This window comes from Zeus faber (genome assembly GCF_960531495.2).
Source record: "Zeus faber genome assembly, chromosome: 14".
Classification (NCBI taxonomy): domain Eukaryota; kingdom Metazoa; phylum Chordata; class Actinopteri; order Zeiformes; family Zeidae; genus Zeus; species Zeus faber.
Genome location: NC_137200.1, coordinates 10,292,829 through 10,364,183, shown reverse-complemented (window position 1 = coordinate 10,364,183; position 71,355 = coordinate 10,292,829). Strand labels below are relative to the sequence as shown.

The 71,355-nt window shown below is 45.1% G+C and overlaps 3 protein-coding genes across 5 annotated transcripts; all 3 read right to left on the bottom strand.

Annotated features, from left to right (window-relative positions):
- Positions 1 to 30,490: 30,490 nt before the first annotated feature.
- Positions 30,491 to 47,119, bottom strand: LOC307240552 (14-3-3 protein epsilon-like). The gene is made up of 6 exons (XM_080014365.1): positions 46,915 to 47,119; positions 40,473 to 40,672; positions 40,233 to 40,339; positions 39,852 to 40,058; positions 33,408 to 33,544; positions 30,491 to 31,479 (listed from the first exon to the last, which is right to left on the bottom strand). The coding sequence occupies exons 1-6, from the start codon at positions 46,976 to 46,978 to the stop codon at positions 31,424 to 31,426; spliced, it is 771 nt and encodes a 256-aa protein (XP_079870491.1). The 5' UTR covers positions 46,979 to 47,119; the 3' UTR covers positions 30,491 to 31,423.
- Positions 47,120 to 48,418: 1,299 nt separating this feature from the next.
- Positions 48,419 to 55,964, bottom strand: LOC307240524 (adapter molecule crk-like). The gene is made up of 3 exons (XM_080014329.1): positions 55,707 to 55,964; positions 52,684 to 53,255; positions 48,419 to 51,161 (listed from the first exon to the last, which is right to left on the bottom strand). The coding sequence occupies exons 1-3, from the start codon at positions 55,924 to 55,926 to the stop codon at positions 51,027 to 51,029; spliced, it is 927 nt and encodes a 308-aa protein (XP_079870455.1). The 5' UTR covers positions 55,927 to 55,964; the 3' UTR covers positions 48,419 to 51,026.
- A 768-nt stretch (positions 55,965 to 56,732) lies between these two features.
- On the bottom strand, positions 56,733 to 69,228 carry LOC307239645 (uncharacterized protein). 3 transcript variants are annotated; one of them, XM_080013144.1, is made up of 13 exons: positions 69,111 to 69,228; positions 68,069 to 68,957; positions 65,318 to 65,396; positions 65,014 to 65,223; positions 62,691 to 62,864; positions 62,347 to 62,574; positions 62,056 to 62,220; positions 61,822 to 61,884; positions 61,417 to 61,474; positions 61,186 to 61,329; positions 59,738 to 59,858; positions 59,113 to 59,264; positions 56,734 to 59,028 (listed from the first exon to the last, which is right to left on the bottom strand). In XM_080013144.1, exons 2-13 carry the CDS (start codon positions 68,570 to 68,572, stop codon positions 58,902 to 58,904), a joined length of 2,025 nt encoding a protein of 674 aa, XP_079869270.1. In that variant the 5' UTR covers positions 68,573 to 68,957; positions 69,111 to 69,228; the 3' UTR covers positions 56,734 to 58,901. The 3 variants fall into 3 exon arrangements, with proteins under 3 accessions (XP_079869271.1, XP_079869270.1, XP_079869269.1); XM_080013145.1 differs by having other exon boundaries at positions 56,733 to 59,028; positions 68,075 to 69,194; XM_080013143.1 differs by having other exon boundaries at positions 68,069 to 69,194.
- Between the last annotated feature and the right edge of the window lie 2,127 nt (positions 69,229 to 71,355).

Below are 71,355 nucleotides of genomic sequence, written 5' to 3'. Positions count from 1 at the left end.
GAAAGGCTTCATTGACTGTGTTTTAGTGAGCACACCTCACCGATCACCTGGGACTCAAATATCCGCCCCTGCTCACTGTGGCGCTCAGCAGAGACCGCGAAACCGTGTGAATATCTCCTCCACCAGCCTATCCGCCGTTGTAGCCGCGCTCTGATCTGGCACCGCGTTTGCTTCTGGCCACTTAGTGAAATAACCCATGGAGACGAGGACGTAGCAGTTGCCGGAGTCAGCTACGAGGAAGGGGCAGAGGATGTCCACCCCAACACGCTCCATTGGGGCTCCCACCAATTATGCAGCAAGGGGGTATGGGAACGCTGGGAGGGTCCCTTCTGAGCTGCACAGAGGTCGCAGCAGTGCATGTGTAGCTCGACTTCCTGTCGACCCCAGCCAGTAGATTCATCTGCGGAGACGGTGAAGAGTCTTAGAGTTCCCGTAGAGCCCCGTCCCCTGCACCGTGCACCAGCTGGAGGACCTGGGGACGGAGCACACGGGGCCTGCCATCGACGATACACCACTCCGTCATGGAGCTCGAGGTTACCCCACTGGGAATGGTAGACATTCACCTCAGGGCCAGATTCAAACACATCCGCCAACACTGGTCACCATCCTTCCTCCGGCCAGCCCCGCACTTGCACCAACACTGTGTCCACTACCTGATGTTGCTGCAGCTCCTGGTTTGCCAACGACAGCTACCCCTTGTCGCAGCTGGTCTGGATGGCTGAAACCTTCTGCGTCACACAGTACCACTCCTCCTGATGACGACAGTAATGGTACTCCATTGCCGCACAGGGGCGCCGGGAGAGGGCATCGGCTTTACCATGCTGATGTCCCGGCCGGTGCTGCGCCTCAAGGTCATATCCCTGTAGGACCCCCTGCCACCGGGGCTACCTGGCCCTCAGGGTTCCGAAAGTTCAGAAGCCAGGTGAGAGAGAGATGGGTGGTGTGAAGGAGGATCCGACTGCCGCGCAGGTAAGGTCGGAAGTGCCGCGACGCCCGGACCACTTCCAGCAGCTCCTGTCGGGTGACGCAATAGTTCCTTTTGGCCCGGCTCAGTGCCCAGCTTTAGTAGGCCACCACCTGCTCCTCACCCCCTTTTCCTTGGGACAAGACAGCCCCCACCTCCACATTGTTGGCATCAGTGTCCACAATGAAGGGCTGCTGGCTGCTGCTAGTAGGAGGCCTAGCCCAGGAAACTTTGCAGTTCACTGACAGTCGGCATTGGCCAATCTCGGATTGCGACTACTTTTGCCGGATCGGTGGCAATCCCCTGCGTGCTGACCACATGCCCCAGGAACCTTGTCTCTCTCCGGAACAGATGGCACTTTTTCAGGTTAAAGCTCAACCCGGCCTGTTAAATGGTGGCAAAAACCTCACACAGGTTGTCCAAGGCCTCCTTGAATCTGTTGGCGTGTACCAGCAGGTCATCCAGGTACACCACACAGCAATCGCGGGGAACGGCCGCCAGTACCGTCTCCATCAGGCTCTCAAAAGTTGCTGATGCATTACAGAGCCCAAATGGCATGACTCTGAATTGCCACAGCCCTTTCCCGATGGCGAACATTGTCTTTGGCCGGGCCTCCGTCACCACCTCGACCTGCCAGTAGCTGCTTCACAAATCCAGGGAGCTGAACCAACTTGAACCTGCGATGTAGTCCAGGGCATGGTCACGAATCTCTAGCTGTCATCGATTTTTCTCACCAGGACGGCCGGCGCTGCCCACGGGCTCTCCGAAGGCTCGATCACGTCTGCAGCAGCTATCTCCCGGATGTTTTCCTCTGCTACATGACACTTGGCCAGGGCCAGATGGTGGGGCCACAGGTGGATGGGTTGGGACGAGCCAGTTTTGATAGCATGCTGGACCAACTCCGTCTCCATGCAGCTCTGGTCCTTGACAGCGTAGAGGTTGAAGTTGTCATCGAGGAGCTCCTTCAGCTTCTGACACTGTTGGAAATCGAATCCCTCACGGCCACGTTCCCACAGTTCGTGGACTGCCGCGCAGGTCTCAGTAGAGGGAACGGGAGGTAGGCGGCGTAGGGGACCCCTCAGGCTTCTGGTGGAGACGTAGAGTAATACTTGGTGGCTGGCGGTGATGTAGAGGACCCCCTGCAGCTGGCAGTGGTGTTGAGGGCCCCTTGGTGGCTGGCGGGGGGCATAAAGGATCCTCTGGTGGCTGTTGCGGTCTCTCCTCCTCCTCCTCCCCTGACCTGGGTGGAGAGCTACGGTCTCTGAGCCGATGGAAAGCCGATGGCCCGGAACATGACCTGGGCGCCCCAGCAGGTCAGCAGGTCCAGGCCGATAATGCATGGGTCCTGGATGTGGGCTAGCCAGAACTCATGCACCATCTTCTGGTCTCCAACACGAATGCGCACTGGTTTTGCGCCCTCATACTGGCTTTTTCCCCCCATCACCATCCTCATTTGGACAGCAGTAGAGGTCCAAGCTGAAGTCCACAAGGGCTTAGCAAACATGGCCATCGAGTTCACAGTCCACGTAGAGGCCTCATCGGCCTTGGAGTGGAGTCGGGTTTGGGAGAGGAGTTATCATCACTGTGCCGCTCCTGCTGTGTATGGCTGGTGAATTTTCAAAGGCAGCTAACGGCATTGCAGTGTCCCCCCTGGCCACCAGGTGGCTACTGATCTCGGATTGGCTTCCATCTTGCACGAGAAACTCCCTTTATCTTGGTCGCAATGGACTGGCGCCATCTGGTCAGTCGGGGCGACCTGTCAGTGGATACATCTCCATATAGCCCAGAAATTTCGTGGAGCTCTATCAATTTCGTTCCGTCCTTCTGACATCAATGTGGCACACTTACGCCGAAGTGGAAAAAATTAATCTGTTGAGAAAGAGCGCGCTTTATAAGCCACTGCTTGTATGCCATACACCGCACGACGAACAGGGGCGGTTTCCATTTTTTTTAAAACCACAACACACATCAGAATCACCGACATAGCCACAACTGGCTATGTCGGTCCACATCACAGTCCTATCCTCAGTGAGCAACAGCAGTCAACACAGTCACCCCCCAATACAAATGACACAACACCAACAGAACATCCAGAACAACTGAAAACACATAATAAAACACAATGGAGACCATAACATCTCCAGACCATAATCCTTTGCGGCAAACTCAACACAAAGCCACGCCCCACCCCCTTGGGTCGTTACAATATATTATATATATATATATATTGTAATGTCGTCACACGTCGTCTTCCCTCTTTAACTGGCAGGTGGGTGAACATAAAGGAAAAGGTTTAAACTTGGGCTCCAACTCAAAAAGATTATATTTACTTTCACAAAACAACTTAGATTCTTCCAGACTGGGCATTCACAAAACAAAAAAACATGAATTACAGAATTAACGCATTCTTATATCAAAACTGTTTTCTCACAAACATTTCTTTCTTTCCTTCTCTGGCCCTCCAAGCCTTCCAGTCTCCTCCAGCAACCAGTCTATATTCTCCTCAGCTGGGGCTCCTGCTCCTGGAGTGAGGGAAGTGTAGTCTTGTGGTTGGCAGCCATCAACGACTGCTGTTCCTGTGTTGCCACCGGGCAGGGTTGTACCTTCCTCGGCTAACTCTGACTACATTTTGATATCTAAATTACAGATTTGGTCATAATATTTAAATGTTTTATAGTCACTGCACACAAACGTAAAACTACTAAGTATTTAATACTAAATACTAAGTATTTAGAGCCCCCTAGAGCCCCCCACAGACAATTGGCACAGCCCCTCCAAGAATTTCCTTACAATTTAGCATTTTCATTAAACACTTTAAATCAACTACTGTCCGACGATTAATTTAAGCTTTGTATGTATTTAAGACTGATATTTCGTTAAACAGGTAAGTGAAGAGCAGTGGTGTGAATGTGTCTCGCCAATAGAGACCCCCTCCCCTCTGACGCACAGATTATTTACTTTGCCACATGGATAATTGCGATCAGACGCCAAACAAGGCAAATTGGACCCAGCGGCAAAACTTTATGGGTGTGTTTGTGTTGGCATATCATTAGCGCAATATATTTTGTGAATAGCATGCCAAAATGGCCCAGATAGAGTGTGCAATTCATGTGCAATTCATGGCCCTATCCCTGGCCACAATCCATTCCTTTGTGAATTCGCCCCTCAGTCTTTCTACGTGTAAAATGCCCCAAATTCACTTAAGCAGGTCTCAAACTGGGTGGTTGAGTCAGATTTCCACAGCTTCAAAATGCCCCAGTTTTCAGGGCCATCCGACACAGAAACACAGGCAGAGATGATTCAAACACAGCAGTTTATTGGAGAGAGTGACAAGATGTAACAAGCCGGGAGCAGATGGACACGTCATGACTGAGGCTCTCCTTGTGTGTGTGTGTGTGTGATGATGATTGATTTACCGTGATTTACCTCCGACGGGCAACAGGCATACAGTCACCTCTGATCCCTGGCCCAATTACCTCAACCCAAGACAGGAGTGGCTGCTTATACCACACCACGCCACAGAGACACCAACAATTATGGAGTTTTAGAAGTCTAGAAATGGTGGGAAAGAGTACCCTCGGCACCTTTGCAACTTTTGCATAAAGGAGAGAGATCAAAAGATTCTGTGCAGTGCAGCACAGAGTAATATAGTCTATGTATTACTTTGAATTGGAATGTTAACTTGCATTAACAGAACAGGATTTGATTCCTGTCAGTGCTTCGTCCCAGATATCATCGTCAATTTCAATATTTAGTTCTTCTTCCCAGGCTTGTTTTATTCTGGATGTGGATTTGTCTAGTTTGCTTGAGAAGATGCACACACTGTCTGAAACTAGATTTCTTGCTTCTTGGCAGCAGAGGCTTGAACAACGACAGTGACTCAAAAGATATATATAAAAAAATGTTGCCGGACGTAGTTTCTTAAATGTAAATACCTGAAGAACTGTGTTTTGGATTGTAATTATTCAAATGAGGCAACGTGTTCGTTTATGTAGAGATCTTATATAGAGACTTTACCTTTCCAGCTCCACTCTCCATAGGCAGCGTGGAGGAGGGAGGAGGAGGGCGTGGTTGTGCCAAATTGGGGTGTGTATCGAGTTTGGAAGCTTGCAAGATTTTCTCATTTGGTTCCAGATACTCTGAGTGTTGAACAGAATTAAATGATCCCTCTTAAGAGCAGTAGGAGGCCGTGGAGATGAAAAGTGGAGAGCAGGGACAGAAGTCTTAGAGGTTACGCTTTTGTTTTCCAATGGCCAGTAAGGGGTGCAGGTCAGCCCTGTCTCCAGTTTCATATCATTCAGAGCTATACTGCCAGTAAACCATGACTAATATTACCTGCCCAGTAATAATGTAAAAAGCATGGTAACCCAAGGACTCCTTGTTGCCTTGGCTTTCGAAGGTGGCTTTTTAAGATTCTTTGTGCTTTATATCCCCAGATGAAAGGCATAATGATAGAAGCAACTAACAGAAAATACTGTTCGGATTCTGTGTTTGAACTGTGTGTTGGTCAGGAATATTGGATCGAGGTCAGGTGATAGTGATTTAACGTCACTTTTCTACCAGTTAAATGTGTAACCAGGTTAAAATAATATCGTACATCGTTATATAAATAATGTTAAGATAATGGTTAAAATGTTATAAATATGGTTTAAAAAGCTATTTCATGGGAGAATAAAAGGGTACTAGTAGTGTAGTGTAATAAATAAGTTAAAAAAGACAGATGTATAGTTATATAGTTATATAGTCTATTTTGTTTTATTTTAACAAGTTCATAGTAGTAAGAGGAAGTGGTTTTCGAGAATAAGAGTAATACTGGTCACTCGTTGGTTGAGGTGATTGACGTTTGTTAAGTTTTGGTGGCTTGAGTGAGCAGGTCAAAGTTTGTGTAAAGAAAATATGTAGTTGTTGTCTAAGATTATCTACTCGACAGTCTTCACCCGGACATTCATTCTACCGGACATTCATTCTCCATGTTTCTGCAAGGAGCTGGATGTATTTCTACTCGAACGTTGCACACTAGTGTTTTGTGAGCATTCATTAGCAAAGTGAATGGACTCCTAGCCACTGCAAAGCTAACCCAGTTTACACTATAGGCTTAGGTTCATTGTTTTCAACGTGGAAACCCTGAAGATGAATCTGAAGAAAATGTTATGAGCTATTAAGTCAAGGCCCAGAGTTCCTGGGTCTGACGTTACGCGAGATGGTCCACGCAAACTTCGGATCCCAGTTTGCCATCGTGTTCTGCATGGGAGACCGACAGAACGGCAAATGTTGCAGATTGGACTCGAAATTCCGAAACAAAGTACCACACTTTTATTTTGTTGCTCTCCGGAGTGAAGCGGCCAAATAGTTTGGGGCCTCTCCACTCACAAGAATCGCATCAGGCCTGCTACGGAGGGAGTTTTCCTCACTTTGATATGCCGGCATGTGTGTGTGTGTGTGTGTGTGTGTGTGTGTGTGTGTGTGTGTGTGTGTGTGTGTGTGGAGTGACTGTGGGCCCACTGAGTTTAGTGTGAACTTGAATTAGAGGTAACCTGAATTTTTGTGAGATGATATTTTTTCTGTTGAAGGGAATTATTGAGGTAACTTTCAAGTTATTAAACTGCTTAAAGGTAACAGAGAAAAAGGACAACATTACTTTAAATCCCCAAAGGCGAGGATTCATTGAACACTTAAAAAATGTTGCAGGGTCAACACCAGGTACCATAGTCTTGCCATTTCTGGCATGTAAATACCTAGCAGCATATTTGACACCAATCCCATGAAGGCTACGGAGCCACACTAAAATGGGCGACGGGGAACAGGACACTTCTCTAGTTTATCAACGTACGTCCCCTGGCCCAAAACGTCCTGGATTATCATCTTTGCACTCCCACTCATATTGCTTCCCCTTCTAACACAATCCCTTGATGCCATGTGGAAAGGGGCTTTAGTTGAACTCCCACAGCCAATAAGTGGGATTTATTTTTTTCTTTTGTTGTTGTTGTTTTTTTTACAGAAAGTAGCAGTTACAGTAGGAGCCACTTGAAGAGAGCTGCCCCAGCTGTTTTTTTTGAGGAGTCAAGCTCCTTTTATTTACATCTGTTGATGCAGGTATATCTATTAATCTACTCCATCACAACAACAGCACCAAGCACAAGTTAAAAACACAAAAAGGAAACCTGAGCAACAAGACAAGAACTAAGATAAAATAAATCTGCTTCAAAAGTGAAGCACCAACAAATCCTCCTGAACGGAACACAACACTCCACTGATTCCCCAGGTTCTCATGAAATCGTTCATTTTAACTGTCAGTTTAAAAAATTCAAATTTCACCCTGAGATGGGCGGCCAGCAGTCCTGCCATCATCAAGGTGTGATCCACTGACCCACTGGCCCTGTTCCTACTACCATATTTACAAGGTTTTGTACATGTCTCTTTTGCACAGAATATTTGGGTCCGAAAATGAAAACTTTGAAAGAAAAGTCCTCCCCTAACTGCTGGAATCATTCCCTTAACTGCCTGAACAAACTCTAAAGTCTAAAGTACTGGATAAAAAGGTGCTGGATTGTCTCCCTGACTGAGCAGAAAGGACATCCCTCCCCGGTGCTTGGATCCAGGTGTGCTGTTCGTAGCTATCGCCCCATGCACAATCCTCCACTGGAGGTCACCTGTCCGTTTATCGACGGGGGGTTTGTACAGGCACCGCCAGCTGCCTTTCGGTGAAGAGCCCGGGCCAGAAAACTCAGTCCACCTCAACGCCTTCATCCCTGCCAAAGAGCGTAAGTGTGACACGCAGGTGTATTAAGTAGCTTTCTTCCCTACTGACTCCAACTCCCCTAGGACTGGGGTTTTGAGGGAAAGAAAACTGCCCACCTCCTCCTGCCACTCCACAGCAGCTGGAGAGACAGTCAGAGAGGGGAACATGTACTCACATTCATCATCCCACTGGTCAGAAAGAGTACGGTTTTCAGCAAACGCTCTGAGGGTCCCTGGCAGGGACGCACAGAACTCCTCCACAACCCTCTCCAACAGCCTGGAGGACCTGATGCCGGATGTTCTTGTGAGCTGCTCCAATGGTGTTTTCATCAAATGTCCAAGCTTGATACAACCAGCCCAGAGCAGGCTTGACCTCAGGCTGGCAGAAGACAAAGTCTGAGATACGATGAAAGTGTTGAAAAACAACGGTTCTTCAAACAGCCACATTTCTGGCATTGCAAAAGGGTCCCAGTGGATCTTGAAAACCTGCCAGGCCTTCAAAACTGAAAGGTAAAAAAAAATGTGTCCTGTAAAGTCCACCTCTTGAGGCTGCAGCAGTAACAAGTGTGGCGCACACACGGGCACACACCTTCTCCATTGCATCCTCCCAGTTCTTCATTTGGAAAGCATAATTTCCCAAAAACACGCCAAGGACTTTCAACCCTTCCCAGACTGGGAGCTACCCTGCCCTGCCATGGTCCTATCAAAAAAGCTTCACTCTTCTCCCAGTTAACCTTTGCTGAGTAGGCTACTTCATGTATTTTTATGCATTCATTTAGCACAATTATATCGTTTCCATTTCTGATTAGAATATTCACATCATCAGCATATACTGACACTACCAAATGTGGGCTCGGTGTTAATTCATGTAGGGAGACCCCCATCATCTTGTTCCTCAGTCTAATTAAAAATGGTTCGATTGCCAAGGAGTAAAGCTGTCCTAATATCGGGCAGCCCTGCCATATTCCTCTTTTGACAGGAATTGGGCAGCTCAACCCTCCTCCCACTTTTACCATGCATGATGCCCTATCATACAGTAACCCTACCCAAGACAAGAAACCCGCTCCGAATCTGAAAGCCCTTAAGGTGGAAAAAAAGAAACTGTGGTCAACACGGTCAAAAGCCTTTTCTTGATCCAAGGATATAACACCAACATCAATTTCATATTCATTACAAATTTCTATTAAGTCTCAAATTAAAAACAAATTGCACATGATTGATCTATCCAGGATGCAGAACGATTGGTCCTTGTTAACTAGGATCCCCAAATAGTCCTTAAGTCTGTTGGCCAGGACCTTAAGAACAACTTATAGTCTGCACATAACAGGGCCACTGGTCTCCAGTTCTTTAGGAGAGCCAAATCTCCCTTCTTTGGCAGAAGAGAGAGGGCTCCATGTCGACGGGATGTGGGCGGTGAACCCGTCTCCCAACACTCCAGCCATACATCCAACAGGTCCGGAAATGCTTTAAAAAGTCTGCCAGTAGTCCGTCTATGCCTCGTGCTTTCCCTGGTTTTATCTGAAACACTGCATCTGTTAGCTCCTCCATGGTGATGGGAGCATCCATGGCCAGACCCTCTTCCCAGGTCAGCTGAGGCAAGCCTTGAAGCAGTTCTGCGGCACATTCCTCATTGCACTCCTGCGCCTCGTAGAGGGCAGTGTAGAAATTGACTGCGTGCCTCCTCATCCAAGCTGGGTTGGTGGTTACAGTCCCATCTGGCAGGTGAAGACAGCTCTTCTGCTTCCTCTCAGACACAGTCCTCTCCAGATTAAAAAAGTAGGAGCTAGGTGCATCTATGTCTCTAATGCTTAAAAACTGTGCCCTCACAATTGCCCCATTTACCCTCTCATTTCGAAATAAACGTAACTCCTGTCTTTTCTCCTTAAGTTTTATGCTGTTAGAGTCTCGACTCAAAGTTATTTTGTTCTCAATGTCCATAATTTCCTGCTCTAGAGCGTTAATGGTTTCCCTAACCCTATTGGTGGAGTGAGCAGTGTACTGCTGGCAGAAGAGACGAACCTGGGTTTTCGCAAGCTCCCACCATTGACTTAAGGAAGTAAACTCCTCTTTTCTCCCTTTCCAGATATGCCAGAACAACTTAAAATGAACACAGAATGCCTTATCCTGTAGCAGTTTTGTGTTGAAGTGCCAGTATGAGTTGGACTCTATGCTCAGTGAGAGATGCAAATCAATGGTGACTAGATGATGGTCTGAAAATCCTACTGGGTGAATACAGCTCTTGAGTATTCTGCAGCAGAAACACTGTGAAATGAAAAATCTGTCTAATCTGGATGCACTGACCCTGCCTGCTGAAACCTTGACCCATGTGTATTGTCCGGGGTGTGAATTTTTTACCCTCCATGCATCGATAACATCTGAGTGAGTTATTAATACACAAAAAAGTGGATGACTGCAGATGTGGCTCTTCACTGGTCCTGTCCAAAGTAAAATCAATGGTGCTGTTCCAGTCCCCCCCAATAACTAAGCACTCCCCTTGGTCACACTGTCAAAAAACTTGTTCTAGTATCTAAAATATTGTTATCTCTCTGTGCCAGATTAGGAGCATAAATATTAACTAAACAAAAGGAAACTTTATTGATCTCAGCCCTCACCATGTGTAGCCTTCCTTCCACTAACTCCCAACTTGATAGAATGTTAACATCTAACCGAGGAGAGAACAGGATGGCGGTCCCTGCACTAAAGTTGATCCCGTGGCTAAGGGAAAATTTCCCCTCCCACCACAAACCCCAGTCTACCTCATTCACTGTGTCACTGTGTGTTTCCTGTAGAAAGACTGTACCTATTTTTTCTAAATGCGTAGTTCAGATAATACAGCCCTCTTATGTTTATCCCTTCCACCATTGATGTTAAGAGTCCCAAACCTCAAACTGTGCATGACGATTGGAAACAAACCACCAGACAGAAGGAACAGAAAGAGAACAAACACCCAGGGAAACTTAAATATTCAGTCACTTGTTTATTTTTTTCCTTTTCCCATTTTTCCCTATTTCTGACACACAAGCCTTTCTTATAGTGGTTACATGTTTCTTTAAGCGATACCTTTTCTTTTCATCCAGCACTTAAGAACTAACTTCCCTTTGCAAAGCTTTGACAGATTTGATACATTTTTCAGTGTCTGGAAAACAATCACTAACTTTATCCGATTTTCCAAACGTTTTGTCAAGAAAGTTGTTAACTTCCTCTAGCCTGTACAGATCTCCACTAACAGGTTGTGAGTCTGTTACTGATAGATCATCTGAGTCAGAATCAGAATCCATATGACGATCATGTTCAGTGACCTGGGGAACCAGCGGTGTACTCACCGCCTCCTGGCTCCGGCTTCCGCATTGCCGGCAGGCTGCCGGTGCGCATTCAAAACATTCCATGCTACCAGAATTTATGTATATCATGCAATAACCTTCGTCGTGTTTAACTCTAAACGACACCTCCGGTGACTGTGCGGGGGAAGTTAAAAACATAAACACTTGTCTCCTGACAGACAAGTGTTCAGCTTCTGGTTCCTGCTGCCCAGCCCCACCGTGCGGGTCGGACCGGCCAACATCCCAAAGCGCTGCAGCTCCCTGGTGGAGGGCACAGCCAGGGGACGATACGGGAAAATAACCATCCTTTATAGATACACCGTTCTCAATCAACTGGGTTACAAATCGTTCTTCCTTCAGAAACACCACAACTGCTTTGTTCAATCTCGATGCGAATGACAGGTTGCTGTGTCCGCCCACCTCCCCCACGGCCAGGAGAACCTCCTGCACCGGGACCGCCGGGTCTGGCTGAACTCGGACACCGTGGCGCAGGGAGAGGGACGGCGCCTGCCGAGACGCCATCCCCTCCACCGCCGGACAACAAACACTCAATTACAAACAACTGTGGGAAGGAGACTAAGACAGAGAATGGTGATGCGATAACATGTATACAGTGTATATAGTGTATATAGGGTATAGGGTGTATAGTATATATAGTGTATATAGTATACCGTATAAAGGGTGATGCGCGATGAGATGCTTGACGCTGAGACGCCGTGGTATTGTACGCAGCGTACAATACAGACTGGTCAGAGAGCTGGTCGTAATTCCGAACGGTCGTTAAACATGTAGGTCGTTAAGTGATTAAGTGAGGAGTACCTCTATATATCACCTGGGACTTAACAATACGGCGCAGTGTTTTCGCACCTAACAGTTGTGGTGACTCCCCGAGGGGAACTAGGGCCTGCGGGAGCTCCCCCAGAACCTGGCACTGGTGGCGCTGATGTGACGTCATCCAACGTGGTCTCAGCACGAGTTCCGCGTTGTATTTGCACCTTAACATCAACTCATTCCACCTTACCAGTCCACTAAAATCTGATTCGGAACAAATTTGAGGCGAGAAATAATCAATCCAGTTGCTGGATCGTCACTCATTTTAGATCCACAAGATATCGTTTAAAAGTGTGTTCCCACTTTCGTAAAGCACGGGCTCGCTCGCTCGGGGATTTTTTTTTTTGTTTCATTCAATTGACGTTGTAAAATGAAATAAATACATCGACAATTAAATTGTTTTATTCTTATGTAATTTTTTTGCACGTCATTTATTACCGCTGATTGTACGTGCGCTGGTCCCCACCCAGAGCGATGCAACTCGACTGGGCAAACCAGTCCGAGGAACCATGGTTTTACGTCGGGGCAGATCACCGCCACTTCCATCACTGAAGGTTCAGTCCCTGTCCGGGAGCAGGAGCTGAATAAGTTGCTCCAAACGGAGTTTCAAGAGCAACAATCGTTGGTACAGTGCCTGCAGTGCGGACAAAATGAAAGGGGAGGTTCCTCCAAAAAGCCCTTAGAACGATGAACATGTTCCCGTGGTGCGAAAACGCGCGATATCGCGAGTTGTGTGATACATTAGTATACAATACAAATGTACACAAGCATTGCGATTATATTTGTTGCGAAATTTCACAATTATTATATGTGAACGAAAACACCTGTTACACATGGTTGTGCACAGCGTTTCCGGTCGTTTCATTCAATTAAATACATCTACAATAAAAATAAAAAACACTGATGAATTCATTCATTCAAACGATTCGTTCTTTAAAATCAGAAATGTTTAAATTGATGCTATTAGGTGTACAGAAAATGTGTTCCGTTCCAAAACGTGTATATTTTTTTTATTAAACAAACGCAAGATTATCCCGTATACGCGAAGTTGCTTGACGTTTTGAACCACTGCTCCTCCCCCGGTGGACCGATAAAGAATTGCAACCGCTTTTCCACAAGTGCAGCCTGGGGGCGTCCCCAGGCGCCGGTGCGAAATTACGTCATCGAGGGAGAAATAATTACAGGCAAGATCCGAGCGAGGACCCCACAGGGACCCTGCATGGGTCAGCCACGCCCCAATCACGGATCTGCCTGGCGCCTGTCACGTTCCAGCTGCCCTCTGCCAGTGGCTCCTTTCTTGAAGCGTATGGAGTTGATAATGAGAGGGACCTCGAGGGTTAAATAGTAACAACAGCAGCGAACAAAGCCATTAGCGCCCCTATTTTGGCCCATTGTTTCCCCAAAACGTGGCCAAAAACCACCACAGTGGCTGCGGCTTATGTGAATCTAAGCGGTTTTCTGCGCTTCCACGTGGCCTCCGGCTTTATCTGCTCCCTCCCACCGCTGCTACCTCAATTTCAGCTTACCTCTCCCTCGCTCTCTCTCTCTGTAACCTTGTGAAAATTGACTTTAATATTCATAGTGATTGAACCCGGGGGAATTCAACGTGTCTCTCCAATTTAAAGCGAGATCGGCTTCATTATTCAACCGTTGATTTAATATACATCATAGGAGGGAGCGTGTGTGTGTGTGTGTGTGTGTGTGTGTGTGTGTGTGTGTGTGTGTGTGTGTTGCGGAGGGGAATGGAAAATCTAAGAAACAATTCTTTCAGTGGCGTCTGCAAGGATAAAACAGATCTGACTGATAGAGCTACCCGCAGCCCCCCAGGGCATCTCTCTCTCTCTCTCTCCCTCTCTCTCCCTCTCTCTCTCCCTCTCTCTCTCTCTCTCTCTCTCTCTCATTTAATTCTTCTTGTGAGTGTCTTGGCTGTGATTTTGAAAATGATTCTTCCATAAAGGGGATATTAAGGCTCAAAGAGGGGCGCACTGGGGGGGCGGGGGTTTGCCTTGATTGACAGCTCTCTCTCTGGGTGTGCTTCTTCCTTCCTCCGTCCGACTCCGTCAGGTGGTTTCGCCGACCCCACCTCGACTCTGCCCCTCTGCCCGAATTCAGAACCTTTCTGGCAAGATGGCAGGCAAAGGGTAGCACCCAACCCGAGGCTTCAAATAGCCCCTTCAGAGACGGGCGGTGTCCATTATTTTTTCTCCACTCTGCGGTTCTCCTGCCCTAAGCTCTCTCTCATTATGCTGTACCTTACGGTTCGTCATTATCTTCCCTTCTCGCTTACCTTCCTGCACCCCAACGTGTGTGTGTGTGTGTGTGTGTGTGTGTGTGTGTGTGTGTGTGTGTGTGTGTGTGTGGGGTGTGGGGGTGGGGGGGGTGGGTATGTATTCTGGAGGCATTCAGGTTGGCAGGGGGCGCTTATCTCTTCAGGGTTAGGCCTTTGAACAAAGAAGGGAAAAAAAGAGGAGAGGAGGGCCCTGATTCTGCATTGAAAGGGATTTGCGATAGGCAGCCTCCATGACACCTTGTGACACGCTCATGGGGCGTAAGGGAGTCCTCTGAAAAAACTCTGTGTCAGGGTTTGAAATCCGCCAAAGCGACAGTCGCTGTGTGTGCCTGTGTGTGTGTGTGTGTGTGTGTGTGTGTGTGTGTGTGCCTAGGAAACAAATAAGACGGGGCTGGAGCGCAACACGTTATTTGACTTTATTTTTCGCGGAATCGGAATTGAACGTACAAGATTTGACGTCCGCATGTGCAAAAAAAAAAACACCCCCCCTCCGACTAACGAGGCAATCTGAGTGTCCTCAGGGGTGCCGCTTTGGAGAGCCTTGACTCAATATTAAATGAAGCGGGGACTCATCTATCCAAGCTGGAAGTAGACAACTTAATTTGCATTAAAATGATGTATCGTCTTTGGCTCTCGCACCTGTGAGTGCCTTTTTCCACAGCGCTACATTTGCTCCGTATCTGCTTGCATCAACCCAGGTCAATGATTTTGTTGATGTTTTGATTTACAACAGTAGGTGGAGCAGTCTGTTAGGAATATATTACCGTCTTAGTGTTAGAGTTATATACTGTAACTGTTATATTGTGCATGCAAAATAAAGTACTGCATTGTACCTTAAGGGGTACAATGGCTTGTCACACCTCCAGTACCCTCAAAGGTACACTCACCGTACCCTTGGCATGGGGAAATTGTTTGCAATTTTTGTTGTTTGCTAATTTGGCCTTTTTCAGGGTACCACTGGGGTGCTATTCTACCCTGCGGTAAACAACACCGATGCTGTACTTTATTTCTCAAGAGTTTACCCAACATCCATTGAAAATGTCCACCAAAGCTCCATTCTGCGGAAAGTCTCTGCTCCCACAACCTATTGAATAACTTCCCACCCACCCCACCCGCACCCCTCGTCCTTTCCCTCCTGCACCGAACGTGGCGTTAAAGCGGTGCACAGCACGGGAGGAACGAAGATGCGCCGTCCGTGGTTCCCTTCTTTTTGTCTTCCTTTCCGCGTGCATACATCTGCAGGCGTGCTAACATGTGTTACATGCATGACGTCTCCCGTGTCTGCCCTCCTGCCTGCCTGCCTGCTCCCATCAGCCACTCCGTTCTGCCAGAACATCTGCCCCAGCAGCACCTGCCCCTTTTGCCCCCAGCCGCCAGCTGCTGACAGTAGTTTACACGTGTGGACAGACAGGCTCTCCCTGGCAAGCCCTTAGCGGCGTGCCATCCTGGATACGGCGTCCTCCCGGATGTAAGGAGCTGTCATTTGGCAGCGCGGGTCACAGCGGGAACGTACGCTGCTTACTGGGGCATATATCACCCATGTTTGTTTCGCTATTTATGACTTTTTCTTTCTTCCATTAAGCCCCGTCCTTTCTTAGACATTCTCACACTATTCATTTTGGTCAGAATTAAAGTGTGTGTATGTGTGTGCCCTTCAGAAAGGGCTGGTCGACAGTAAAGACACAGGTTTGACACAGGTTTGACTCTATTTGCAAACATACGTATTAATCGCTACAGTTCACTACATCTGCCCCTCATCAAGTGTAATCTAGTTTTTAAGGGGTTGTTTACATGATCCACTGTGAAGGTGATGACATAGAGATAATTGTGACAAGCACTTGGGGAAGTGTTTTACTTCAGCCCTGACCTGATGACTTATTAATAATAATAATAATAATAATAATAATAATTATGACAATAATTTTTCATGCGACTGATATGGTGAGGAACACACCTGAACATCTCCTATTTTGACATAGAAGTTGCTCCACATGTTTGCCAAAGTTACTTGATTGTGGCGTAATTTGAGTTGAATACCGCGTCAAAAACAAATGGCACGTGCGCGGTGGCATCCGGAGAGGGGTCCGGGGCCCTTGGAGGTTTGTTGCAGGGGGAATGGGGGGAGTGTGTGTATTTAAAGACTGATAAAACAGCAATTTGCAATTTGTCCTTATTTTGGGGGTTGAAGATATCAAAGGTCGCCGTATCTCAAAGATGGCAGGTTGAGCTGCGTGTTCCTTTGCCAAGAGGAGGAGGATGTAAGGTGGGGAGGGGTTGTCATGTTACCATAACAACATCACAAAGCGTCACAGAGCATAGAGGCGAAAACGAAGGACCAGGAGAGAGAGAGAGAGAGAGAGAGAGAGAGAGAGAGAGAGAGAGAGAGAGAGCGAAAGCGAGAGAATGAATACAGCACAAATTTGGCTCTTACTGTTACAACTGCTGCTGCTTATCCCCCCCTCCCTTCATCCCTTTCTTTCTCTCCTGGGAGGGTGGGGTGGTGGTGGTGGGGGGGGGTGGAAGGTGCAGCAGCAGCAGCAGCAGCAGCAGCCGGGCAGACGCTGAAGGAAATAAAAGATAGCCGAGGCACCAGCACCGCCCCCCGAACAAATCTCATCATATTCTACATTTATGCTCCTTCCTTCTTTTTCCCCCCAAACCCCAGCGACAGTCTCCGTCTCGCCTTCTCTCTCTCTCTCTCTCTGCTGCTGATTGTATCATTCCTTAAATGGCGAATCCCCGGACGCTGTTGAACTGCGTGATGAACTGCGGACGGAGACTTTAGCTGAATTCCCTCCTCAATTTGGAGAACAAGGGGGGGGGGGGGGTCGGGGTTGACGCCGACGAGATCAAAGTGCTTAACACGACAATCGAGAACCAAATTTCTCCACCCACCCCCCAATCCATCCACCCCCCTCGTGTATCAGCTGCAAATTGATGTTCGTCGTGAGATCTTCGAGGGGAGGCTCCCGCAGTGTGACGCCGTGCGAGCCGTACGGGCGCCTCCAGGCCCGACCACGCGGCGGCCGAGTCGCGGTGCAGGTGCAGCGTTTTCCATCGGCCCTGGCAGAGCCGAGCCGGACCGCAGAGCTCGCCATAATGAGACGCAGGATCCGGAGTGTGTGCGTGTGCGCGTGAGTGTGTGTGTGTGTGTGAGCGTGCGTGTGAGTGTGCGTGTGTGTGTGCGTGTGCGCGCGCGCGCGAGTGCGTGCTCGAGTGTGTACGCTGCCTCCTGAAATGCTGCTTACTTAGTATGCGTGTGGGGTAGGTCGCAGCCTACAGAAAGTTGCCATTTACAGTAATGCGCCGGCACCCAATCACAGCCCCTTGTGCTGTGCTTGGACTAACGCCAGCTCGCGAACGCTGTTACGGTGTCGGGGTTTTTAATTTTACTTTGTCCACCGGAGGCAGCCCAAACAAAGTGGAAAACAACATCAGATCGATTGTATTATATCGCACGAGACAGAGGTTATGTGACGGCTAAGTGTCATTAAAATTTTACAGATGGCAACATTTGGATGATGATGTCATATAAATCGTATCTATTGTTCCACTCTGTCTGCGTGGCAGAGTTGGATAGAAAACTGTCTTTACAAGGTAATGGCATAAACATACCTGACAGTAAGGGGGCTTTTTAATCAAGGACTCAGAGATAACAAAGCACTTTGAATCAGAATAAATTTTTATCATATTCGGAAGGTTACTCACTCGGCGTCATGCGGCCGTTGGATGATGATCATCCGGAGACCCCGCTTTGGAGGATGGAAGGAAAACAGGAAGCAAGCCCCGCCGTTTTGGCCTCAAATAGCAGATGGGGTGGTTTTGGGGTTGATCCGTTTCTCCGGCGGTGGAACGTCCAGGATCGGAGGAGAGCAAAAGTCCTCCGCGGTAGTTTGAGTCAAACCATCTGGATCTGCTAATTGGCACAACCCAGAGCTCCCGATAATCGTTTTTCCGACTTTTCAAAACTTCCTGAAGCTGCGGTTGTCCACCTCTGCCTGGCACCCTGGAGAGTTGGCTTTCTTTTTGTCCTTCTTTCATTTGTCGCCTCCTGGACGAGGCCCCCCGTGATCCACCAGGCGTGGTCGCCAGATCATTGAGCGGTGTCACAGAGCACCTTCACTCTTGCGGGGAAGTCAAGGAGGACACACCCGTATTCCATTGCCTGTAATTATACTTGCCTTTTGGAGCTCACACACACACACACACACACACACACTTTGGACCATAATCCGATTCCCATCTTTCCTTTTATCATTTTGCTTCTTATCCTTCGCCGTGAAGTCGCTTTGGAGTCCATTCTTCCTCTCTTGGGTGCTAATGGGAGTTCCAGCCCCTCTGGAGGGCATCTGTTTTACTTAAAAGCCCCTTTGTTGAAGTCCAAATGAATAACCTCATTTTGAATTATATTTTGAACCAGCGGAGGCGATCCCCTGTAGTTTGCGGGGAAGAGAATGCGTAGTGACGGGACGGAGCGGCCTCGTCCCGCGGTGATGCTGTTACGGTTTTAATCATCATGCTCAGCGCCCTCGTGGCTTTCCTTGAACAGCGGAAATTCTGGGGTCACACCTCTTCGGAGACAGGCAGGCTCGGCGATGACGCGGCCTTTTCATCGTCCAGAGGCGACACAAAGATATTATTCGTCAATATTTTGATGAATTGACGGACAGTGAATTTTTGACGTCGCTACAAACGCTGATGGCGTCACGGAGGAAAATCAGAGCCCCGCGTCAGGGAACAGACTACATTTCCCCCGAAACGGAAACGACATCCGTACACCGCCCGTTCCGGGAAGAACAGCAGCTGCGTGTTCATCAGAACGAGTTCATGTTTCACACTGAAAGTGGGAACTGTGAGCAGCGATGAAAGGGTAGGCTGTTTTTTTTTTTTTGGCGGTTCGGTTCTTGACGGGTCACTCGGTAAAAAAGAGTCGCTGGATTTGGGTTCGTTGGATTCGGTTGGTGTGACGCACGGTGAGTGAGGGAGGACTTCCTGTGAGCGTGTGAAGCAGTCGACATGAATTATGACAAAAATAATTTTGTTCTCAGTTGTTTTCAGTTTGTGGGTTGACAATTCCCTCGCTTGTCCACTCTTTCACTCAAGAGACCCCAGGCTCGCAAGTCATTTAGAAGATTTGTTTCGCTGCAAACAAATCATTCAGTCTTTCATCACTAACTTGGAGTAGGCCACAATAATAATCACAGTTCTTTGAGTTTGTGGCGTTCTCATTATTTCATTGGGCAAAGTGTTTCGTCTCAGAGAGACAATTGGGAGGGACGGGTCGGCACTAGCTCTCCTCTCAAGGAAAGGGGAAAGGTAAGCGATCGAAACAGCTTTCCACTTACTGCGTGGAGCTTGGGTCCACCAGTTGTCGCTCCGTGAGGTAAAAAAAAAAAAAAAAAAAAAGGACCAACAGCACTTCTTGTCCATTCTTGTCATTGTTCAATTCTTCCCCCCGGCCCTCATACCTCTGTTCCCTTGATAACCTCACGTTAAATACAGATTGTACGACGGATGGTAACATTTCTGATTTTACTCAACAAATTGGAGATCTAAGCTTGCGTGAACGTGAATGTTCAGTGTGTGTTAACGATTTGATTTGCGTGTTAAAGATAGATTTGATCCACCGTGGGCATGGGCGTAGCATGGGCATCCAAACCAGCCCATAAGTCTGCCCCTAGCTTCCAGGAAATAAGCTCAGCTACAATAACTGATCAGTTATTTTAGAGGTGTCTGGAATTGCCCTGTTGGGTTTTAATGGTGTACGTTTTAGGAGAGAAGCTGCTCGAGGCTTTTATTTCTTACCGTTTTCCTCTTCAGTGTCTCCTTCTAGGATACTGGATTTTCCAGCCCTACACGATATTTCTGCATTTTCTGGAATGATTAATATTATAAGTACATTATTATGAAAATGATCCCCATACCTTTCCACTTGACCCATTCCCCAATTATATAAGCACACAATATTATTTTTTCGCTACTATGTTAATTACTGGGAACATACATTATTCAGCTTTTCCGTAGACAGGCCTAATCTAACCAACGAACCAAACCATCCAATAATCATGTCCTACTTGTTGCTGGTAATTAGTGCAAAGGGAGAAGACCTGGGATTGGGCCACCATTCATAGTTTTCAGATTCATGGATTTACTATTTAGTCATTTCATAGGTTGCGCTCAAGCATAATAACTGACTCATATATAATAGATATTTATTACTTACCTTTATTCATTTATTTTGCATTAGAACGATTATGTGCGAGTGAATAATCATTTCGTGTCTACTTGGCTCCCCCCTACTCTCTCTTCAAGAATGGATGGTTCCGATCTTGGGCGGTGGCCGGCAGGGTGTTGAGGACGCTCATTCTGCTCGTAGAAGAGAGAGGCTGTTCCGCTTCAGTTTTTGTTGCGGCGCCAACTCAAAGGGCGGCTTTGACAATGTTTTTGGACACGTTTATTTTGTAATTAAATTGGTTGATCTTGCCCTCCAACCTCTGTGTATGACCTTCAGTCATTTTTACCGCCTTTGGTACTCTGTCCACACCATCCCTCAACAGTAGGGTTACCCCCCTGGGTAACGCTGCAGTTATTAAGCACATATGATATATTATTAAAAATAATATCAATAATAATTCATATATGAATTGAAATATAAGTCAATAATAAAATGTCAGAATAAGACGTTTGTGCGTAGCCTCATTATCAGTGCCGGGATTTAACATCAGATCCCGTGTGTCATTTGTATGTTCCTAAAAGATAGAACAATGTGAAATCCTAGAGGGGCCTTTTAGGTTATTAACACAAAATTCAAGCATGTCAAGTCTTTCACCTGTTACTTTACCAGCCACTGATATTAATAAGCCACGGCGAGACACCCGTTATAGCAACAGAAGTAGCATTTTTGCGGCTGAATCTCAATTTTTCAGTTCCTGCTGCAATCTTTCTGCAAAATAACCCAAAAGACAGGAAATTCAACCATTTTGTTACAAAATAAGCGAAAGGCTGTTGAGGGCTGGATGCCCTTCAACCAGTGCTCCAGACAGTGATGATGATGATGGTGGTGATGATGAAGGCGATTAAGAGGAGAGGAAGAGAAAAGCTAAGCCAACATATGGGATGGATCCTGTTGTGTAAAATATATCCGATGCTTTCTCTTTCTTTTCGGGGCCGAACATTTGAAACCGACTGAGTGACGTCGTCCCAAGCTTGGAACGACGAGCCACTGGCACCAATGGGCGGCACTGGTGTGAACCCATAACAGTAAAAGAGGACGAGAAACCACCATTTGATATTTGAGAGAGATTGGTGGAAGCATAGCAGAAAACCACTGAGAGTATTGGAAGAATAGACATATAAGAATAGTAAGAATAGTCCACATGTCCGTCCCTGTTTTTCGGACACAGGGATGGATTGTACAGGAAGTGAAGAAAACATTGAAGCTGTTGTGTGAAGGTGGTGCGATTTAAGCAGCCACATCTGTCTTGCGTCTGGGTAATTGGGCTCAGGATCAGGGGTGGCTGTGCGCCTGTTGCTCGTCAGAGCAATCAACAAGCACAGGTCAAATCATCCATCCCCACACACACACACACACACGGGAGGAGCCCTTGTCCTGACATGTTTCCATCTGCTCCCGGCTTGTTCCATCTGGCCCACTCTCTTCAATGAACTGGTACGTTTCAACACTATCACCTGTGTCTCCGTGTCAGAGGGCCCTGAAAATGCCACTCGGGCGGCGAGTGGCAGGCCGAACTGCCACAGAGACCAAATGCATTTTGGTTTTAGCCACTAGGGGGAAGCATCAAGTGTGACCAAACGCAACGCAGAGCTGTTATGCTCCAGCTTGGATTTAAGCGAAATGATAAATGAACTTTCGTTATTTATACCAAAAAGAAAAATGCAAGGGGTTGGATGTGGGGATTACAGTGCCCAATATCACAGTTTGTCTTTGATGTTTCCTCTGAACGTCAAGCTTTCTCAGAGCAGATCCACTCAAAGCTGTGCTTGGACTGCGTTCCAATTCAAATTCCAGACACAAATAATGTAAAGTGCATTTCTGAATATAATCCACTCCGTTCCATTTCAAACAAATCGATCCTTCAAAGTCAGCAGATACCTATAATTATTGCAAAATTCTGGAGTCTCGTCCGACGCGGGCCGGAGACGCGTGCCGTGCCGGACAAGAGGAGCCTCGAGGAGGTTGGTGTGAAGGACTGCGCTGCCCCCGGTTGCATTCGCACCGCGGCGACGGTTCCGCGGTCCAGGGGGATGACGGAATGCGTTAATGCGACGACGCAACACAAAACACGCGACCGAGCCGCCGAAGAGCGAAATCAGCATTCGCGCGCGCTGATTACCGATTGTGGAAAAACGGGGTTACATTTTTAGTTTAGTTTCAGCGTAATCAACGGTGACGAGATCTCAAGCGGGATGACGACACGAACAAAAGATCCATTGATCCTTGACGGCAGCGATAGCGAAGGGGACTGGATTATTATAATGCCAATACGTGGTTCTATCTCATCCGCCACTCTGATGGACGGGTGCGGGAGCAGCGGCGGGATTATGCAAATGGCGCTCGTAAGGCGAGGCAGTTTCTTTTTTTTTTCTCCTCCTTCTTCTCCTGGCAGTCGACTTCAAAGCGCGTAGGACCGCAGATGGAATTAGTGCTCTGTCTAATCCCACTGGGGAGGGGGAGGGGGGGCCGCACTTTATTAATGCACCAGCAAGTCTAATCACAGCAAGAGAAAGAGAGCGAAAACAAGAGAGTGAGAGAGAGAGAGAGAGAGAAGTGCAGGATGGAAAGCCACAAGATGACGATAGAACTAACCCCCCCCCCACCCGCCGTATCACCACAAAACATCGATCGCCTCACAAACAAGCAGAGTTGGAATTCCTCCGATGATTCAGTATTCCTAAGAAGGAACCGAATGAATGTCCTTTCAGGAAAACGCAAAGCCAACGGTCGCCAAAAACACGTCTTCGGCTCGTTGGTCGCCTCAGATCGCGCGCGGCATTTTCTTGAGCTGCGGTGTGACCCTGCTTTCCTGGCAATGTCCTCTGCACTAAATACTTTCAGGAGTGATGTACGTCATACATGTACAATTTATACATATTTCCAAAATGTCACTTTTCGTGGGTTTTTAAAGGGTTATCTCGTTGGTCCATTTAAAAATGAAAGAGAAGTAAGAAGACTTTTTTTTTTTTTTTTTTTTAATGAAATTGAATGTATTTAATACTGATACAGAGGCTTAAAAATATGAGTTTTTCAAGACTTTCCCTTTCATGTACCCAAAGGGGCTTGGTCAAGGGAAGTTTATTTATATAGCTTGTCCTTAACCATAGAGATCCACCGCGCCCCCTGCACGTGCATCAGTATCTGGCGTCGGAACACTGGCCTTGATGTTACGAGCTATGGGATTGAAAAGGAAATGAGAGGTACGACCCGTCCTGCAGTTTGGATATTTTATGCATACTTAGTTGATTTTATTCATGAAACAAACCGCTCCTGACATCCAGATCAGTCAATTTGGATGTTGCACTGGCAACATAAAGGGCATAATGCTCAGTGGGCTATGCATCGGAACAGTAGTCCAGTCACGCTTTGACTCCTGAATGTGCTGCCCAGCACTCTTACAGAATGTTTAATATCTCTGCATTAAAAATCCCTGAGTGCTTGGGTAGGCTGGCAAAATGACTGCGCTTGTGAGTGTATGACAAGTTATTGAAGTAGATGAGTGTATCACATTGGAGAACTACTTCACTCAAAACTCACAAATCCCTTATTTGCAACCACTGGCTTTTGGACAGTGTGTGTTTATTGGAAAGTAAATAATTGTATATGTGCGTGTATATTTACAAATATTACCTACTAATATTTAATATTTACTTTTTTCGGATTTGTCATTACAGTTCCTGTTCCACAACGTCAATGCAGGAGGCTGCAGTGATAACTAATTGTTGCTCACTGGCGTCATCACGTGGCCATTCAGTCACATTGCCACTGGATTTGCACCAATAACTCCAGTTAACCTTCTGTCCTCTTATTAAAGGATCGATGGTTGGTCCCAATCCTTTGAAACGACACGGTGGGCTCCCCTTTCGCATCTGGAAGGTCACAAATACTCAAAAGTTGAATTAAACCAGTTGAATAAAAGTTGTGACCAGCTATTTTACCACGAGTCCATTCCCGCCTTTTGGAAGTTCATACGGTCCGCGCAATCGAAGCCGTACGCACCCCTGCGGACGGGAGTACGTTTCCAACTGAGGACGATTCGTTCAAAACGATCAGTTGGCTCTTAAAGGGGACAGAGAAGTAAGATAAAAGAGAACTTTACTGATGGAACTTACGCTGAAATCTTCTGTTTTCGCTGCTGATGTTTGGTGAGTCCGGTCCACTCTGACGTTAATGACTGTCACTCTGCTCTACAAATTCCTGTACTTATAAACCATAGACCAAAACTACATAACATCCCTGTAACATACAAGAATTTCTCTAATAAACGTAAGGTCCCTAAGTAACAAGTCATTTTTAGTTAATGAGCTTTTAAGTACTCATAACCTGGAATCCGCTCCATAAACTGAGACCTGGCTGGACAGAAATGGCTCAGTCGCACTCATTGAGACAGCACCTCCTAATTTCAAGTTCATCCAGACCACTCGAGCTGCCCAGAGAGGCGGTGGAATAGCTGCTGTCTTCTCTGATATCTATACCCGCAAGGAAATCCTCCTCGGAGAATGCACGTCTTTTGAACACCTTGCTGTATCTATAAACTGCAGTGCCCCCACTTTAATCATCACTCTCTATCGGCCACCAAAATCTAAATGTGGCTTTCTTGATGAATTCTCTGAGCTAATGTCCAAGGTCTCCACTGATTATGATTGTGTAATTATCTCAGGTGATTTTAATATTCATGTTGACAGTCAAACAGACCCAGATGCTCAACACTTCATTAGCCTATTGGAGGCATATGACCTCACTCAGGACCTCACTCACCCACCCACAATAAGGGGCACACTCTGGACTTAGTCATATCAAAAGGACTAAAAACCACTGTACCCTATGTCATGGATGTTGCTATTTCAGATCACTGTTGCATATTCTTTGACGTGTCGGCTCTTCCTGTACAACAGAGGGATACACTAACAATTAAAAAAAGTATCATTACCAATAACACTATTGAAACCTTTAAGAGAATTGTAAATGAGTTACGCTGTTCAAGGCATCATCAACTGAGAATCCTGTGAACAACTTCAACTCCAAAATACAAAAGATCATTGATAACATTGCACCTGTTAAAACTAAAAACATAGAAAAGCAAAAAAGCCCCGGGAGAAATGGAGCCGTTATTAGGCAGCTTAAGAGAGAGTGTCAACAGGCAAAACGAAAATGGAGAAAGACAAATGTTCAGGTTCATCATGAAATTTACAAGGAGAGACTCAATCGATACAATATAGACATAAAACAGGCCGGACGGCCTTTCTTCTCTAAAATCATTAATGAAAACAACAACTTATTAATTCACTATCTACAACCCCGTCAGAGATGCTCTCCACTGAAAAATGTGAGGAGTTTTCGCTAAATTCTCCAGTAACAAAATTACAGCTATCAGACAGAATATTAGTGCCTCATCATCCAGAAATGAACCTGCCCTCCAGTTCTCCAGTAATATCTCATTTCGTCCCCTCAGACATAAAAAGACTGGACGATATTGTTGGTCAGCTCAGGTCCTCCACCTGCTGCCTGGACCCCCTCCCTACCACCCTTTTTAAAACAGTTTTTAACTGCCGAGCACACGAGGTATTAGAAATTGTAAACGGCTCTTTTCAATCGGGTATATTCCCTGCAGCATTTAAAACCGCTGTCATTAAACCACTCCTGAAGAAGAGCAATCTCGATGCAACAGTTATTGTCAACTACAGGCCCATTTCCAACCTGCCGTTCCTCGGCAAAATACTTGAAAAAACAGTTGACCTTCAGCTTGACCACTATCTAACCTCAAACAGCCTTTTAGACACCTATCGATCTGGCTTTCGACCTCACCATAGCACAGAAACTGCACTTATTGAAGTTCTGAACAATCTACACACAAACACTGATCCAAAAAAAACAATCTGTTCTCCTGCTCTTGGATCCCAGTGCTGCCTTAGACACTGTTGACCATCAGACTTTATTAGCGAGATTACAAAATTGTACTAAATTGGTTCAAAACCTACCCACAGGACAGGCAGTTCTTCGTGTCCATTGGAGATTTTGTGTCAAACAGAGTGGATATTATATGTGGAGTGCCCCAAGGTTCGATTCTGGGACCATTTTTGTTTAACCTCTATATGCTTCCACTGGCACATATTGTAAAGAAACACAAAATAAATTACCATAATTATGCAGATAATTCACAACATATCCCTATCTCCTGATGACCTACTCCCCATACACTCCCTCACTCAGTGTATTAATGATATTAATGGATGTCAAATAACTTTTTACAACTGAACAAAGACAAAACAGTAATACTGATCTTTGGTGCAAAGGCTCAAAGACAGAAAATTGTAGCTCATCTTAGTTCTCTGTCCCTGGAGAGCAAGAACGAGGCCAAAAATCTGGGTGTAATCACAGACGGCGATCGAAATTTTAAGAGCCATATAAATCAAATCACAAAATCAGCCTTCTACCATCGAAAAAACATTTCAAAATGAAGAGGCTTCCTGTCAAAAGCAGACTCTGAAAAATGTATCCGTGCACTGATCTCTACATTGGCTCCCCGTCAAAACTAGAATGGATTTTAAGATTCTGCTACTTGTATATAAAGCTATAAATGACCTTGCACCTTGTAAAATATAAAATAAGTGCTAATTACACACGAACCAGCAAGAACTCTCCGGTCCACAGGCAGTGCTCTTTTAACTACCCCTCGTACCAACTCTGAAGCAGGAGAAGCTGCTTCCTGTGTCTATGCCCCAAGTAAATGGAACACCCTACCGAGGGACCTGAGAGAGGCCCCCACACTCAATACTTTAAAAAGCAGGTTAAAAACCTTGTTGTTCGCTACAGTCTATGAATGATGTCTGTCTGTCTGTCTGTCTGTCTGTCTGTCTGTGTTACTAGTGCTGGTGCTGTGGCTGCTTCTAACCTTACATATAAACTTAACCCTCGCTTACCTTATGGCTAAAATTAACCATCTCTAACCCTATACCCTAACTTAAACACCTCCAACCTTATTCCTCAACTTTACCGTCTCTAACTCTACCACTTCCGGATCCGGTGACTTCTTTGCGTGTGCTTGGCTGTTGTTTTTTTTTTTTTTTGCTGTTGTTTTTTGTTGCTGCTGCTGGAGTTGATGTTGCTGCTGCTGTTGTTGTTTTGTGGCTGCTGCTGCTCCTGCTGCTATTTCTGCTGCTTTTGTTGTAAGTTTCTGTTGTGATATTACAGTGAGAGGATTCGGAGACACAAAGAGCTACCACCTCCGGTCCCGGTGACGCCTTCGCTTGTGCGCTGTTGCTGCTGCTGTTTTTGTTGCTGCTGTTGTCTGCCGCTGGTATTGTCACTGCTGGTGTTGTAACCTTATACCTAAACTTAACCATCCACCGTGACTGGATTTAGATGAGATGGTACACACAGTTGAAATCTCAGTGTCTGGTGAGGGCACATTCGGTTCCGGTGACGTCTTTTCTGTGCATTGCTTCCATGAGAACTGTTGACTCAATACAGATGAGATTTCTGGTTCCTGTGAGAGCTACGACTTCCGGTGACGTCTTCGCTTGTGCACTGTTGCTGCTGCTGCTGCTGTTGCTGCTGTTTTTGCTGCTGCTATTGTTGCTGCTGGTACAGTAGCCGCTAGTGTTGTCATTGCTGCTGCTGGTGGTGTTGCCGCTGCTAACCTTATACCTAAACTTAACCATCTCTGACCTTATTCCCTAACCTAATCATCCCGAACATTGAACCTAAACGTAACCATCCCTAAACTTATACCCTAATTTAAATATCTCTAACTTTGTACCTCAACTCCACATCTCTAACATCTCTAACATCTCTAACCTCTCTAACCTGAGTGACTTTTCCAGTTCCGGTGAGAGCTACCACTTCCGGTTCAGGTGAGGCCTTTGCGTGTGCGTTGCTGTTGTTGCTCCTGCTTGGTTTTGCTGTTGTTGCTGCTGGTGTTGATGTTGCTGCTATTTCTGTTGCTGTGGTTGTTTCTGTTGTGATATTACAGTTAGAGGATCATAAGAAGGGTGTGTTTTCGGAGAGAGAGTCAAAAGGATCTCCCTCCCGAGGTCTGACTGAAAACTTGACCCGTAATTTAGGGACGCTAATTAAAGGACCGTGACTGGATTAAGATGACAGAGTGCACAGAGCTGAAATTCACGTTTCCGGTGAGAGCTACCACTTCTGGTTCTTGGACGTCTTTGCTGTGCGTTCCCTCGTTGAGATGAGATGGTACACACTGTTGACTCAATACAGATGAGGAGATTTCTGGTTCCGGTGAGAGCTACCACTTCCGGTCCTGGTGAAGTCTTCGCTTGTGCGCTGTTGCTGCTGCTGTTTTTGTTGCTGCTGGTGTTGTCGTTGCTGCTGCTGCTGGTTCTGTTGTTGGTGGCGCTAACCTTATACCTTAACTGGTGTTGTCGTTGCTGCTGCTAACCTTATACCTAAACCTAACTCTCGCTTACCTTATACCTCAATTTAACGTAACCTTATACCTCGACTTAACCATCTCTTACCTGAGTGACCTTTCCGGTTCCGGTGAGAGCTACCACTTCCGGTTCTGGTGACGTCTTTGCGTGTACGTTGCTGCTGTTGTTGTTGCTGCTGGTGTCGATGTTGCTGCTGCTGTTGTTGCTGTTTCTGTGGCTGTTGTTGCCGCTGTTGTTGTTTTCTGTTGCTGCCACTGTGGTTGGAGTCGCTTTTATTGTTTTTGTTGTCTTTGTTGTTGCTTTTGTTGTTGCTGTTGTTTCAGGGGCATTCTTTTGTAATGACCGGCTGACAACTACGTTCTCTCTTTCTTTTTTGTCTTTCTTTTTTGTATTTCTTTGTAAAGCGCATTGTGTTACCCTGGTATGAAATGCGCTCTATAAATAAAGTGTGACTTGACTTGATTCCCCCATAGAGGAAATTCAGGCCTTGCAGCAGCAGCTCGGCGGGAAACAGGAAATACAGAGATGAGATAAGATATTCACTATGTATGAAATAAGCAGCGCTGCAAAGTAAGGTCAGCAGTAGTGGTGATGGTTAACATGTTTTCCAGTGCATATTCACATGCACTGGACACACCAGTTTGAGAAGTACAAATGTAGATTTTACAACTACTACAAAATCGTTGCAGACTTCGAGAAAGTTTCTGTGAATATGCTTTCACTTTCACTTTGGTAATGTTTCACAGGGGGGGGGGAGTTGTCTGTATGTTTGCCAAGGTTTCTATTTTTTTTTAATTCCTTGCATATAATAAATCAATTGCTCCCCCAATCTGTGAAAGTTTACCAGAAACTACTCACCTATTACTACTACTCACTCAGTTCCGCTATGTGGGGCGAATGTATACCAATGGGAGCGCCGTAGGGGGGCTACGCCTCCCTCATGGAACTGAAGTTACAAAGCTAGAGTATCTCTCATCTTAAGTGGAATTTGAAACATGTACCACCGCAAAGGAACATTAAACCCGTTTAATAGATCGAGGCATCACTGTTAAAGGGGATCACCGCCCATTTTCCATATTAACATGGACAAATCTATAGACCGGCCAACCGGAGGCTGAGCTGTGACGTGCCGTCAACAAACTCTTTGGTCACGCCTCGTACAAAGCCTCAGAGACGAATGGACAATGTCAATTCCGGCCAAAACAACATGAACTGAAGATGTTTTGATAATAATGTGACTTAGGCTTGCTCGGGGCTTTTGAGGGCTGATGGACAACAACTAATGGGTGGTCATTCATTGTATCGCCTTCTTTCTTGCACCATCAGACAACATACCACACGATGAATATAACATGAAAGTATTTGGATGGGTTTCTTTTATTTTTGCATTTCCAAGGGTTGCAATGCGTTAGAAAAACTGATGGTACAGGCATCTCATTACAGACTAACGTAATCATTCCCCCCGATTTAAAATTGAGAGTTGAGATGCTATTCATTTATCTGCACGCAAGTCTCAAAATGCTGACTTAAAGCGGAGATATGACCAGTTTCTAATTTCTCTCTCAAGTTTGTTAATGCAATGCTGCCTTTTATTAAGAATACAGATGGTGTTCGTGGCTCTGGTTCGAATATTCCAGTCATAGAAATCAAGGTTCACCAGAGTAAATGACAGAGCGAGAAAAAGATTGTTGTAGAAGAGAGTGGAGACCAGATAACAGGGCTTTTCAGCAGGCCTTTATTTCCCAACTGCTCGCGGTTTCCGCTGCAATACTGCATTACAATACACTCAGAATGTTTTTAAACTTTTTTTTAAGCCATTTCCCAGCAATCAGCCACCAGCGGAAAAAAAACAAAACAAACCCCAAAAAAAAACAACAAAAAAAAAAAAACAACCCAAAATAAAAACAAGCACCGAGCCTCGCTAAGCAACACTCGGCCCAGCAGGACACCTGAGCGGCGGTCAGACGGTGATTACCAACAGAAGAGGAGGGGGGTGGGACGACATTCGGTACGGGTGTGAGCAACAGGAAACAACAAGATAACATTTTTTATTATGAATCAAAGGGTTTTACAGTGGAATGCCGTAGTTCAAACCGGGCACTTAATAGTTTCCTTCGGCTAAAGAAAAAGCGTGTTTGGCTCGACATTGTTTTCCTTACTATTCCCTCAATACGCAACACATTTCCAGAATGACAAAATAAAGAAGAAAAAAGACTTGATAGAAGCGTGGGGGAGGGTGCTCGCACTCATACACAAACAACCAAATTCAGCATCAAGTCTTTCAGGAAAGCCCCATATACAAGCAATCATACTTGGCAACAGTAACATGAAAAATAACGTAAAAAATATCTATGGGAAACCAAAACGGCGGGATTAGGCTATCAACATGAGTGAGAGAACATTGTGTTTCTTTATTTTAGAAAAAAAAACAAAACCCCAGAAAAAAAGAAAGAAGACTTGACCGTGCCGTGTTCCCTCGTTAAATGGTTTTTGTTTACCAGCGCAAAAAAGTGACAGGGGGAGAAGGGGATAATCCTAGGAAAGAAAGGGCCAACCCTGAGGGAGCGTACGTAATCGGAGGAGAAAGATGGTGGGGAATGGGGGAGTTCAAAGGACGACAGGGATTTTGTCACATTTCGCCATCATTGAGTCTCACTGGGCCTCCTGGTCCTCCACTTCCTGCACTGCTTCTTTGTTCTGCTCTTCACCTGTGGGGGGAGAGACATCAATTCTCTGAGGTTGCAATTATCTCACACAAACGCAAAATGAGAAAAAAAGGAGACAAAGAACCCCCGGAGTGCCACGCGACGGAAGCGTGCCGAGGGAGGATGGAACGACGCTCGGTTGCCAACGTTGTCGACTTTATTTGGGAGGAGTTATTTCCTTGTACGTTCACCATTTGGCACCATGGACTACCCCGCGGCGCAGACAACAACGATGGGATGATTTGTGGTGCAATGCTCCTTGGGAGTTGTGGTGACATATTTCCTTGTATGTTGACGGTTTTGTACTCTTCTCAGCACTAATGCTAATTTAATGAACCAGTGATTCATCTGGGAGTTTCATGCACATATACGACTTGGAGATAACCCATCCCCACCCACATGCATGGCATCGCTCTGTGGAGTTTGTTGTGGGAGCCGGCGAGCGATAAAAGGTTAGCCTGGCGACTACGAAGCAAAGTCACAGGTCATATTCAGCGAGCGGCCGCGGCCATTTGAGCCTTGCTGGGCAGGTCTTCCGGGGAGACGGCTCAGCCATCTGCCGAGCCGAGAAACCAAACAAATGGTGCATCTGACGGGGGCGGGGGGGAGCCATAACGGCGGCACTCATTAGCACCGGCGCCAACTGAGCTACGAGGAAGCCACGGGAGATGTGTGTGTGTGTGTGTGTATGGGGGGGGTGCGCTGTGGTGCTTTGCAACTTTTGGAGCCAACCTAAAATAAATAAATAAATCCCATTTTTCTATTGTGCACCAACACAATGAAGGATTGAGAGCAGGTGCGTGGGGAGGGGAGACGGACACAAACTTGAATAGCAGTGAATATACTTCCCTGGTGGGCAACTGTCTGCATAACGTGATTACTCAACATCACATTTTCAAATGTAATCATACATATCTTTCGTCAAACTATTGATGACAACTGTGGACTCCCTCGTCAGTTTCCTATAGCGTACAGGTAGATTAAAGGGAGAGTAGACTCCCATGTCCTTCTCTTCTGGAGGAACAGTAGCAGCCATCACTTCCTCCTGGAGCAAATCTCTTATTTCCCAGGACAGGGATTTGCTGTTTATTTGTGACGTCGTCGCCATATCGTCCATTTTTCAAAAAAAGTTGATTTATAACAATTTCCTGCGACATCCTTGTGAGAGCAGGGAGAAATCCAACTCAAGTAACTCATTGCTTGGCTGGATAAAACATTTGCTGCTCAACTGACAAACAATTTTTAAAATGGTGTTTTTTAAAACCAGCAGCTGTAGGACTGAACAACACTGATTGTTAAATGAAAGTTTCACTAGAATCATCAAGCGCACCAAACCCCATTTTTAAATAACGGCAGACAGCTGATATAACACCTACTTCTTGCTCACAACCCTCTACTTTTGTTTTGAAGAAGAAAATGGGAATCCAGAACCTGAAATAAAGCAATAGATGGATGCTAGGTGTGGGGGGAAATCAATCAATAACTCTGAGGGGCGAGTGAGGTTCCCTGGTTATGGAACGCTATGTGTATTCGGATCTTTGAGTACAAGTTCTCTAGTAAGGTTGCTTTAGAAATCACAACATATTGTCGATTGCCCATTCCACCATCATTATGAATTGTGTGATTTGAAAAGTATATTCAATCCAAAAAAAAAAAAAAATTGCACGTATTTTTTTGACTAAGGTACCATACCTTCGTCAAACAAGATTTACCTTTTACTAAGGTACAATTTATCCAGACTGCATTAATTAAGAAAAAACATGTTAGGGGAATTGGACAAATTTTAAAAGGGGAAAAGTACCACGTTTTTAAAAACGTGAAAACATTGTATAAACATCCCCAAATCCATGTCTTGTTGCCGGTCACCGTATGTTGGCCAGTGAACCTGTAAGAGTGCCGTGGTAGCAGGGAGCCAGAGGGAAACCACTCACCGTCACCCTGCATGTCTGAGGTCCATAATGTCAAGTTGTCACGTAGCAGCTGCATGATGAGCGTAGAATCCTTATAGCTCTCCTCGCTCAGCGTGTCCAGTTCAGCGATCGCGTCGTCGAAGGCCGCCTTCGCCAACCTGTGGACGCCGGACAAAAGCAGAAAATTCTACAAACAGCGTAGGCGTATGGATCCACGGTTTGGTGAGCACTCGCCACCAAATGGATTTGTTCCACATAATAAACATATATACTGTACGAACCCTGAACGTTCTTGCTGTGAGGCGACAGTGCTGACCACTGAGACGCCACGTCACCTCAAGAATCCAAAATGGCAAGTCAGAACTAAAATGTCCCCCAATATCCTCCCATTGACTTCATTTATTGTTAATTATAACAGTAATGCCCAACGAGTGGTGGATAGAACTGTTCCCGTATAGAGGCTCTGTTCAGTGAGGATAAGTCGTTAATGGCAATCCATCTAACATGACAACTCATTTGGCAACATGGCTCAAGTGGGTCAATCTGAGGGAAAATATGCGGCATTGTCTCCCCGCAAACTTTATGCAGCCGGTTCCAGGCAGGGCTAAAGAGATCTAGGGCCACAGATAGGAAGCCATGCTCATGTTATTCAAGTAGCATCCAAAAAACGGCTGCTGCATGTTTTCAATACAAAATCGGAGACGCTGCAGCTGTCAGGCCACCAACATACTCAAGATGATACTGCATTTTATTCAAGGGCTCTTTGGAAGGGCCAAGATACAGGCCGTCTTTTGTCAGTGTCAATTAATAATAACAGAGTGAACAATAAGAGATGATGCCTGATCATGAGGGGGTGACAATTGCAAGAAATACTCTATCAAATACAGCACGTAATCTTATCTGAAGGATCTGAAACTAAAAGTTAGCAGTAGTCTCTCAAAATGTGCAGAGAAAGACATTACATTTTGGAGTGCTGGTGCATCATCTTTTGCCCTTCTAAGCACCAGTGTTGAAAACTCCCTTTCTACTTATCAGGCAGATTAATGCCAGGCACCTTCCAGCCAATCAACTGTCAGCTTCACTGTGGTTTTAAGACTTAGCTGTTAAGTTGTGGTTTGTGTTCGGATGCTAGCGCCATATACGCACGGGACAATTTTGACGTTTTGAGAATTGGAAGCCTTCTGAAGATTAAGGTAACTAAGCTGACAGCTTACTTACCTTAATCTTCAGAAGCCTTCCAATTCTTGGGACTGATTTATCATAAGTGGCACTCTATGGTCTACAGTACACGACCCCTGTTCGGTCTGGAAAAAACAACTCGTTAACTCACTAACACTTCATTCATACGAGTAAACACCTCCTTCAAAGAAAGGTAGTGGTTAGGCTTAGGACGATAGTCAATAATATAGAATATTGCGATATTTGCCACCATATGCAATATTTTCACAGTATCAGCAGCTGATGGAGGATTTGGACCTGGTCGCACAAGTGGAGCAGATGGTCGGTGATTAAGTTGGGGCTCCAGGTTATTAGTTGCATAACTAAAATTATATGTAAAAAAAATGTTTTTAAAAATTGTTATACAGAGCTGCCTAGTTTCAGGCTTTGATCGTGAGCCTCACACATAACCAGTTCACACGCCAAACTTCTCGCGCTAAGAATCCCAAAATATGTTAAATTGTTATTATTTCTACATATACATTTCCTCACTCGTACTTGCTTGGAGCCTGTCACTGTTTGTGTGGTGAAGAGATCCTTTCGGCACACACGTTTAGGCGTACACCCAGGTGCAACTTCCGAGTTGCAGTGTCATAAAGCGTAATATTTGGGCAAGACTGTATTGCAATATACAATTTTGGATATCGCAGAGCCTAGTGGTGGTGGTAAATGTCATGATTTGAGGGACTGTTTTTGTTGCATCTGGATCCACACAAATTCAGCTGTCGCTCAGATATTTCTACAAAAGAATGTCAGGCCATCTGTCAACATGCTGGAGCTCGAAGCGCAGTGTCAATATGAAGATGTATTAACTTAAAGCCATTGTTCATGGTCAAATACGCATAAACAGTAGTGGTCGACTGATTTATCGGTCGGCTGATTAATAGGGCTGATATTTGGGCATTTCGAGATAATTGGCATCGGCTGATGCCTGCGCTCACGAGGCCGATAAATAAATATCTGCAGACTAGTGTAGAAAAATATTGATTTTTCTACACATATAAGGGGTGCCGGGGATCACAAAACTCACGGTTCGGATCATATCATGGTCTTGAATCATGGATCAGATCAAATAGATAAAAGAATAATTAAAAAATGGAGGGTAAAAAAAAAATTAACAAATAAAAATATAATAAATAAATAAAGGGGGAGACAAATACAGGTACTCCTCACTTAACGACAGAGTTCTGTTCCTACAACCAGGCCGATAAGCTAATTGAGGACCCGTGTTATTTCACGTAAGGGGGCGTGGCCATTGCGAACGCTAGTGTAGTGAATACTGACAGACTGTGAGAAGGAGACTGAGAACGGTGATAAGATGACATATATACAGTATATATAGTGCCTATAGTATATACAGTGTATATAGTACATAAAGTGAATATAGTGAATATAGTATATACAGCATATCTAGTATATATAGTGTATACAGTACTTTACGTGGGTGATGCGCTATGCTTGACGCTGAGATGCCGTGGTATTGTACGCAGCGTACAATACAGACTGGTCACAGAGCTGATCGAAAGTCCAAGCTGTCGTTGAACAGGGGGGTCGTTAAGTGAGGAGTACCTCTATAACTTTGCTTTCCATTTTTTCTGTAAGCTACTTAAAGAAAGAACTTCTGTTCATGGTCTTAAATGAAAACAACATTCAAGATATCCAATGTTTAAATTCAATCTTAAAATACATAAAATATTCAATAATCAATTGTTAAATTAAAGTGCAATATGAGGCACGCATGTAACCTTCCTTTAAACATGGTAGTGAATGAAAGAATTAGATTTGCCCCTAGAATTCGTAACATAATTGAATTCCAATAAGTAACCAGTATCATGTTCAATTTCTCTTTATAACAAACCAAATTTTGTGTAAATCAGATCAGAATTTAACAAGTTAGTCGATTTTGTAGAGAAGTCTGCATCTCTCAACACACATTGTATTTGTTTACAAGAGAATCTCGACCGCTCCAATATGGCGGACGAGCAGACGCATAGCGGTGACAGCTCATTCACAACCTAAACCTAAATGTCCTAAAGTAGCAGCAACATACCGCGATGTACTGTAAACCAATCACTGCGCTTCAGAGTAAAACACAGCACGCATCTGATTTGTTGATCTTCTTTTCACTGCAACTCTGCATATAGACTTCGGGAATTATTACTTTAAAAAGTAACAGCGGCAGTAAAACTGTATTTCACTACGATGGTTAAATTCTGCAATGATCCACCGTTCACATGCGAGCCGAACTATGGGGGGCGATCCATACGGATCAACTACGTTCCGTTACACCACGAATAGATATAGATTCTGAATATTTGAATCTGTTTCAATAATTTTCTCCACTCGATATACCGGTAGCAGCTGAGCTTCCTCGCTCTCTTCTCTCTGACAGCGAGTCAAACCCACCACTGCGGTGGCCACATTGCCCCGCCTCCTCTCACTCACTGTAGTCCCTCGTCACATTCACTCCCGTTTGTTATTTATATATGGTTATGTTAGCTCATTAAATAAGGCAAGTGCAGAGCCTCCGCGACTGGTTTTGAAAGAAAACAGGAGTGCTGCTGTTTGGAAATACTTTGCATATGAGGCAAACCGTAAATCTAACTCAGAATTTGCGTGGGGTTTTCCCCTCCAGACAGTGCTGCACCATGCCTGTGTTCCTGTGGTGGTTTTCCTGAGTTTTAATCTTAGATCAATTTATTTTTGTGTGTTTCCTAACTTGTATGAAACAAATTTGAAAGGCAACACTGTTCTTTTTAGTTTTGGTTCAATAAGGGAACGGAGCTCATAGCGGAGCGCAGATCATGGGCCCCCTGATGCGTTTAGATCGCGCAAGTCCGCTACCTCGATGCCCGTTCGTGGTTAAAAAAAATATAAAAAATTATAATAAATGCAGCACATAAAAAGGGCACCGTGGACATTAAGGGGCATGTTCTCAGGCCCCTTCGGCCTGGGCAATCGTGCACAATTCCAATCACAGATCGCTGGGGGGCAGCGATCGCCAATTTACGATTTTATGGGGGAGTGCACGCATGGAACATAATGTAATGTGGCAAATGCGGTCGCCCTGTTCCAGAAGTGCAGGATTTACTATTTAGAAATGAAGCATTTGCACAAAAACATCACATCTTTTACTAAATTAAGTCCCATGGCAACAGAAACAACGGGGAGACATGTTTCTCCACTGTCCCGGCATTGGGGAGACAGGTTTTTTTGGAACAAGACGGAGCGGGACAGTCCCTTAACTCAGTTGTGTTTAAAATTTTGTATCAAACATGTAGGGAACAAAGGAAAATAAATAGATCTAAAATAAAAAGACAATTATGGGAGACGGGCACCAGACAGCCGTCTGGAGGAGAAGAAAAAACAAAAAACTCCACTCCAATTCTCTCAGTTAGGTTTATATTCTTCATTTTCCATAAGGAAACAAAATAAATCAAAATGAGATGAGATGATATATATTGCTGTGTTATCAGAAGATTTGCATTTTGAGTGGCAGGTATGTGCGGGGGGAGGAGGGTGCCTGAGCACCTGCCCCATGGTGCCCTTTATTTCAGGATTTTATTTTATTTTTTTCAAAGCATGAATGGGCATTGAGGTAGCGGATTGTCTGGGCAAGATATTCATGAGGAACGTGTTCTCGGCGCACCGACGATGTGCACACAGCGGAGCGCAGATCACGGGCTTCCGCGCCATCTGTGCTGCTCAGTTTGCCCAGAGAGGCAAAAATGCAGAGAACCGGAGCAGGGGTCCATGTGCCTTTTCTTTTTGAGCACCTGCCCCACTTAGTTTCTGGAGAGGACTGTAGAGCGGGGAAGTGAGATCCGATCACAAGTGGTTACTCGACAGCGCTGAGCGGAGAGGGGGAGAGCCTCCACCCCTCTCTCCCTCTCTGCTCCAGTTTCAGAACACTGAAAACTGCACTACACTGCTTCAATGCACACATTTTTCCTGGTGGATTAAAAAAAAAAAAAAAAAAAGTCTGTCATCAGTCAATCGTGATCCATGGAGTCGATCGCCTATAGACAATCTAATCGTAAATCTGCCCAAGCCCACCTCAGTCCCCTCCCGCGTGTCCTGAGACGCAGCACACCGTCTCCCTGTTGCTTTCCCTCGTTGTAAATAATAAATCCTGCACTTCTGCAATGGGGAGACTATTTTCTGACCAGACTTTAATATGATGCAGTTTATTATAATTGATTTAATCGTTTATAAAAAACAGTTTCATTTTTTTGACAATGTTTAGTTTTTTGATTACCTGTGGAGATTAAAGTTGATACCTTTATTTAAAATAAGTGCATTGAAGAGACACCGCAGACAATAAAATTACTGTTAAATCAGTGTTCATTTATATTCAGCAATTTTGTGTCTCATTTATTATTAAATTGTTGTATTTTATCAGATGCAAAACATTTTTGATAAAAAAATTGAAAAAGCATCATATCGGCCTTATAAGTCGGCCATCGGCTACCCCGCTCTCCAAATATCGGTGCCGACCAATAGTACATACAACCCCCCCCCCGCCCCCTTGTATGTATATTTTTTATTGAATATTCAAAATAAGTCCTGTCAGCAAACACAATTGAAAAAAATTATTTCCGTTTGTGAACAAAAAGTAACAAGTGCAGCCGCTTTAATAAACATTACACAAAAATAAAAATTTGATCAAATCAAAAGCAAAATAAATATGGCAAGTAGGTATAAATAAATGATTAAGTTTGTGGTGTCCATCATTGCCGGGACGTCCCATCTACATATTTTATACAATGAACATTTACTGTCCGCTTCGGATCAGAACTTAAATATCACAAAAAACCCCGCCAAACTATGGATGTATGTGTCCCAATGACACAACAACATAATCTTTCTGCTTCTCCTCAGAGATCTAGACGCTGCGGCTGCGTCTCCACTCCGTGTGTGTTTACAAGCGCAACCTGTCAACGAGGGAGGAGGCTGGGCTTGTTTCTATATCGACAAATGTGATTGGTCAGAGGTGAAGCTTTCAGATCAGCTTTAGATTGTCCAAACTGATTTGCTTCCTGTTGCAACTTGCAGAGCACGGAAATGAACAGATCTGCAGAGCACTAATTCAAATTGATCTTGGAGGGAATTTCACCGGACATGATGACCGGAAACTTTTAAATATGTCGAACTTCCACAGATTTTCCCCGATAATGGAAATGCTGCAACGGACAAAAAAAAAAAAAAAAAAAAAAAAAAAAAAAGCCTCTCCCAGGCTCTCCATACCTGCAGGCACGGTCTGGCGAGTTGAGGATCTCGTAGTAGAACACAGAGAAGTTAAGCGCCAGGCCAAGGCGGATGGGATGTGTGGAGCTCAGCTCAGTCATGGCGATGTCACTGGCTGCTTTGTAGGCCACCAGGCTGTTCTCCGCCGCCTCCTTACGGTCGTTACCGGTGGCAAACTCCGCCAGGTACCTGTGGTAATCCCCCTTCCTGAAGACAGACACACGTCGGATTTTGTCACCTGATAGACCATAGCCACCTGATAGACCATAGCCGCCCCCCCCCCCCCCCCAAGGGGACGACATTGAACATAGAGTGGAGGCTGAACACCATAATCCTCTTTTTGGGGCTAGCTGAGCGAACTAAGTTGAGTTGTGCACGTACATTTTGTAGTAGAAAACCCTGGACTCTCCCGTGCTTGCTGCTGGGATGAGGTGCTTGTCCAGTACATCCAAGATGTCATTACAGATGGACTTAAGCTCCGTCTCCACCTGTGGATCAACGACACACAAGCTGCACATTAGCTTGTGAAACGAGATCAGTTGAACAGTCAGCGGGATGACAATAATATCAGCCACACTGCAATAAAAACTTTAACATGAATAAATCCCTCCCACCCCTCACCGTTTGCCGATACTCGCGGATCATCTTAAGTTTGTCCTGCTCCTCCTTGCTCTCCTCCTTCTGCTCCAAGCTACTGATGATCCTCCAGGAGGCTCTCCGCGCCCCGATCACATTCTTGTATGCTACAGACAGCAGATTCCGCTCCTCCACCGTCAGGTCCAAGTCCTTGGCTGCCACCTGCTTCATGGACTCCACCATTTCTGATGAGTAAGAGGATTCAAATTTCAACAAACCAACACAGCAACAAAAGTTGTTGTTCCAGAACAGCGGACAGCACTGTAAAGTAATCTTACAGTTTGGATTAGGATTCTAGTGTAGAACTTTTTAATGTTATGAGAATTATAACATTGGTATCAGGTTTAATGTGGTTTTCGGATGATCTTTGGAAGTTGTGTTCACTGTCAAGCTACAATTAGATCACAGCTGCAGAAAGGTGGAATTAGTTCTACACCATGTGCCTTGCTTTGATATGTGAAAATATGTCTATTTTAAACCCGTCCACCCTAAGCGCGAGCACTGTACTCGGCATGTGCGTTTAGGAAAGCTGAGGCTTCTGTTCACAATTGGGGTTAAGTGCTAGAAGAGACTTGTTTGAGGATAATTGCGTTAAATTGTACTTCTGAGTCATGCTTTATTGTGTGAGTCAGACTACGTTGTGTAGTCGGTGCAACATAAAGTGGGGGAGAGAGCTTTGGTCTTGTCTGTGATGCCAGACCCTCAACTAAAATGATAAAAAGGGCACATACACATCAAGGGCATTGTCGTAATGGAAGAGGCTCTGTCACAACTCAATTAACCTTCCCTGCAACGGCCCATCAAAAAGTGAAGCCCTTTTTAAATGTCACTGACCCTGGCAAATCACTGGTCTCCAGCTACCAAACATTTTTGGTTGAGAAGACTAAAACCTGGCAAAGTTTTGATCAAAACGTAGAAGATGCATAGCATCTACACATTAGCACAGCTGGGCATAATAGCTGTCATTTCAACCGTGATCTGCGCTCTGCTGTGTGCACATCGTCGGTGCGCCGAGAACACGTTCCTCATTTCAACAATTGTATTTTTAGCATTAAGATTTCAAGGACTGGACTTCAAAATGTCACTATGGTGTGGATTGAGAAGCCACATCTGACCTGGGTCTAGGTAATTGCGGGCCCAGGATCAGAGTGGCTGCATACCTGGTGTTTTACCTGTTGCTCGTTGGTTGGTCTAACGAGCAACAGGTAAAACCCCCATCCCCACACACACTCTCGGGAGAGGAGCCCTTGTCATGACACATGTCTATCTGCGCCCGGCCTTCTTCCACCTATCCCACTCTCTACAATAAACTGTGTGTCTGAAACCCCCCTCGTCTGTGTCCCTCTGCCGGAGGTCCCTGAAAAACGCCACTACGGTGGTGTGTGGTAGGCGAAACTTCCACACTGGCACGTACATTACATTACATTTAGTCATTTAGCAGACGCTTTTATCCAAAGCGACTTACAATTGTTCAAAGACCGACGGACGCAGCCATCAGGAGCAATTAGGGGTTAAGTGTCTTGCTCAAGGACACTACAGCATGCTAGCAGGAGGAGCCTGGGATCGAACCAGCAACCTTTGGATTACTAGACCACCAGCTCTACCTCCTGAGCTACCATCCCCATCCCCACGTAAACAGGGACTCTCCAGCACGGGAAAAGGACATAGCAGCAGCCCTCTCCCGACTGGCGGCAGCATCCAGGTTGTCCAGCAGAGGACCGGGGGAGTAGCAGGCGCAGCAACCACGACAGGTAACCACTGGCAGCTAGCTACTCTGGCAAGCCGCCACCGCCAGGACCATGCAGCATGCCAGGGCACCCATCCAAGCAGCCCCCGCAACAGCCAAGTCCAGCCACGCCTTCACCGGCCAGCACAGCTGCCCGAGGCCCCAAGCTCTGGAAAGGAGGAGGGGGCAGTTTGTTGTCGACCTGGGGGAAGGAAGCCAGTGGACCATGCTGTTCCGGGGAACCAGGTCCCCACCAGTGTGTCTACAACCCCGTCGTCTGTGTCTCTGTGCCGGAGGGCCCTGACAACGGCACTTGGGTGGTGTGTGCCACAGTCACTATGTGAATGTTAGAAGATCTGGTAGTATGCACTACCATCTTCCAAAACAATTTATCAGCGCCACAAAATACCAGATTGCCCCAATAGGTACAAAAAAAATTTCTAGTTGGTTTTGAGAAGAAAAACTCAACACCCCTGTTGCAACTTCATAGTACAACAAATTGCATCTTAGATTTGGCTAGAATGAGGGGAATTGGTTGCCATATTACCGTTCTGGTCTATATTGCTTTGTGAGCCCCGCCCCCCACCTTGTTTAAAGCACTGTGTTTCACTGGAATGACTGCGGACTGGGAAATCTCAGCCACACAAACTGAAACTGAGGGGGCAACACAAGCTGAGAACACTGCATACGGAAGTGATAGAACTCACTTTGGAATAATCCAAACAATATAATACACTGAGCACTTTCCCTGGTGCCACAGTGTGAAAGGTGTCTGTTGTCCTTGGCCATCTGCTAATGGACTGCCTGGGTCTCTGCCCAAGCACCAAACCCCTTTCATACCATCCTGACGACGGCTGCGAACCCAGGGGCGGCAGGAAACAGAGCAGATCGATACAGATGCTTCTTCCCGGCACTCCAGTATTCCACCACTAAACCAATAGCATTGTCGTAAATCGGGGATTGAAATGGCAAGGAAAAAATATACTACCATGAAGGACTTATCTTTAAAATATATGTAGTCCTGGAGTAGTTTATGGGAGGTGCCTATTGCGGGCAAACAATGTGGAAATGGTGATGTCAACAAAAAACCCAGGCCATCATAATTCTGTGGATCCATTAGCTTGTATCAGCATTTTCTTATGACAGTAGATTTTGTCGGCATTAGCACAAGGGCACATTAAAGGCACAAAGGCAAGTACATCTGTGAAATATTGTAGTGAGTTAATCAGCTGAATATATGGATTTATGCATTGCTAATGGACGTATAGCTCTATAGAGAAAGAAAATGGTAGTATGTGGGTCCGGGGCTATGTGATCTGTATTTATAGAGCTCAACTATGAGTTTCCGGAAGTGAAAACCCCATTCATATTCTGAATCGAGGTTTTGATTATTGGCTATAATGTCATAACCCTCCAGGGTAGGCTTACCACGAGCTATGAGATTGTGAAACGATGACAAACACCAATCGCCACAACATTAAAACCACTGACAGGTGAAGAGAATAACATTGAACATCTTGTTCCAATGGCACCTATCAAGAGGTGGGATATATTAGGCAGCAAGTAAACAGTCAGTTCTTGAAATTTATGTCTTGGAAGCAGGAAAAATGGGCAGGCATAGGGGTCTGAGCGACTTTAACAAGGGCGAAATTGTGATGTCGAGACGACTGAATCGAAGCCTCTCCAAAACAGCAGGTCTTGTGGGGTGTTCTCGGTATGTAGTGGTTAGTACCTACCAAAAGTGGTCCAAGGTCCTGGCTAAGTTATATCTATGCTAGAATCCACAGTGGACTCAAGTCACATGGGAATTTACAATCAATACGAGTTGCTGCTTTCTGCTGCTCCAAATATCAATCTGTTTTTTATATCCTTTACTACTCTACTTATATTTAAACTTATAGAAAAATATATTTGGAAATGGTTCTGAACAAAAGTGCCAGCTAAATGACAATGTAGCTGAAGTGTTGTACGTTTCGAAGTTAATTAAAAAAACGCCTGATGGAAGGAATTATGGGTCAATTAACAAAAAACATATACTACAATAAAAACAAATAGGAAAACATCAATAAAAACTAGAATCTACAAATCTGTATTAAGGTTTAAAAAAATATCAGAGATATAAATGTATCTAAATCCACATATAAATAATTACTTGTGTTGTGTAAAGCATTGTACAAATGACCGTAACTGCCGAGTGAACAGCCAAAAAAAACCCTATGCTGAGACATGTTTTGCTGTCATTTCTGGTCACACTGCTTTTGTCCTCTCTCGTCTGCTCTCTGTTGGGAGTTTCACCATGGGTGGGGCTCTCTCACACACGCGCACACACACACCTTGTTACTCGAGCCCGAGAGGCCATTTTAATTATTGTTTTGGTCGTGTGGTTTTATTTCATTTATGTTGTTTATTTAGGACATTTAAATATATATTTTTTCACATTAGAAATGTCTGAATATTCTTAAATATTAAAATCTCATTGCTATTTGAAAGGGCGTTCTTTCATTTTTGCGCTACTAAATTATCATTATATCAGTATCAAAAAATGCTGTTAAAATGACAATAATAGCATTTATCACAATAATTTCTCAGAGAATATATTGTCCAACAAAATTTGTTATTGTGACAGGTCTGACCAAGGAAGGTCAACCGGTGAACCGGCGACATGGTCATGGGCGCCCAAGGCTTACTGATGCACATGGGGAGCGAAAGCTAGCCTGTCTGGTCAAATTCCACAGAAGAGCTTCTGTAGAACAAAGTGCACGAAAAACGTAATGCTGGCCGTGATAGAAAGGTGTCGGAACACGCAGTGAATCGTAGCTTGCTGCGTAGCCAAAGACTGATCCCTGTCCACCTCCGAAAGCACCTACAATGGGCACGTGAGTGTCAGGACTGGACCATGGAGCAATGGAAGACGGTGGCCTGATGAATCACATTTTCTTCTACATCATGTGAAAGGCCGGGGTTAGGGTCCGATCCAATCAAGATCTGTGGGATGTGCTGGAACAACAAGCCCGATTCATGGGGGCCCCACCTCACAACTTCCAGGACTTAAAGGATCTGCTGCTAACGTCTTGGTGCCAGACACCACAGGACACCTTCAGAGGTCTTGTGGAGTCCATGTTTTGACGGGTCGGAGCTGTTTTGGCGGCACGAAAGGGAGCTACACAATATTAGTGGTGGTTTTAATGTTGTAGCTGATCAGCATATGCCTCTGTAGAAGCCACAAGTCTGTATGATATCAACCTTGTTTTAAGAAAAACACATTTTATTGACAATGTCACGGAGAAGTACTACACTACCAACAATCCTTAAGTGTAACGGTGACATGTCTGATTGGTGGAGCTCACTGTTACCATGGAAGTGTGTAGCACGCCAGAGACGACTCTGACGTCACAACATAAGCTAGTGATACTGTTACCACTCAACTCTATGATAATTTGTTACGTTTACCACAGAGCTATATATTACAATCCTATTATTAACAATATAAACACTATATAATGACAAAGGTTAAATTACAGAACAAGCCCGCTAAACTGCCTGTTTTAAAGCGTTGGAAAGGTATCATTTGCAATGGTTTATGGGATGAGTAGTTCCTTAATATTATGTAGTCTTATACTTTTGCCTTTTTTTCGTTTTCCTATTTATTCATTTTGCGCGGAATCAAATGTTTTATGGTCGCGATTCATCTCGTAGTTGGTTGGCTTGGTTCTAGGCTTAAAACTTTTTAGATTAAGATTTTCTGAAATGTCAATGGAGTGAATAAATGGGAAATTCACTTCCGGAACAGGAGCCGTTCAAATAGCGGGTGGTCACTGTTGAGCTCTAAAGGGTATTATTTATATACACGTATGGATAATTAAGTCTGAGATTTAAGTGCCGATCCATAACATCATCTGTGTTGGGTGGATTACACTAAAAGCCGCAGAATTCCATTTGAAATGTATTTTTTTTTAATTGACTATACAATTTTGTCCACCAGAATTGCTCAGCAAAAGTGAAAATCAGTATTTGTCAACATGTTTTCCCCGACCCTGAGGTCTTGGGAGCAGTGGGCAGCATCACAATGCCCAACTCCAGCTGCAATTCTTTCCTCAAGGGAAAGGCAGGAGGTGGTCCCACCCGAACATGTCTTTTGGGGCGGGTGGAAACCCACCCACGAACTCCACGCCGAAAGGTCCCTCGTCGGGTTCGAACCCGCAAGCACCAGGTCCATTCTTTGCTTTCTTGCCGGGAAAGGCGGACCCCGCAGCAAACAATGGAAACGGCAAATAAGGGGTGCACACACATGCCGCATAGACAGTCAATCGCTGTTTCTTACATAGAGTGGCAGCTAAACAAAGGGCCTAATATGGGAGCGTTTAAAAAAAAAATAGAAATCGTACGGATTACAATTTACAAGGTTCTGTAGCATGGCGGCGTGTATGCGGTGGAAACCACGCAAGGCTAGTTAGCCACACGGCGCTAGGTAGCGAGCTAGCTCTAACACGCCCCGTGCAAACCGCCCCGTTCCGGGGGAAGAAAACAAGCAAACAACCCCCGAAATCCTATTTTCAACCGTTGACTGGCTCGGGGAGCTTCAGCCATTTTGTCTGTTCGGCGGTTCCCTCGAAGAGCGGGTCCCTCTCCGCCGCCTTCACCTACCTGGCGGAGGGGGGACGGGCAGGCTTGAGGGGAGGCGTTCGGCAAGGTGTCGCTTACCGTCGTATCTCTCCGCTTGCTCGGCCAGCTTCGCCATGTACACCGACTGCTCTCTGTCCTCCATGGTTCTCACGGGCTCTGGTTCTGCTAGCGGGGCGAGGGTTAGGAAGGAGGATGGCGCTCTTCAGACGGCGGTTCCTGGCGGAGCAACAGCAGCGTCCCCCCCGCTGTAAACCGAGCAGCCACCGGTAGCTCTGGAGTAAAGATGGCGTCGGAACTCCATCCGGGAAACCCGAGCGGTCGTTTCTTCACTTCTTTTTTTTTTTTTTTTTTTTTTTAAACCTCGGTTCTGCATCTTTTTTTTTTTGTTTGTTTTACATTTGTAAGCAATTCCATCTCAATCAATTCTCGAAAGCGTTGATTTTTCCAGACAATGGCCACATGCATGTTTCTCTTGATTAATTAAAGTGGTAATCCATGAGATCGTTTCCTTAAAAAAAAAAAAGAAAATCCCATATTTACTTGGCTGGCTCTTGTAAAGAAACAGCCACTCCACGTTTTTGCGTCATACAGCGGTACCTCGACTTACGACCCGAATTAGTTCTGTAAGAACGGTCGTATGTTAAAACAGTCGTATGTCGAAGCAATTTTTCCCATATACACCGCGCGCATATTTCTCTATGATTTCCTACTTAGTTTCAATGGGAGTCATTGCCTTTTTCTTTTTTCCCATCATCCTTCTTCTTAGGAGTCATCATGAAGGGTGAAAACAAACAAAATACACAGCAAATATGAAAAAAATATGGATCCGCCACGAACTACGTGGACACACCATGTGGGCCGCCCGCTGACTGACTGCTGACTGACTGCTGACTGGCTGCTGACTGACTGCTGACTGGCTGCTGACTGGCTGCTGACTGGCTGCCGCCGACGCGCCAGCTGCAAATTTCCGCGCTCGTGTCTTGGAGCAGTCGGTCGCAAGTCCATACAAATTTCCGCGACTACCGCTGCTCGTATCTTGGGTTAGTCGTAAGTAGATGCGGTCGTAAGTCGAGGTGCCGCCGTACGTGTCGTCCTCTATCGTGCCCTTTCTGTTATTGGTGGCGGGGTCCGCCTTTCCCAGCATGAATGCATTGAAAGGCAGCTGCAGTGAGTCAAATCAAGGAAATCAATGCATCAGAGGGCAAACTTCGATAAAAAAATAAAGTTTGCGTCTGGAGAGCGGAGATCAGGGTGGACCCGAATATCGTAAAAAAAAATGTTGCCGCTTTGAATGTAATTTAAACAGATGATCTTATGGATTTGCACTTTACTATCCCTGAAGTAAAGTATGATGAGAATATTCATTGATTTCATTTTCGCTGAACAGAGAAAGACTTTGCGCAAAAGTGTATAGCCAATACAGTGTTGTATTCACCAAAAGTATGTTTAAGGGTTCATTCATAAGTCATAGCATTCATCATTACAAAAAAAAAACAGAATTGTAATCATCAATGGAGGCCAAAATTAAGGTAATTTGGTTGTTTTTATTGACTAGGTCTAATAACGCAACATGCTACGGAAAATAAGAAAATGTCAAAATTGAACTTCAAATAATAGCTTTAGACTGACATTTTGTACAATCTAGAAATTGAATTTAATACCCCAGCTCTTGCGCTGGTCCTCTTTTAAACTTGGGACGAAATGGCACAGAAGAAAAAAAATCTGAAAATAAAAACAGTGAAACAGAACATGGAAACTAGGTGAGATAAGGTGCATATTGTTGGTTGAACAGTGGCATTGTTTTGAAAAGACACTCAAAATACAAAGAAGAGTCACAAGCAATCATTGGTCTTCACTAACTCACTGCTAGAATACAGTTAGGTCAAAGTAGTGTCATGTCATGGGAGTTGAGGAATCCTCTCCGTCAAAGGCAGTCCTGAGCGGGAGTTGAGCACCACTCGTCTTCAAACGCAACAGTCTGACACACATGAATTGGGCTTTACCGCAGTTATTGCATGGAGGCATTCTCGCAAAAAATAAAAACAGAATAATAAAAAATAAAAAATGTTAAACCCCAACAGGTGACTCATTAGGTAAAAGCATAGAACAATGGACATAAAACATAACATGGGCTGCACAATAACTGATTTTCCATCCTCTAACATCAAGATGATTTCAAGCAATGCAACCGTGTATTTGGCAGCTTCTCCCTCACCCCCCCTGCAATTTGTGGAAGATATTATCATTGCATAATAATAAAATAATGAAAATTAAAAAAAATAAAATTAAAAAAAAAATCACTCTTTACATTTTTTGCAGCATTTCTGCTTTATTAGATAGGACAGTGTAGAGACAGGACAGGCGTGGAGAAAGAGGGAGGAGGACATGTAGCAGAGGGCCTGGGGCCAGATTTGAGGCTGGGCCGGTTCAGGAAGGACTTAGCCCTAATGGCACGTGGCCCCCCCTCTTTACATCTAAATCTTTTTGGGGGCAATTGTTAACACAAAAGTGGCAGAGATTCATGAGCACAGAAAGTTGTCGGCTGCAAATATGAGACCATGGTTGTGCATTTATCCGAAAACGTCATGTTAACTAACAAACTAAGGTATTTAGATGGCTAGTGTTTAAAAACAAAACAAAAAAAGAAAACACCTCAGGGTTGAATGTCATGTCAACGCCTTAGCTCAAAATAACTGATGGTAGTAAACTGGTATACAGCCGTATTTTGCATCCATTTAAATCTCGTTAGGAAAGCAGAATTATGGTGAAATTCACGTGAATTTTCAGACAAAAATGTTTTGTAAACTACATATGAGGAGACCGATGGCAATTATTTATTTATTTATTTTTACATAGGAATGCAAAGACCAACTTACAATAATCCACAATAAATTGTGTAAGTAATGAGTGGTGTATACTTTTTTGTAGAAAAAGAAAATAATAAAAAAAAAAAAAAAAAAAGAAGGGGAACTGGCCATCCTCACTAGTAATTGAAATCCCAACAGCCAGTGGCTGCTACCTGCCATGACGGACCAAAGGCTTGTCACTCACTCAGCAAAGAAGAACAATTAGGCTCCTGAGGCATGGCTGTGTCATTGTCTTTGCATCTCATTTAGTAGAAAAGCCAGATGGGCAAAGCTTCAAGTGGCGATCTGTCACTTATCAGTTTAAGTCATTTCATGGATGGTCAGTAAGTATAAATGTAGTGTGTGTGTGTGTGCGTTATCACCGTATGCACGGCGCTGCTCGAGAAACCTGCTAAAGCTTTCCGCTAGGCCTGCTGCTGCAGTTTGGTGCAAAACGCTTCACTCACTGCCGCGCTGACGTAACTCACTGCGGAAAGTCACACCTAGAGACCAGATTAGGGAAGAAAAACCTTAAAAGAACCACTTAACGGAAAGGCTGTTGGCAGAACACTTAATCATTTTGTTCGCTTCTCGTTCCGGCGCATGCCGTCTTCATGCTCTAAACGTTGTTTCACCGCGCGTATGGAAAACTTTGCTGTGTTACTGTAGTAACTGATCGTTTAAGTTGGCACCTAATAGTGTATTCAATGACTTGACAAATCATAAACAAAAACAACACAGTATGCGGTAACAGAAAGGAGAAAAAAACAAATCAAAACATGGAAATAAAACAAAACAGTTTACAGTATTTCGCATGTAATGTGTTTCCATATGTTCGTAGTCAATTCTATCGTCGCACTTTCCATTTTTTAGTACACAAAGAGACGAGACTTTGTAGTGTTTGTGTGCGGAAAGAATGACAGAAAAGGGCGTGTCCCATTGCAGTCTGTTGTGCGGGGTGGTGGTGGTGGTGGCGATGGCTGCTGTCCTTCTCCACAAGAAGTCAAGTTACTCTCTCGTCTCGTTTATTTGTTTTTGTTTTAAAGGGTTGGACACCTCAATACTGGGTTTTGAGGAGTAAATGCTCGTATGTGCAAGTGAAAGTGGGCAGGAGTGCATGTTTATCAGTTATTTTTTGTCATTTGTTAGTGGACATCATAAAAATGACGAGAGAGGATGGAGGATGGAGGGGGAAGGGAGGGAGGGAGGGAGAGAGAGAGAACTTTGTGTGAACTGGTAGTTGTCGGTGAGGGGGGTGGTTTTTTAAAATGAGCGATGATGGACAGGAGAGGGGAGATGAGGCGTTTTGGGTGTTTCCCCCTGACAGGGGGGAGGGAGAGTCTCTCAGCTCTCGTCGTCTGGGTGGTCCTGCTCCAGCAGACGCACGTGTGTGAAGGGGAAGTGGCCGTGCTTGCCCTTGCACTCCCCCTCCCACTGGCCATTGACATTGATCTTGGTCACCTTCACCATGTCGCCCACCTGAGGGGAGGAGGGGGTGACAGGAATATCATTCAATATCGCCACTGTTGTCCAATATTGCGTCATGTATACTGGCAGTCACTGAAGCTTAAAAATAAGAAATGGTATGGGAAAATAAAATAAATTCATTTTGGCGAATTTATATTTTTCCTAAAATAAATCTTAATTGCCACATTGAATCTGTAAGTAATATTTAGATTGAATTTATTTACATGTTAGTCCCACAAATTGTTTTCATTGAATTTTTAATTACTTGGCTACATTGCTACTTTTCAGCTTCTATAAGTGATAATGTGCATTATCAGTAATGTAATGACTCAGGATAGGATTATCAGTAGAAGTATGAGGATTAGCATTACCAGTCCACCCGATGCTCCAAGCAAATATTCATGTCCCCCCCCCCATGTTGGAATAGGGCTGTAAGACTAATGTGTTTCTGTTCATTTGGACACAAAAATGTATTATTTCCTGAATCACAACGCTTGTGGAACTAGTATGGAAGATTCGGGAATCTTTTAAATTGGGAGGTTTCTACTAATTCGGGTCTGTAGCAGGAATTAGCATGTAGAGGAACCCATCAATACGAGCCTTCTGTGGAACAGTTAACAACTCTCGGCCCAACATGGAGAGTATTATCGATGAGTAATTGATTGACCTACTTATGAAACAGCAGCGTGACAACCATGAACGGCCATAATCAACTAAATGCACCTGTACTGGGCAGCACTCCTCATACTGAAGCCTGACACTTTACGGAGGGGCCCCTTGCACTGTAATGCTGGGTTCAACGCAACCTTTGCTCTGTGTCAGACAATGTGGCTGTGTGGCCCGGACTCCCGCTAATCTCTCTCAAGGCTTGGTTCAAACTGGCTGCTCTGTGGCTGGCAGTTCATGGCTCCACTTCCGAGGAGGAGATACGGAGCAACGAAAGGGAGAAGGGAGTGACGAGCAAGCCTTGTTTCATTTGTATTGAACCCCCTCCTCGATGAAGAGAGAGAGAGCGTTTGCTCTGTTCACTCCACGCTTGTGGTAATGAATGTGGCGCTCTCAATAAATCCGAATGCCCCCACTGTGCGCAGAAACACAAGCCATTGTAGGAGCACCCCCTCCACCCCCCACATGCTGCCACCCTCTGCAATCTCCAGGGTGAGTGTGCCTGCAAGTCCTGCATGCACTGCAACTCAACTCAAAATCAGTAAAATACATCTAGCATTAAATATTTTCAGTTAGACTATTTGATTAGTTTTAGTCCATTTGTAATGAATGAGTTGCTTAAAGAAGACAATTAAGATGTCGGCGCATTTTGCGGCATGCATCTGGTTTGTGTTTTCAAGCAGACATTCAATTTCTTAGAAAACTTGCTATACCAACCTGTCCATTTTGCATTTGGAATTAACTTGTTAAGACATGTGTACATTGTGCACTTCAATGACATTAACTGTCATTTATGACGCACGCATGAGTAGGCAATTAAAAACCAGGGATGCCCAGTGAAAAGCGTCACTGCAGGGAGAAAATCTACCTCCAGAGCGAGGGCCGTCTTGTCATATGCGTTGGGCACCCTCTTCTGAATGGCCCGGGCGTACACCGGTCCATTCTGGAGGTTCGGGAGCTGGGTGTTGACCACGGGCTGCGCGTACTGGCCTGGACCCTCCACAGGGTTGCCGAGCGGGGGGCCCTGTCCGTCCGTGCTGCCGCTCCCCACCAGTGGAGGCCCCACCCCTGCCGAGCTGGGCGACGCGGGGCGGTACTTCTCCACGTAGGGCACAGGGATCATACCGGCGCGGCCCTCCTGATTGGCGGCATTCCACCACTGATCCTCAGGCTTCTCCAACACCCTCAGCACGTCGCCTTTGCGGAAGGGCAAGTCCTCCTCGTCGTTGCCCTGGAAGTCGAAGAGCGCCCGGACGAACTCAATCTCCTCGGGTGGCTGTGGAGCGCCGCGGGTTGAGGCGACGAAGCCCGCGTGATTGGCCTTGCTGACGGGCTCGATCAGTGTGGTGGTGTCCAAGTAATGGATCTTGTAGAACTCCAGCAGGGCCGGAAGTGCCTCAAACTCCTGGTCACCGATGCGGAATCGAGGGGGGATCAGACCTTACAGGAGAAAGAAAAGTTTTATGTTGTGTGTTTTTTACTGAGTATACAGAACTACTACTAAGTGCACCTCATCTGGGCCATGACTTCAAAAGATTCTCCTACTCTCTTTATAACAACAATTTCAAATCAAAAGCTCCCTCATCTAGTCCCCATATGAGTTCATGTTGAAAAGGTGGGAGCCAATTACGAGGGAAGGCAATTACCAGCGTGGGCTGTTCACTGTCACCACAGTTACAAAGCCGCTAGAGTCCAAAAGACAAGTCAAGCAAAGTCGTTTGAATCTGTGTTTCTGCAAACTGGAGTAGAGGATACAGCACTGACAATCCAGCATTAATTCCCACAGTTGTTCGTTTTCGGAAATACATTAACCCACAACTCTCCAGGTTGGCCTATCGTTCAAATGCCAGCTGCATTTCTAATCCGTAATGTTTAGTATTTCGCTAATGTTGTCACACTATCACGGCCAATCACTTAACATAACTCATTGTCAGCGTATCAAGTTACAAACATGCACAAACAAACAAAAAATTGCACACAATTCCCCAAACCCCTGATTCAATTTGACTTTGGATTTTAAGGTCCCAATTCGATTTAAACATGTTTTGTTTTCAGCACCGACAGCTATGCCATTGTTAGACTATCGAGTCTTGATTTGTAAAGAAAAACACTAGTTTCTAAATAAGTAGCTTTGATATGAATGAATTGAATTTTTTTTTAATAATAACAAAAATATGACAATATTTAAACAACACACCCAAACAGTTAAGAGCTTGAGCAAAACGAGATTTAAGAATAATAAACATTAAGTTACTTATTACACTATTTTTTACACAACAAACTGGCTAGACTTATATTGAACTTTACTTTTATTTATTTTCGTAATATTCAAATCCTATTTTAATTTATTTCCTGCAGCCCTAGTGCCTGGTGGTAGGGTGTAGTGTGCGCTGGTGGATGGGGGATGACCGCAGCTCTCCAAACCCCAACCAAATGTCACAAAAGTCGGTTCGGAGCAGGCCGAGCCGCAGACACCCCCCAGCGCACGCTGCACTTGTTTACCGGCGGACCTTGACCGCCCCAATATGGCGACCACGTCGGACAATGTTTCTCTGCATGACAGGTAAACTTTTTCACAATATCAATAATTTCACAATATTTTGGGGGTGACTCTTGGTGCTTTCATAAGATATTTTCACACAAGGAACATTTGAGAAGCAAACATGAGTAATGTAGAAATTATGATCAAACAGGTAGAGGCATTGGAGATCCCAGGCAATATCTACTTCCATGAAACGACAGACATGATAACAATATATTTCGCCGATACTCCCATACAAATCGCTAAAACAATTTCTGCTGTGCAACTTAAGTTTACATCTGAAAAATGTTTAAACAGGGCCCTTGTTGAAAAAAAAGTTAAGTAATACAAACTCCTTCCCTTTGACATTTACCACAAAATAATGCATGACATGAAAGCCTAGATGGAATACGAATTTTTGTAAATCAAAACAGCATTGACATATACCTCTATACACTCTTTAGGGAAGGTAGTATATATAGACTCTAGGTTTTGCAGAAATCATTGTTTGGTTCTCTAAGCCATTTTAAGCCTTTGTCTATTCCAGTGTTAGCTCTGGCATTGAAACCCGTTAATTATGGCAGTGCACTGATTTGATCCGGAACCACCAACCTGAGTTTTGATGCAGACAATGGTGGTCCTCCTCAACTTATTATAAAGAAGAAAAATAATTAAAAAAAATAGGTGATACTGGTCTTCCAGTGCTTAGGCAGCGTATGGCAAACACAACCTGGGGTAGCACCAAACTAGTGCAACAGGGCACGATCACAGAAATTCCACAAACACCATTCTGACTAGTCATCCTCCAGTAGTGACAGCCTAACCCCAACTCCATTCCTTACGCGGAGGAAGCCTGAGCCACCCTCCCCAACTTCTGTCAGGATTCGACTCAAGGAAAGCACCCGACCTGCGGAAAAACCACACGTTTAAAAACACCAATGGCCTAAATCCACGTACACGGTCCACAATAATGTGGTCCAATGTAGCCGTCCTCGACCTTTTTCATACCAAGGACCCCCTTGATAAGATGCTTCACGCGAATTAGGCCACGGAGCCCGTTTCAGGAGATCTCTGGAACCCCAATCTGAGGTTGTTTTTGTTTTTTTGGGGATACGATTTGGTCCCAACTTCCACATCTGTCTATACTACAGTCAGGCCGACAATCGTTCTCGTTTGCTTTTATTTTGGACCCCGTGGTGTTAACGTCTTGTTAATGAATAGTGAAGGAACTCAATGAATGTAGCTGGAGACTCCCTGGGACCTCTGGAGGGACCCCTGGGTGGTCCCGGATCCCGCATTGAGAACCACTGGACTACCGTGTTTCTGGGGGCAGATCGATTCAAACGCTCGCACCGAAATAACAGTATTACCTGATCCGGATTGCCGGTTGTTGCTGACGCTGTTAATGATATAATGGGACACTTTGGAGTTCTCCGAGACGGACAGCACGTAGTCCCCGGGGCTGGTGATGGAGTCCCGCACCAGGAAAACGCCGTGCCGCTGCCCCTGCAGCAGGGAGACCGCGTTCTGGCGGCTCAGCCTCCCCCAGTACCAGCCGGCGCGGTCCGAGGCGTCAAAGTTCCCGGCCATGGCTGTAAATCCACTCCGAGGCCCGAGGCCCTCCCCGCCTCCGCTTCACCCACAACTCATACAAGAAACTTTGCTTTTTCGCTTCTCCTACCGAGAACGTGGAGATGTGCCCTCACGCCTTTTTAAACTACTTTGCGACGAAAAGTCTGGAATTGAAATGGCGGATCTGGGAGGAAAGTTGACCTCACCATCCACCGGATGTGATGCTTTCGGTGTAACGGGGGGCGGGGGAGCAATGGCGGCCATGGCTGGCGAGAGTGGCGCTACGTTCAAATCACACGGCGATGGTGGGAATCCCCAAACGTCGTACGCGCAGCGTCCGAGAAACGCGGTCCGGGGACTGGCAGAGCTTCTCTAGTGCACATACCATACGCGTTACTCACCAGGGTCCATCCACTGAATCACAGAATCTAAAGGACGAGCGTGTTTATAAGTGGCAGTGTCGTTTTATGATATTCTTTTGATATACATATTTTTTTCACATATATCTCTAACTACCCTGATTATATGACATTACATTACGGACTTTATCAGATGTTTTTGTCCAAAGCGACAGTAATTATGTAAATGATTGTATAACGATTGTTTTTTTTATTTTTGTTTTTTTTTTGCAATATTCTCGGATAGTATAAAGGACAATCTCTTTCTACAACAGCTCCGATGTATGGGAAAAAAAAAAGTTATTTAGCCTGGATAGTTAAAAATAAGATAAAATAAAAAATAGAGAAATCTATTACAAACGCTGCGATACAAATAAAGACTAGCCTACATGTGACACATCGCATATTTAACAATTTTAAAAAAACAATAAGAATAACTGAAGAACGATTCACCTTGCTTGCCTCCGCTTTTTCTTTTCATCAGCCTCTTTTAGAAAGTCAGAAAGTTGTCGAGAGAGGAAACGTTTCGAAACGGAATTCCCATATGACATGAACGCAGCATAAAGCCGGAGATCGTTATTCAAAATTCCTCCAAAACCTGCAATTGTTGTAAGAAATACCAATACACACACGGGCAGTTATTCCCCAAAACATATTAATACTATTATCTAAAATATGACTTTATATATATATTTTTTTCTTTTGATTATTTTAAATGAAGGACACTACAGCATGACATTACTAGTTGCGTCTGCATGTAACGACAACGCAGTATCCGCCTCCAGCGTTTCCACTGTTTTATTAAAAATGCATTTTTGTACAATTTCGAACGGCAACTCCATGGTTTAAACCCACGCATTCCGCTAGAGGGAGCCGTACAACACGCCATTGTAATTATGTTGAACGGGACTTCCATTGAAGCGCACCCGAAGGGCACCATGGCTCCTCGACTGCTGCCAGAGTTCTCAGCCGCACCAAGCCCTGGCAGCACATCACCCCCACCCTCATCAGTCTCCACTGGCTCCCTGTCAAATCCCGTATCTCCTATAAAACCCCACCTTCAACCTACAGATCCCTCCACGCCCTGGCCCCGCAGCACCTGGCTGACCTCCTCCAACCCTATGCCCCGTCCCGGGAAGCTGCGGTCCTCGGACACGGGTGTGCTCTCCACCCCCATGAGGCTTCGAACCTTCGGGGACAGAGCCTTCAGTGTGGCAGCCCCCCGCTCTCTGGAACTCTCTCCCGCTGACCTTCGGAACGCTTCATCCTTGGCCATCTTCGAAAGCCTGCTAAAAACCTACCTCTTCAACGAGGCCTACTGCCCCTGACCCTTTTTTGTTTTCTTTTTTTTTTATTTTATTGTCTACCCTGTCTTGTTTGTTTTTTTGTTTTTCCATTGTGTCCTTGGGTTCCTGAAAGGTGCTATATAAATCCCAGTTATTATTATTCTTCTTATTATTCTTTTTGTGCTTAAATCTCAAGCAAGTCATTTGGGGTCAAGTAAGGTCAATAAAACAAACAAAAAACAGACTAACCCACGTTGTTAGAATAGCCGCACTAGAAATACAGTGTTTCCATTTGGTGGTTTGGAGTGCCCTTTTTGCTGTATTGTGATTATTACTTTCACTATATGTAACTACTCACTCCCCATCTCTAAATATTAGGGGGTCTCCTAAAACTGTATCGATGGGGCGGTCTTCTACCATATTTGAAGAGTTTATTTTTACTTTGGTAATCTGAGTGCGCTTCCATTCCTTCTAACATTGTAGATTGCATTGATGTTTGGCATAACTTGTTATAATGGCAACACATTCAACAACTTGCAATAACATGTGATATCCAAAAAGAGACATCCGGGTCATACTTTAATACCAGGTGTTATTGTTCGTGTGTTGGTTCTCTGGTATTTGCGTGTATTTCAGAACACTAAGCGTCTCAACCTAGAATTCAAGCGATTTACGGCAGGGGTTCCCAAACCTTTTCATGGTAATGACCCCATGGAACAAACCAAAAACAAAAAACCACCATCATTAGTGAGTTTGAGTATATATATTTTGCGAAGCAATTTCTTACAAAATGATACATGAAAAGTATTAGTTCAAATAACATTTATGCTGCTGGCCTCCCACAACTCCTTTTAGGGAGGGCCTTTAGGGGGCGCATACCCCCATTTGGGAACCCCTGATGGAAGGGAATTAGGTGTATAGTGAAGTGTACAAAAGGCTTTTCACCTTCTCTAAATCAGTGGTTCTCAAAATCTATAGAGACATAGATCACCTTTTTATGGGAGCTGTTACACATAAACAACCACCATTTAGCACATTTAACATAACATAAAGTGAAAGTTCACAAGAAGTCATTCTTACCAAATTTGGAGCCCCCCTTTAAATTTATTAAGATGGTCATCAAAATACCAATTGCTGCCATGTGCCTCTATGTTAACAGAGCTATACACATTATTATTGTACATTGATAAAATGAGGGCTTTTAAAAAAATAAAATTGAAAGAATTCCACTGCAAATCTCCTGGACTGCGTTTAGAGTCTTTTTTTCTGACTCCAGGTTGATGATCTTGTTTTTATGGAGAATCGAAAATCACTCAAACGTCTTCAGGTGGTTGTAGAGGGATTGCACGTAGGTGAACACACACATGGGGTCCGGCCTGTCCCCCATCTCCATCATGTCCTCCACCTCGATGAGACGCATACAGTCTGCCTGGTCCCTGCGAGGAGGGGGTCGAAATGACGTTATTATCATTATTACAAGCCGTGCGCAGGTTTGACCGGACAAAAAGGCTCCAACCTACTCTGCGGTGGTGAAGGCCAGCTGCAGGTTGTGCCTGCGCTTGCCGGGGTCCAGCGTGTTAAAGTCAAACGCCAGAGGGAAGAAGGAGTGCACCAGGGCGCAGAAGGCCATGCCGTCACACCAGCTGGACGAGAAGTTTTGGATGTCTATATTCTGGTGATAAGAGGAGTGGAAAGATTGATCAGAAGAAGGACTATCACGTAGGCGTACGTTTTACCGAGTTTGCCATTCATCATTTCGATGCGCATCTGTATGACTGCCTGTGACAAATTAATAATTGCAAATCTTGGAATGACTAACCTGTGCCGGTCCGCGTATCATTTACTAGATTACCTATGCTATGTGATATGATAAAGATTTCAAATTAAGACCTCTTTTTCAGATAATTAATCAGAGACTAGAGGTCAAGGCGAAAATTAGGAGCCTCATTATTGATGCCACATCTTCAGACTCAACTTGCCCAAGTTGGGAGAGATATTACGTGATGTGCAGAGGTTCATCAAAAGCAGGTTTTTCCATTTAACTCCCTTGTATTTTTCCAAAGTAGTCCACTGTTGTTCAAATAGGACTTATCTGAAGCTATGAACGGGACGGATGAGGTTAGCCAGCACGGGTACCGGACTTACCTGATAACCAATTGTTTTGGAGCGGCACCACTCCAACAGAATCTGCTTGATGCCACTGGCGCTGGACACTCCAAAGCTCTGCGAGCGCTTCAGCTTGGGTCTGCTGTCCTGAGACTTGGGCCTGTTTCAATGAAAAACACTTCACTGAGGCAAGCAGTCTGAAACATGACTTGGAATAAACTTTTGAGCAGCATTCTCCTGTTTTGTTGTCCTAGTTTGTCTCCAATCTTGTCCAAATTCACACCCCAGTTTGGGCGCCCCCAGATGAAGCCATGAGATGTAAAACTTTTATTCGAGGCAAGATCAAAATTCCAAGGCTGTCACGTAATTCATCAAGTTCCCACAAGAATACCAACAAGTTTCACACTGAAAGGGAAAACTATCAGTAGTGATGAAAGGTTCTTCTTTTGAAAGTCTCTTTTTTTGGAAATTCAGTTCTTGACGAGTCACTCAGTAAAAAGAGTCGTTGGATTTTGGTTCGTTGGATTCAGTTGGTCTGACGCACGGTGAGTGAGGGAGGACTTTCTGTGAACGACGCATGAGAGTCAGAAGAGTCTGTGGTTTAGAGCGGAATCGTTCAATTCTGTCAGTTATTTATTTTGCCGGAATGCAACGTGTGAATCAGTCGACATGAATTATGACAAATAGAATTTTGTTCTCAGTTGTTTTCAGTTTGTGAGTTGACAATTCCCTCGCTCGTCCACTCTTTCACTGAAGAGACCCCAGACTCCTGAGTCATTTCGAAGATTTGTTCGCAACAAACGATTCATTCAGTCTTTCATTACTATGAGTAGGCCACAATAATAATCACAGTTCTTTCGGTTTGTAATGTTTTCAGTGGTAAACATGATGCTGGTATAGCGCTGTTTATTTGATTCAGTTTGTATAACGCATGGTGAATAAGGGAGGACTTCCTGTCTCGATGAAGGAGTCAGAAGTAGAGAAGAAGAAGAAGAGTTGGTTTGGCTCTGAGTTGTAAATGGAGTTATCATCACAATCATTTAGTTCCATCAAAATTTATTATAATGGACTGAAAGTGTTAATCAGTCACATTCGATATGAATCATGGCAAATGCCTTGGCCTTTAAACAAGTCCTTCACAATTATTTTAATAATTTAGTTTGTTTGTGGGGTCGAAGACTCACTCACTCTCCCTTTCTATTTCCGGAGTGACTCCTGACTTACAAGTCATTTAAAAGATTTGTTTGTTACGAACCAATCGTTTACGCATCTTGCATCACTAACTATTAGGAGGCCATAAGCACAGTCATACACATTCCTGATGTTGTTAATGGTCTTCTTTTCCTTCTTTACAGAAAGTAGTGTGCCGTGGGATTATTTCATCATTAGACATGTGACAAGGTGGTTGGGCAACACTAAGTAGCCACACCTCAAAAGTAGTTTGGGGATGGAGGGAGAGGTGTTGTCCCATTAAAAAGTATTCCTACTTCAAAGGCTCCGAGTTCATCCTCTCGAACAGAGCCCGTCGGGCCTGCGTCCCGGCGTTGCGTGGCAGCGTCTGTGACTTGGCCGGGTCTGGCCGCCTCTCCACACCGCCGCCAGGCGCCGAGTTCTCCGCTCGGTTCACTTTCCTGTGCGTAACGAGTTAGTACAGGTGACAGCATAAAGGGTCATGTCAACAGTACGCCAGAGCGGGATTTAAAGCACCTGGGACTTACTTGTCCAAAATAGGGGAGAAACCCGATTTGACCAGTGTTTTAGAAGGAAGTAGCTTTTCTGTAGAGAGAAAGAGAGAGAGAGAGAGAGAGAGAGAGAGAGAGAGAGAGAGAGAGAGAGAGATGTGGTGTGGAGAGGAAAAAGAGTACGACTGATTCAGAGGCAATATGAAAAGAGAGAGAAAAGAAGAGACAGCAAAGAGGTAGAAAATGAAAGAAGTGCATGCAAAGATACACACATCCACGGGAAAAGCTTTCTTACACACTCACAAGCTTAAGGAGGCATTACATTACGTTTTGTGAAGAGCAGAAATGAAAAAAAATAAAAACATTTTAAAAGGTAAAACTCTAAAAAAAGATCAAATTAGACAAAAAAGGTTGACAAAAAGTGGATAGAATGTTTCTCACCTGCTGACTGAGGAAAGCTGACACTTCTCTTCAGGCTGGGACTCGGACTCTTCAGGACTGGGGCTTCAGTGATGGAGTCACAGAGTAAAGCAACGGTAAAAAAGGAGCCAAGTTACTTCACCTTAATGCAGAGACAAACATCCCTGAAGGACGACCCACCGACTTATTTGCAGATTGTTGTTTTTTTTGACACCATGACCGCATCCCATATTGTCTGCCATCACCTCTACTCACCCCGCTTAAAGGGATACTCCCCCGGTTTCACCGGAGCGTCACGTGACAGCTTGGGCAAAGACGAAGGCGATTGATCTGTTTGACCCGCGTTTGAAGACTCGCTGTTGGGTTTGGTCACAGAGGCAAGCAGAAGGTGGGGCTTGGCTTCAGGCACATCAGATACTCCTAAAAAGAGAGCAAACTGACAAATTGAAATTGTAGGGGGAGGTTGTAGGGGCAACATTAAAACCCTGCACAAAAGAGGACCCCTGCTCAAGTAGCTACATGTAGGATACAAATCTTCAGACTCACCGCATGGGTACAGATTTCCGCCCGACTTTGCCATCTGTGACTCTGGATTGGGCGGAATCAACTTGGGTGCTGAGGCAGGAGAGCGGTCGGGCTTCAGGGTCGCGGAAGCCTCAAGGCTGGTTTTGGCCACTGCCGTGGGGTGGGGGTGGGCCGTGGCTGCGGGTACAGGAGCCGACCCCTCCTGGAGTGACGGGGGGCTCGATTCCTTTGTTTCGGATGAGCCCATGTCTGTAAAATTCGGGATCAGCAGAAAATCGTGTCATCAAAGTATGCAGCCTAAGTATTGGCTTGCACACTGAAGTTATCATCATTGCATTGCAGTGATTCACAGTGATTTTTCTCACCTAGTTTAAAAGGGTATTCCCCTGGTTTGACGACTGGAGACTCCATAACTGAATGCGCAGCATTCTCCGGTATGGTCGTGGGAGACTGAAGGGTTTTGGGTGTTACGTGGGACTCTGAGAGAGGCTTAGCTGTCATGGCGGCGACGGGCAGATGGGGCATGGATCCGGTGGCATCTAAAATAAAATCGAGAAAATAGAGGAATGGAATGATGAATAAAACAAGGATTGCGGATTTCAACAGACAACGTTGGCTTCAGTACTGTACGTTGCCAGTAGAAAGCGGCACAACTTCCTGTTCCTGGTCTCTTAGGTTAGTGCAGATGCAACCAAAAGAGATTGCATAGTCGCAAAAGAGTCAATACAACCCACTTCCCATTTTTGGTAATGAGATTCAGAAATGCCAGACGGAACACCTTTTCCAGATGGGCAAACTCCAGCAAGACTTCATACATCCATCTTATAGACAAGTCAAAGGGGAGCACTATGCATGTTTTTCTGCAGCTGCAAAATGCGCACTAAAGCTACAACAGTAAAGAGGGAACAATCCTTGGCTCAACAGTTTGATTGACCCTTGACTTAATGTTTTGTTTGAACTGTCGCCACCTGTACACATTATGATTGTCACATTGACAACGTTATAACTGCAATCAGGGCCGGCCCAAACCTTTATGGGGCCCAAAGCAGAATTTGACTCCAGTGTCTCTGCGCCACCAATACTATGTCTATGATATACCAATGTCAGCATGGCATGTTTTTAACATTCTATGGTTTTTAATTTTATAAGGTAGCACTTTAGTATTCAAAAAGTACTTAGTGGCATACTGAATGTGGTGTACCGAAAATAAACAAAATAAATCAGCAGACCATTAATTAATTAATTGCTTGAAAAAAATCATAAGCGGATTCAGATTCAGATTCAAGAGGTTTATTCGTATGTATGTGACGAATAAACCTCTTGAATCTGAATCTACTTATGATTTTTTTTTTTAATTGCAACGTGGAAAAGCGCAGAACAACAACCAACTACAATTAAAAACAAATAACTTAGATAAACAGAACCTCCCTCAGTAAAGTTTCCATCTCATATAAAAAATAAATGCAAATGCAAAAAATAGACACTTAATGGCATAAAACAAACTGAGGAACCTGTAACAACATAGCAATAATAGTTCGAGAATAAAATATAAATCTGAAAACCACGTACAGATGTGCAAACGGCACAGAAAAAGAGAAGCACCTTCAACTTGTCTCCAGCTTCCCCCAGAGACTGAAAAGGCCCCAAACACTGGACACAACAGTCTACCACGGCATTCAAACAGGATACTTCCAGTCCCTTCATTGCAGCAGCTTGTGGCTCATCAGCCGCCCCGCAGGCACAGTGACTCTCTGTGGTACAATGAACTTTCCTTGCGGTAAAATAACTTGTGGCTGGGTGTATATATATGTATGTATATATATATATATATATATATATATATATATATATATATATATATATATATATATATATATATATGTATGTATTTCTGTCATGAAAGTAAACTTCTCTGCTGCAAAAACGTGCGCAGCCGAGAGATGACGTCATCACGCGGCGACTTGGCAGTTTAAAGGGACAGCGCAGGCTTTTCGCGCGACTTGGCCATGAGCCGAAAATGAAAATGACCGAAAACGCATCGTTACAACGCACACCAATGCGATTTCGCATTCGTCTGGATTTGGCGGCGTTTCTATCAAAATAAATGAATAAAATAGTAATTTTACCCCCCCCCCCCAAAAAAAACAACAACAACAACAACAAAAAAAAGCACATTTCAAGCCGTCTTGGGGGCACTCTGGTGGCCACGGAGGCGCTGAGCTGCCGTTTAGTTCGCTGATGCGTCGGACCGGCCCAGATTGCAATGACACGCACCATCCCGATCTCTGTCGCATTAGCTGATATCTGATTCGTGTCCGTTTTTCCCCCACATAATAATGTGGCCCCAAAAAATGGATATGTAAGTATATCCATCCATATAGTATGCAAGTATATGTAGTATATCCAAATGCATGTGTTCCTTTCCTGTGTAGACGTTCGTGATACGCAACCGATTCGCGTCACATGCGGGCAGAACATCCGAATTGGATCATCTCAGTTGGCGTCTGAGGAGCCCCTGGGAGGAGGAGCAGTGTCGCTAACTGGCCCTACTAATTGAATTTGCTGATTGGCCCCCAATTGCCCACTGAAATCCATTTTTTTTTTTTTTTTTTTACCAAAAATAAAACAGCCCACAGTCCTCTGAACATAATAAAAATGGAAAATGAAAACATGCTTACTTCTGCTTACCGGCCATTACAACAGGCATCGACTGACCAGGGATTATTGAAGGTGCCGGGGAAGACTGAAGAGGACCTGCTGCCGGGGGGGAGCCCGGGGTGGTTTTGGCCTTGGCAGTAAGAGGCAGATGGGACTGGGTCACGGCCTCAGTAGCCCCATGCTCTGGGTAAACCTTGGCGTTGTGCAACGAGTTGTCCTCCAACGGCGTGGATACTCTCTCTAAACAGATAAATGTACGTGCAACACAAAGTCAGATGTCTGCGGTGAAGTATCAAGTCCCCAGAGGCCATGGCCCCACGACCTGTCCCCGTACCTCGCTCTCCGTCAAGCCCGTTCTCTTGCACCGTCGCGGATTTCTGGGCGACACTTTTGTCACGCTTGGCATCAGAGCTCTGTTCAAAGCAAAGACAAACAGTATTATATGCCTAAAACAGATCGTTTTGAAATGAAGAGATATCAAAGCAACAACAGTCCTTGGGGCAGCTTTAATACAGGTTCAGCAAATTTGTGGTTGTGTTCTGTCAGAATGCTTCCAGGACCATGAAGGAGTAGGATAAGAGTAGGAGACCTGGATAGGGGTAGGCACAATTATTCTATTGTATTGAGTTTGAGGTATTGGGGTATACCCCGCCTATTATGACAAGTGGACCGTTTTCTTTTTAGTTCAATCTGGACGTCATTATTTGTTATTTGCCAACCATAGACTAACAGAGCTGACTTACTCAGAGCTGAAATGTATTGCAGCGTAAACCTTTGTCATCCCCGGTAAACCTATCCTTGTGTATTTTCTAAAAATGCATGTCGGTGATCCTCAGCTGTTTCCAGCCCTGAAGCCCAGTCTTTCAATGACAGGTGTGGCCAGCAAACCTAGGCTTCCATTGACTATTTTAGATTTTGTAACCGCGCCTTTGTGAAACTCCACCCCACTCCCCTTGCATCCCGATATAGCGCCGAATGGAGCCTCTGGAAAGCTGTCGAGTTGGTCTGAGGGGCAAAAAACAAGGGCCTAATTATATTGCCCCCCGCCTGGCCTCGCGACAACGCCCCTTCCCCCAAGTAGTCTGGCACCCCATTATGCCAAGAAGATACGATCTGTCGCCCGCCAATCGCAGTCTGACCCTGCCTTGGCTTTGCGACCCTTTTTTTTTTTTTTATCTCTCATCCTCCCGTCAGGGCCTTTCTTAGAAACAGGCGAGCGGACCGGGCGACCCCAGAGGAGCGGAATGTTTTGTGGTGGGTGTTGCAAGAGGGCAACAGCTGCTGAGTGTGTGTTGGTGGGGTGCGGGGTGGTGACATGGACATAGAACTTTCCACCAAGACCTTAGATTGCCTATGAAGCAAACCCCCCCGCCTCCCAGAGGGATGTCCTGCCCTACGGCTCCAGTGTTTAGTGTGTTGAAAGAAAGTGGTGCGGCTAACATGACGACGTAGTACAATGTTCGAGATATTCAGGTTTTTCTTTTGTTTCTGTTTCCTTTTTCTTTCTCTTGGTTCTAAGTGACCCTGTGCCTTTTGTTGACATGCACAATTAGCCTGATGTCACTCATGGCCCTTCTGAATCAGAGGAGCATGCAGATGGTTCAGTCCCAAACCTTCTGCACATCCTGGAGCCAAAAATAAATGTGCCCTTTTGAGGACCTGCGGTTGTAAAATAGGGTCATGGGCCAAGAGCGTGGATCAGCCAGGCCAAGGCCTTTCGTTGTGTTGCTATAAATGATCCCTCAAGGGAAATAATGATAATTAATAGTAATTGCTATTTGAAATCCTCAATATCTAAAGTGGCTTGCTGTAAATAATTCTTGAATGACTATTTAGATCTGGACAAATTAATTTCATAAACAAAACGTACCGTTTGTTATGTTTGATTCACGTTGCTAGGGGAGCAAACACGGGGCGGTAAATAGGGGGGACGGAAAATCGACCCCTGGGAGGAAGCAGTGAATAAGCGATCCAAATACAGACGACGACGTCATAAACCTCGAGGCCAACACTGAATTGGCGGCGCCGGAGGTGAAAGACTGTCGACATGTTCAACAACTTGGTTGTATCTACAGTATCACCTTTCTAAGTAGTGTCGAGCAAACCCCAGTGGTTGAGCAGTTCTATTCCCGCAAAGCACAGAGGAGGGAACACTATGCATGTCAGATGTTTTCGAGGCGGCTTCAAATGTGTGACGGAGAACCAATCTTTGGCTCTTGATTTGTGGAAAAACGTATTGTACACTTCCTGTCATCTTTGTTGAATAATATTCACACAGTCTGAAGGCATCCACAGCTGCACATTACAGAGATTTTAGAATGGATACCAGCAGGGATCTGGTTATCTAAGTATCCTGATGCAGCTTCAATGCTGTTTTTTTTTTTCTGGGTCGTAGAGGCTACAACACAGTAACACAATGCCGTGAGCTTATTAGACTGTAATGGCTGAGCAAAATGATCAATGACTGTTTCCACATGCTGGGTCATCATTTCCCTAAAATATCATCACGTTATCAATATTGAAGTATTCATTCCAAAAATATCATGATATTTATTATGTTCTCCTCCAGGTTGGGGGTTGGGCATGGGGTTAACAACCTCACCCCGTAAAAAAAAGCGTGTTACGGAAACGACGAGAAGATTCTGGTATTATATTGATTTGTGTCCACTACAGACTGAAGTCAAGTTAGCACAGGTGAGACACCCTACACCTGGTTCAACAGTCTCCTCCAGCACTTTGCTCTGCTTTTTTTTTTTTATTAAACTGGACCTCCCCACAATGTGCCACGGATCGACTGATATCTAGAGTGGTATCTGATATCGCTCAGACTCTAGGCTGAGTATCAACATCAAAGAATATCAACCCAAATATTAAATCAGATTGTAAGGGCCCTCTCAAACATGTAAAATATTGAAGAAAAGCCACATGACTAGCTGTTTTTTTTGACAAATGGAAAGCTGATCATGTAATGGGGGAGGATATACTGTTCAGTAAAATTGATTGGATTGGTATTGGTATTGATACACCTTTCACTCAAGGTACAGTACCTTTCATCTCCAACAATACAAAACATACAACTACTCACGTTGACCTGGGCATGTCTCTTTGACCTCCAGGGAGGTGGGGCCGGTGTATCCGTAGGAGCAGCAGCAGGGCTGGATTCCACAACTGACCCCGAAGGTGCCGACGGTGCAAGGGCCGACGGGTCTGATCGCCTCTCGTCCAAACCAGTGTGCTCGTTTGTTCCTTGTCCATCCTCGGCCCCCTGCGGAGGGCCCCTCTGACCCTGCGTTTCCGCCAGACCCTGCACCTGACGGATGATGGCCTCCAGCTGGACCCTCAGCTGACGGTTGTCCTCCTGCAGCTTGGCGACCGCCTCGGCCAGGGGCCCCCAGGTCCGACATACCTCGTCCAGCTTCTGCTCCGTGCGCAGCTTGAAGCAGCGCACGTCGGTGCGCATCTCGCCCACTGCGGCCTGCAGAGTGGCTTCAAAGCGGCCAACGGCCTCGGACACAATATCCTCCCGCACTGCATCCGCAGGGGGCCCCAGAACCCTCTCCGGGGCCATGGCCATCATGGCTTGCTCCATTTGCTGTCTAGCAAACCCTCACACCAAGTTGATGAAAAAAGGGATGTTTAACGTCTAACCTCTCCTCTCTTTACTCGGTCTTGTCCGTCCTTCTATTTTCCAACTTCTATCTTGAGCAAAAATGTTTCAGAACTCGCCCAAGCTTTATCTTCATTACCTAGACTGCAACTCATGTCTTTTCCGTCAGCGACAGGCTCTGACGTGTCTAGGTGGGATCTGCAAAGGGAGTATGACGGTTTTCCAGTAAGCATCGGGTGTTGTGGTGGTGGTGGTGGTGGTGGTTGGGGTTGGTGGTGGTGGTGGGAGGGGTGGGGGGTCTCTGGGTTGCATACAGATTCCTGGTCAGTCAGCTCATTAAAATCCCATCAGGCTCCACGTGTGCTCCCTTGACACACGCACACAAGCACACAAACACACTTGGAGCACTTGCTGGTTATTTATACCCCATGGGAAAAAAATCTCTTGCACAATGACATCTCAGAGGTAAAATAAAATACAAACGAATGATCTCTCCACTGCAGACATGACCAGGACCAACCTTTCTGAAGGGCTTCAATGGATGAAGTATCTGTTCTTTGTGTAGGTTTGGGTGCATATGCTCTCTGGCGCGCTATGCTCAGTCGTTGCCCCACCGGGGCTTTGAAGCAACAGGTTCACGTCTACATTTAGGGAGTGAAGTGGGTGGTGCATAATCAAATGGGGGGTGGGGCCATGCCTCATAAAGCGTCCCGATCTGTGCGGTCAGCCAATCGTGCAATCGTAGCCGATAACAAGAAACATTGACTGTCTGAGGTTTTAAGGCCCCGCGCAAACCAAGCTGTGAGTAATGTATTTGCTTCAGGGCCTGAAATGACATACTAGTACCAGCGGCAGAAATTACAATATATCATTGTTAAACACAACTCTATAATTAGAAAAAATCTGCACCCCGATCACTCCCTCTGATGGTACCAACTGTGCCCACAGCACGCCAGCGAAGGGGTGCTCATGGCCGGCTGGAAAAAGTGTTTTTATTTTAGAAGTAAGTTATTTTACTCTGTTTTCTCATGTTAAGAAACACAGCCCGTGTTGGGAAAAGAACCAGGGTGAAATATTCTAGGAGGCAAACGCTGCACAATACACTGGCAAGCGTATCCCACAATGCATTGCAAGGGCAAGACGTAGGTTTCTCTGCAGTGTCATCACCCTGCAACGTGCTGAAATGAAACGCTGAGGCTAATGATGATGTAGTGTGTCAGATCTAAGTCATTGTTTACATCACTATTTACACCACCACATAGTAAAACAAATTACTACACCATATATTTCCGCCTAATGAGTCAATGCCAGCCATGCCATGTTCATTTTGTATCAGCAAATATTTTCTGGCGGGCACACAATTGGATAAAATTGTATGATTGGAGACAATCAAAGTCGTCGACTCTCTAAGTCAACTTGTCATAAGCCGTCAGAATTGGTCCACTTTGAAATGTTGTGTGTCAAAGTCCCACGGGAATGACTGCGAAAAACTTTGCGTGGATGGACTTTATGTGAAGCTGACAAATGAAATGAACTCATGGGTGCCTTAGGTAAAAGTAGTATAGCGCTATATGTATTAGTAGGGATAACTAAGGATTATGTTCACAAATTAACATTTTTTTATTATATTAATTGATTATACTGCCTCAAATTGAATCTCTCCAATGGATGGACAATAAGACTAATGTTGTAAAAGGATAATGCTTTAAAGTTAAACTGTCACGACCAGGGCCAGGAGAGACCCAAACGCATGACACGGGAGGCAGACAAAGGATGTTTATGAGCCCACACGGTGGAGCTGGCCGGGGGGACCCGGTCAGGTAGGGATGGGTCCAGGATCCGGGCTGGAGAGACGGGGAACCGGGCTGGATGGAGGGGGACGGACAGCCTTGGTCAACGAGCAGAGACAAGCAGGTAAGGGGGAGACAAAACAAAGACTAGAGACTGGAAACACGAACGAGGCCAGTAGCTGTACAACCCAGGTAAACTGGGGACTAAATACTGTGTAGAGTGATGGCTCAAGGGGGGAGCTGCAGATGAGACAAGAGTGGCCTCTAGTGGCGCTGGGAGGCCGTGGCCCTAACAAAACTATAGACTGATTTTAAGAAAAGAGAAGAAAATGACATCACAACCAAAAATAATACAAAAAAAATGTCATATGCCTTGCCACACTGTGGAAGGCTCAAGGCCCCTGCAACGAGAGGATTCAAGAACAATTCATCAAAATTGTTTTATGAGCCACGGTGCCCATGTCAGCCTCAGCAATAACAACACAAAGTCACATCATCTAACCTCTGGCTTTTACACAGTCAATATAATACTGATTTTGAACAACTTTGGCTGCAGAAAAGAGACAAATGACAAACACTCAAGACAAGTAATCAAGTAGTCAAGTATCAGTACAGAAGAGATTAAAAATGATGACGCTATAAAAAGCCCATTGAGATTATATCTGTAATAAAAGGCGATATAATCTCCTAAATTTTCCCCATTTGGACAATAATTTACCCATCAAAATCAAGATCCATCTATAAACATACCGACCTACTTTAAATTGACTTGAAAGCAAACCGCTTTTCATATGCGGCGAGAGTGAAGGTCCCGATAATCACAAGCTGTGACACACAGTGACTAATGTAAGACGCCATGTGCTTCAGGTGTCAGGAGGAAAGGGCCTTACCGTAGGTGGATGAAGAGAACGAAGCCAGGGAAGAGGGTGTGGTCTACCTAATCCCAAATTATCTGGCCCGTCCTTCACTCACGCT

What these genes read in the sequence shown, in the direction of transcription:
- LOC307240552 (XM_080014365.1), bottom strand. Translation starts at nt 46,978, where the DNA reads ATGGAGGACAGAGAGCAGTCGGTGTACATGGCGAAGCTGGCCGAGCAA. An exon ending in AGGGTTTTCTACTACAAAAT is followed by an intron (nt 40,059 to 40,232) that starts GTACGTGCACAA and finishes GTCTGTCTTCAG; the next exon opens with GAAGGGGGATTACCACAGGT. An exon ending in TCGCCAGACCGTGCCTGCAG is followed by an intron (nt 33,545 to 39,851) that starts GTATGGAGAGCC and finishes CGGCGTCCACAG; the next exon opens with GTTGGCGAAGGCGGCCTTCG.
- LOC307240524 (XM_080014329.1), bottom strand. Translation starts at nt 55,926, where the DNA reads ATGGCCGGGAACTTTGACGCCTCGGACCGCGCCGGCTGGTACTGGGGG. An exon ending in CAACCGGCAATCCGGATCAG is followed by an intron (nt 53,256 to 55,706) that starts GTAATACTGTTA and finishes TTCTCCTGTAAG; the next exon opens with GTCTGATCCCCCCTCGATTC. An exon ending in AGACGGCCCTCGCTCTGGAG is followed by an intron (nt 51,162 to 52,683) that starts GTAGATTTTCTC and finishes TCCTCCCCTCAG; the next exon opens with GTGGGCGACATGGTGAAGGT.
- LOC307239645 (XM_080013144.1), bottom strand. Translation starts at nt 68,572, where the DNA reads ATGGAGCAAGCCATGATGGCCATGGCCCCGGAGAGGGTTCTGGGGCCC. An exon ending in CAGCTTTCCTCAGTCAGCAG is followed by an intron (nt 61,475 to 61,821) that starts GTGAGAAACATT and finishes TTCTCTCTACAG; the next exon opens with AAAAGCTACTTCCTTCTAAA. An exon ending in CTGGCCTTCACCACCGCAGA is followed by an intron (nt 59,029 to 59,112) that starts GTAGGTTGGAGC and finishes CCCTCCTCGCAG; the next exon opens with GGACCAGGCAGACTGTATGC.